Source organism: Pinus tabuliformis, chromosome 8 (genome assembly GCF_031772625.1).
Source record: "Pinus tabuliformis cultivar Carrire ecotype Pingquan chromosome 8, CPIR1, whole genome shotgun sequence".
Taxonomy (NCBI): Eukaryota; Viridiplantae; Streptophyta; class Pinopsida; order Pinales; family Pinaceae; genus Pinus; species Pinus tabuliformis.
In genome coordinates, this window is record NC_142294.1 from 1,169,872,493 (window position 1) to 1,169,944,581 (window position 72,089).

Consider the following 72,089-nt stretch of genomic DNA (forward strand, 5'->3'; position numbering starts at 1 on the left):
GTGAAAGGAACTGGGAATGTTACTCTTCAATTGAATCAAGGTAACACCATTCATCTATAAGAAGTACTATATGTACTTGATCTAAAGAAGAACCTGGTATCTATCTCGACGATGGAGGACAAAGGATTCAAGGTGACCTTCATTGATGGAAAGGTAAGTGTTTGGAAAATACATTTCAAATAAGCATTCACTCTTGGATTCAGGGTTGACAACCTATATCAAGTTGGAGGAAGCCCACTGGGAGCTATGTATTGTGACACATCTCTTCAATTCGAATTATGGCACCAAATATTTTCTCATCTTAATTATAAGTCTCTACCCAATGCAAGGAATATGGTGATAGGTACACACAAATTTAAAGTAGAACATGAAGGTGTTTGTCAGGGTTGTGCCGAAGGAAAACATACAAGGGGACCATTCCCCTCAAGTGATAGTAAGACTACTGACATTTTGAAATTGGTTCATTCTGATATATTTGGTGTGTTTCCTGTGACACCTTTAGGAGGATATTTGTATTATTTTATTTTTGTGGATGAATTCTCTCACAAAACTTGGATTTATTTCTTGAAGAATAAGGATGAATTGTTCAAATGGTTATGCTCTTTCAAAGCCTTGGTTGAAAATCAAACAGGGAAGAAGATCAAATTATTGAGGATCGATAATGGAACCGAATATGAATCAAATGAGTTCAATGACTATTGTAGAGAATTTAGCATTAAGAGGGAGACTACTACTGCATATACTCCCAAGCAAAATGGTGACGCTGAAAGGAATAATCATTCCATTATAGAAGCCACCTGTGCCATGCTTCATGATCAAGGACTTCCAAAGTTCTTATGGGGAGAAGCTACCAACACTGTCATCTATGTTCAAAATAGATGCCCTCATTAAGCATTGGACTCCAAAACTCCCGAAGAAGTTTTCACCGATAAGAAACTTGATGTTTCTCATTTTAGAATTTTTGGTAGCCCCGCGTATTTTCATGTGCCAAAAGAAAAGGGAAAAAAATTGGATGCATCTGGGAAGAAATGAACATTTTTGGGCTACAATGAAACTTCAAAGGCATATAGAATCTATGTGCTTTGTCAAAGAGAAGTGGAAAAATTCATGATGTCACCTTTGATGAAGATTCTACCCTTGGGAAGGTTAGAGACCTTCCTATTCCAAGGAAGGACAAAGAAGAAGACATAGGACAATAGGAAGAAATGAAGGGCGAGATGATGCCCACTACTAAAGGACTGATGGATCCCACTGATCCACATCCCCATAATCCCTCCTCCTTAAAAGGGAGACCCTAATGGCTTAGTGACATTCTCGAAGATTCCAAAAGACATATTGCACCAAGGGGGACATTTCGTGAAATTAAGAAGCCAAATAGGTACCAAGGGTAATTAGCTTCCATGAGAACCATTGTTCAAACTGAGCCTTACACATTTAAAGAAGCTGTGAAGCACCAAGTTTGGAAGGATACTATGAACGAAGAGTATGAGTCGATTATGAAAAATTATGTTTGGGATGTGGTTCCTAGACCCAAGGACAAGTCGGTTGTCACCTCGAAATGGCTTCATAAGATCAAGTATGGAGCTTATGGAAGTGCTGAAAAGTTCAAGGTCAAGTTTGTTTCTCAAGGCTTATCTCAAAAGGCGTGGACTATGATGAGATATTTTCACCAGTTTCCTGATATACCACCATTCGTTCGATAATTTCCCTTACTACCTCTCAAGGATGGAATTTACATCAAATGGATGTCAAGGCTGTCTTCTTGCATGGCTCACTAAATGAGGAATTCTATGTGGAGAAATTTGTGGGGTTCAAAGTTCAAGATCGAGAGACACATGTATGTAGGTTGAAGAAATCCCTCTATGGGTTGAAGCAAGCTCCCCAGGATTGGTATGAAAGGATCGAAAACTTTTTGATGAAGCTAGGTTTTACAAGAAGTGAAGCTGATCCAAACCTTTACTTCAAGGTTGAAAATGATAGACCCCTCATATTGGTACTTTGTGTGGATGATCTCTTTCTGACAGGTGCAGACCTTCTGATTTATCAATGCAAGAGGGAGTTGGATTTCGAATTCTAGATGAAAGACCTAGGATTGATGCACTACTTCCTATGCTTGGAGGTCTAGAAAAATATAGGTAAGATTTTCCTTTCTCAAAGAAAATTAATTGTGAAGCTACTTGAAAGATTTGGGATGGTGGATTGTAAGTCTGTGACTAATCCAATGGAACTCAAATTCAAGAAGTTATGCGGAAGTACTGTTGGGCCTGATTTGGGAAATCCTTCTAAGTATCGTCAACTTGTTGGGGTCATCATGTTCTTGGTGAACTCCCATCCAGACATTTGCTTTGCAGTGAATACATTGAGTCAATTTATGGTCGAGCCTCATCATATACATTGGATTTTTGCCAAGAATCTCTTGAGATATCTCCAGGGCACAATCACCTATAGACTAATATACACTGCCCGGAATTTGAGGCTCCATGGTTATTTTGATGCTAACTGGGCTGGTAGTGTGGTGGATCATAAGAGAACATTGGGATGTTGCTTGTTGCTAGGTTCTTCTTTGATATCTTAGATGAGAAGGAAGTAGAAATTGGTTGCTTTGAGCAGAGGCCAAATACATTGTTGCAAGTATGGCCTCTTGTGAAGATGTTTGGTTGAGGAAAATCTTTAGTGAGCTATTTGGGTATGCGCTGGATACCATCATGATCTACTGCGACAACCAAAGAGGGATTCATATTTTTGAGAATCCCATGTTCCATGACCATTCCAAGCATATTGATATCAAGTACTACTTTATCTGGGATATGGTACAATGGGGAGAAATAAGGCTCCATCACATTGGGACTGATGAATAGGTTAGAGATATTCTTACAAAGTCCCTCGGGAAGGTAAAATTCTTAACCTTCCATGAGAGACTTGGAGTTGTGGAAAGACACTCTTATGAGGGTCCTATTTGAGTTGGATATTGAGCTCTAGGAGCTTCGGGGGGCTTGGGGTACTTCTTGGAGCTATGAGCGAACATAGGGTGAGTGGTTCACCTTCCCCTGTGATACCCCATGATGGTTGATATATGCATAGGATGAGTGGTTCACCTTCTCCTATGGCATAGGAGCAGGATGACTGGTTCATCCTCTCCTACCGATACATCCTACCCATGCAGTCTGGGACTCATGGGAAGTACCTCTCATCTAGCCAATGAGTTGGGAAATGAGGATAGGGACCATAACACTACTTATGGACGCATCGTGTACTACCGTACTACCTATGCTAGGATGTTTTAGATTGATCTAGGACCAATTGAGACTGACTTTGGGTTAGTGGAGAGTGGCAAGGTCTTGTGACTCACTCTCGATCATTTCTTCTTCATTATCTCTTCATGGTTCAGGAGAGCAGAGTAGAGCAGAGAAAAGCAGGGCCAAACTCCACATTGGAAAACTAATATGATGGAGATGATATTTTTATTGGATTCCTCTTTCTGAGAGGTGCAAGATTGATCTATAGATCATCTTGTTTGGATGAGAAGAATTGAGATTTTGAATTTAATTCTCACACATGTGAAAATTGTCAAGGTCGGCCAAAAGTCTAATGTAGGCTCATGTAGCCCCAATAGAGGTGTCTTCAACCCTCATCGAATTCTAAAAATAAGAGAGACATTCTCCTCATTTGGACATCATCACTTAACACATATTTCTCTATCCTCTCCTCATTGGTTCGTACAACAAACAAGAAACTCTTCTTATTCTTACATTGACTTGGGTTGACCAAAAATTTCAAGTAGAAATCACATGACTATTTTGGGCTTTTTGCAGGGGCATTGACCAACGATGACCGAGGGTCAACTCACTTATTTTGACCACAGTTTTCAGGAAGTTATTCTGATCTCTTGAGGCTGCATCTGCTGGCACAAAAACTAAGGCATTTGGAGTAGTTTGACGTGCATTGACCAAATTTGACTGAGATTTTCATCCTGTTTTGGGTTGAATTTAACTGGCTTTGGAGGCCAAGTTAACTGGGTTTAATTGAGCTCATTTGGAGGATATTTTATGCTAGCTTGACTAGCATTGACTTTCTGGTTAGGGAATCCTAATGACTTTTGTTTGGCTGGACTGTTTTTATAGTGACCAGGCAAGTAAATTTTGTATCATGTACTCTCTCTCTCTCTCTGTGCTAAACTTTTGAAGAATAATAAGAAGATTTGATCAAAGGGTTTTCCCCACATTGGGGTTTTTCCCTGGCATCTGCCAAATATTGTGTCCTCTTGTCTTCTTCTTATTGTTTATGTTCTATCTACATTTACTATCAATGTTAATGTGATTGCTAATTTGGAAATTGATATTGGGCTAATAAGAAAATTTGAAGTAAATTTCTATAAAGCATAGAACATACCATTATAACTTATCTAAAATTTAACACTGACATAGAAAAATATTTTATTGTTAGCCATAGGAGCTATTAATCCACAATATTCTAACTGAATTATCTTTGATCTTGAGAGTTATATCCTGAGACTCCCTCATCAACTGGTATTCACGATTCCAGTTTTTGTTAAAACTAGATGAGTATTTTGTACAATTGTTGATGAAGGAGATTCTACATGCATTATGTCGATTGCTTGTTGGAAGTATTTAGGTTATCCAACCATCAATCAATCACCTAATGCTATGAAATACTTTGATGGAAGAGGTTTTAATCGATATGGGATCCTGAACGATTTTCCCATAGAGCGAGAGTGAAAAATGGTCACAATTGAAGTTGAAGTTGTTGATGCTCAACTCTATTACAACCCTTTGCTTGGTTGAGGTTGGACTTACACTATGTCAGCAATGGTTTCGTCGTTGTTTCTAATGATACAATTTCCTCACAAAGGGAAAATTATCAAAGTAGACCAGTTGCCTTACTACACTTTAGACCCTAACTCTATGGGTAACATAACTTTTGTCGGAAAAATGAATACTCTTTATGAGGATATTGGTGTTGGTTTACTCAAAGACTCATCACTCATGGGAACTTTTGCGATGCCTCCACTGAAATTTCCTTCTAATTTTGTCAAGGTTAACATGATTACATCAAGCACTATGGAATCTTCTGATCCGTAGATAGTACCTTTAGAGTTTGAATTATCCTCTTATGGAAATGAGATGCCTTTGAGCCCTTTTGAATTGGCTTATCAGGCAGTACAATTTTCAACCTTTCATATTATGATATTGATCGAGTAGATACGATCAATGATGATTATTCTCCTTTACCTTGGTTGGAACCATTTTTAGTCTCTGATCCTTTCGACTCTACGTTTCCAATTGATGAAAGCATCATGGAGGTTATGACTTCAGATGAAATGCCTTGGAATGATCACCATCATTGTTCATCTTTTCTACATGACCTTGATAAAATCAAGAATGATTTTTCAAATATGTTTTCACCTGAGATAGTAAAATTTCCAGAATCACCCATTTCAGTATTTCAAACTGAGTTCGAAAGGAATTTGGGGAACATATCTATAGTGACTACCATTGACATCTTAGTTAAAACAGGGATTGTTGAAAATACTCACATAGGTGCCTCATGCTCAATCAAATAAATTCTATCATATAAAGCCTTATTTCAAGAATTTTGCGACATTTTTGCTTGGTCTTATGAGGAAATTCCAGGAATTGACCCAAGCATTGTAGTACATGAAATTAAGACTTACTAAGATGCCAAATCTATCAGACAATAATTACGTCCAATGCATTTGCGAAAAGTTGTTGCGATTAAAGTTGAGGTCGAGAATCTTCTCAAAGCAGGTTTCATCTACCTAGTTCCCTTAACTGATTGCATGTCCAATATTGTACCTATTAATAAGAAACATGGAACCATTAACGTATGTGTCGATTACAGGGATATCAATATGGCTTGTCCAAAAGATAATTATCCTACTCGCTATATCAATAAAATCATTGACGAATGTGCCAGAAATGAAATGTTCTCATTTATGGATGGATTTTATGGCTACAATAAAATCAACCTACTCCCATTTGATCAACACAAAACCACATTCATCTGCCCATGGGGGACATACGCCTACCAAAATATCCCATTTGATTTGAACAATGTCAATGCAACTTTTCAACGGGCATCATTTTATGCATTTCACGATATCAAGCATATTGTGAAACCTTATTTAGATGACTTGCCAACTCACTCATTGAGACAAGAAGATCATCCAACACATCTAAGAGAAATCTTTATAAGATGTCTTCATTATAATATTCACTTGAATCCACATAAATGTGTTTTCTGTGTGCAATTTGGTTGATTGCTAGGATTTTTCATTTCAAAGGAAGTAATTCATGTCAATTTGTTGAAGGTTGAGGCTATTGTGAATTTGCCTCTTCCTTCCAATATTCCCTAACTCCAAATTTTGCAAGGGAAAGCAAAATTTCTACGTCAATTTATTCAAAACTACGCCGAGATGGCTAAAAGTTTTACTTGAATTTTGAAAAAGGGAATCTCATTTATCTAGGATGAAGTGGCTCAAATGGCATTTGATGCACTTAAATATGCGTTGACCCATACACTGCTGTTGCATCCTCCTAATTATCACCGAGGCTACTTTTTATACTTAGTTGCGTCCGATTCCACCATTGGCATGGTTCTAGTTTAGGAAGAGGAATTGAACGAAGATAATGCACTAGATTACTTCAATTTTAATTTGAACAAAACTGAAGCAAAATATGCACATGTGGATAAATTGGCCTTAGAAGCTGTTCAAGATTTCCAACATTGTTGTCACTACATTTTATTGCGCAAAACTACTGTGATTTCTGATTGCAACCCCATGGTTTACATTATTACCAGACAATTAGTGGGGGCAATTATTCCAAATGGATAGCCATCCTACAGGAATATGAATTGGAATTCATTAAATCCAAATCTAAGAAATCATTGGTATTTGCTGAGCTATTATGTGACTACCCCTGTACTGAAACTGAAAATTTGGCATAGGATTCTCTTCTAGACGAATCTCTTTTTCTAATCAGTACTTTAGATCCATGGTACGGAGATATCATCATTTATCTTCAGACCTAAACGTTTCGGCTAAATATGAGTCGAACTAATCGTCGCCGTATCCAGTATCAATCCCAACAATACAATATTGTTGGCGATATACTTTATCATCATAGTGAAGATTCTATTTTCCAATGATGTTTAACTCACGAGGAAGTTGAAAAGGAATTAAATGATTGTCCTTATGGAGCTTGTGGCGGTCATATGTCAGGGTTTGCCATTGCTCAAAATATTCTGTGCGAAGGGTATTTTTGGCCATATATGTTTATAAATTAGATAACTACAGTATAGGAATGCCATAATGATCAAATGTATGATTGAAAAATGTGTACAAATCCAACTCCTCTTCAATCGATCATTGCTATCAGTCATTTCGCTAAGTGGGGCATTGATTTTCTTACATGTAACCCTCACTTGGTCGGGGGACATGGGTACATTATCCTTGTGGTAGATTATTTTACAAAATGGGTCAAGGGGATGCTTACATACAAGGATGGCGGTGAAATAACATCCTTTTTTGTGTTCAATCATGTAATTTCTCAGTTTAGAGTACCACAAGCTATTGTCACGGACCATGGTAGCCATTTTTGAAACTATATGATTACCAATATTACCACAAAGCTAGGCCTCTATCATGATAGTTCTACCCCATATTGCCCCCAGGAAGCTATTAACAAGGTTTTAACCACCATGATTAAATAGATTATTAGGACTCATAAATGAGAGTGGCATCTAATGCTTTATATAGCCTTTTGCGCATACTTTACTAGAGCAAAAACTTGAACTGGTTTTACTCCTTTCCAGCTTATTTATGGCATGGAAGCAGTTATACTGATTGAATGCGATATACCATCTTTGAAACTAGTAATTGAATTATTACCAGTTACTTCTAACGAAGAGGAACACTTCCTATACTTAGCACGTCTCGATGAGACTCACCATGATGTATAGTATGATCAGAATGTCAAACCTTGTTCATACGCAGAAGATGATTTTTTCTTGGTCTATGATCAAGAGCACGATAAGTTAGGCACTTGTAAATTTGAGCCTATGTGGGATGACCCTTATATTGCAAAATGTGCACTAGCAAAAGGGGCCTATGAAATAGTGGATTATGACGGAATTCCTTTGGGAAATCCCAGAAATGGTCTTTATCTAAAGAGATATTATTCTTAGATTGTTCGGTGAAAAAATTTATATATAAATGTACCATAGTTTATGTGTGACATTTTTTAGCATTTTTTGCGATTTTCTACTACTTCTCCTGCTCATCTTTTGTTACACTTGATTTTGCTGATGTTGACATTCCCTTAGATTTACATTGGCTTTGCTGATGGCACTAGTTGTAGTACTCAGAATTTGTCTTCCACAGCCTAGGTCATTTATTCACCCACAAACAACTTAGTTTCTATCCATGGGATATGCCTCAGTCGAAAAATGAACTACATTGCATAATATAGTGGAGTGATTAAGCTATTATCTTATGTGATTTCATTTGGCATTCATTGGTTGATCGTTAGGTTAGATTCACAACTCGTGGTATTACATTTGAATGGTGTTTATTCAGTTACAAGTGCTTCCATGTTAAGGATATTTTTGCGGGTTTGTCTCTTTGAAAGAGAATTTTATTATATTGAGTATCAACATATTCCAAGAAATTTAAACACATTAATAGATGCATTAGCTAATTGTGTGTTAAATTGGCAGTCGTAAAACATTTGTAAAGAAATCAATACAATATTCATTCACATATTGTACAAGATAGAAAAAAATGGAAGTAGTAGTTTTCATTAGATAAAAGTCTATAAATAGTGTGGATTTTACAAAAAATGTCATCCAAGGACATGAGGCCCCATGGCCTTTATTTTTCGAACATGCTGATACATCATCAAAAATAAAATTTTAGCACTTAGACTAGTCATTATGCATGTTGTTGATCATGGTAGCATAGAATAGCACGTGTTACTCATCATAGAAAATGGATAATAGGACCAAGAACTCCTATAGTATGCCTTTATTAGTGGAGATGAAAATCATCTATATCGTCATCTGGAATGTCCAAAGTCAACCTCTCAAGGTTGTGCTCTATCTTTGTCAATATGTCTGTCGCCTCAGGGTTTTGTACTATGGAAGAAACTAGCTCACCACACCGATCATATCTATCTAATCCAGTTGGTCTCATTGGGGCCACATCTGCATGATCATTTCAGATATTTAGCTTTGGATGCCAAAATTACTAAAAGATGAAAAATTTCAAAAATCAACCAAACAGTGAAGTTTTACCTATAGCACCCAACTACATCCCAGGAGGCAGTGGCATGTCCATATCTCCTGTGTAGTCCATCCTTGCATACAAAAAGTCTTCAATCATGATGATATAGTTTTCCAACCACTCAAAGAAGTCAGGAGTAAATTTGATTGTTGGACCTTCGCCACCTCCATAGTGTGTCATAAGTGTAACCCATTTCAACATGCGTGGGTCACGAGGCCCTCCTCTATCTACAGATACCTATGCAGCCAAAAGAGGAATCCACTCCAAAGAAAACGAAATAACGAAGGCACTATACCCAAATTTTTTGAGTTTGCCCATTCTGACCCTAGTTAGTTTCCCCTTCAAATTAGCAACTATAGCCTCACTCTAGTTAAAAATGATACCTTGAAAGAAATCCAGAGCATTTTGCATCTGAGCCTTCGTGAGAAAATCCAAAGCTACACTACCACACAACCGTACAACAATAAACTTGATGACTTTCAAAGGAATTTGTGCAATGGTTTTGATGTCAATTTGACCATCTTTGAGAGTTTCTCCATCGGTACAATGTTGTGTCATATAGGTAGCATTGGTTTGACCACCTCGCCTATGCCCATACAAGTTGATTTCCTCCCCATGACATGGAATTCCACTCATGAAGTAAATTTCATCAGAAATGATGACAAGTGTTTGATCTCTGACTATGAAACATTCTTCCTGAATAATCCACTTGCTTACCATCCATTCTAGTAAGTCCAATTGGGCCTTCATACCTGGAATGGTAAAAAACTTGTACAAACCACATTTTGTCAAGATGTGTATGGTTACTGGATCATTTAGAGAAACTATATCTTTTTCTTCATGCTCACATTCTCTCCATTCTATGTTTGTGGTTCAAAAGCCTGCAATTAAACATAGAAAATCACTAGAATCTATTATGGAGAGATTTAGCAAAAAATTTTGCCATTTTATCTATTAATTTTCTTTCCATTGGTGCTATGTACAATCGACTTCAGCAAACAGTGCACATGTGCACAGTTTCTTTCCTTGAAATTGCACGCATAGCATTAAAATATAAGTCGATATGCGCAGGCCTAGTAAGGGAAACCTGCACACAGCATGGGAAAAAATCAATTTGAAACCTCTTCCCCAAAAAACCTAAATCTACGTTGAAAAGCTAAATAAATGGCATGAAAATGAATAGCTCGGATAAACCATTTACCTAGAGGAGACGACTCATGATTTCGTCCAACGGTTTTCCCGGAATCAACTTCAAAAGTTTCTGGGAAAAAATGACTTTTATCACTCTCAAAAGGATAAAAACACAAATGGTGAAATTTTTTTACTGTTTGGGCTTTTTATAAGTTTTTAGGGCTAATTAAATAATAATTTTGGCATATTGACATTTTGTGTAGGTTACAGGTTAATTACAGAAATAGATCATTTTGGTATTGAATACATTTTTATCACTTTTTCGAACTCGTTAAAACTTACAAAAAGAGAAACCATGCAGTTATATTTACGCCTTTTTTAGACTCCTTAAAAATGAAAAGATCGTCAAGTACTTGACTGTTTGAACTCATAAAAGTAAATGAACAACCTTCTATTTAGTATAAGTTTACCCCTTTTACGAACTGAACCAAACTATTTACGAAAAAGATATACATTGTCTAATCAAGGTCAATAGAGTTCTCTCCTACATTATTTTATCCTTTTTCAGGCTTGAAGGACTAAACTTACAAAAAAGAAAATTGTGGAGTTTACTTATGTTTTCCTTTTGACTTCCTAAAACTAAAAAACACCGAGATTTATTTTCTCCGGGCTTGTTAAAAATTTACAGTAAAAGAGCTGAACGAGTTTCCTTTCAGTGTCTTTTCAAACTCTTTAAACACGAAAATGACATTGAGTTACCCATTTACTGGACTCATAAAAATTAAACAATATTGGACTCATTAAGCATGACGAGACCGAACCACTCCTTCTTAGGGTTCATTAAAAATAATTAGAGGACTCATCTGAAGGATGAGATTACATTACAAGCATATGTTATCCTCCTCAAGCTTGTAAAAAATAAAGAGGTACTTTCCAGTAATGGTGGGGGAAAAGTGAGAAAGAATATTTGTTTTTCATTTGTAAAAGGTAGTATGTCACTCTTGAACATGACACTCTGTCACTTTCATGTTCGGGTTGGGAAATCCATTTGCTACTCAGTTAACGATACCTTGTTGAAAGTATTTAGTTGGTTTGGGTTTTATTTTTGAGTAAAATGTTGCCAAGTCATCATGTCGTGTCTCTGATATGTTCAAGAGAAGTTCAACCTTAGTCAAATTACTTTGTCATTCTTAGCCTTCAGTTGCATCGACCATCCTTGAGTTAGTCCTGGATTACTCCAAACTATTGTTCTTCAAAACTTGACATGAGTTTCGTGTTGTAGGCCCTCTTGTGATGGATCGCTTCCTATCGACTTCAACTCATTATCTAGGAAGTTGATCTAGAAACCTTTAGTACCTTAAGGCTTGCATGCCTTGATGGTAGTTTTCTCACCTTCGACAACAATTTCTCATCATTGGCCTTCAATCAAATTATTCTATGAGTGTTCGACATCAAATCATCTATTCACACTTCATAGATTGTACTGGAAGTACCTTGAGAGCCATTGTCATTATTGGTGGTTTCTCTCGCACTTGTTAATGGTTCACATCATTGACTGGTAATCAAGTGGTTTCTACCATGTTCGACTATGAGACATTCACTCGCATGGTTAGATTTGTACTACAGATCAAGAGATGGAGACCAAGACCTTGGATCTAGTTTCATCCATACAGGTTACGTGGAGTTATTAAATATTCATAATTGTAAACATAGATGCATTGATGGTTGCGTCCATATTGTGTTGTCTATTGACATGGATCTTCAGATGTATTTCTGTACTGTGCTTTGAGACATTTATGTTCTGAATATGGGAATGCCTACCTTAGTGATGATATTATATATTGCATTGTAACGTTTCTTTGATTGTTTTAGGTTTCCGACTGCAGTCTCTAACCCAAACCTTCGCATGATAAAGCACTTCAGTCATCAAAATATTTGTTCTGACTTTCCACTTTAGGGGGCAATCCATTACATGCCATTTTGTCACATCATGCAAATGATCATCGATTTGGATCTCTTACATTCCACAAATGTGTCCCGGAGGATTCCCTTGCAAAGTTTGAAACTAAGTTATCTCAAAAAAGTGGAATTTATGGATCCTATGGTATGAAACCATGATTTTGGCTATATTCATATTTTCCTAGCTCATTTATGTGCATAGGCAGAGAAGACCATTAATGTTTGCCCATAAGTATGCAATGTCTTCCACTATGACCTACAAACATGACTTGAAGTGCCTAAATATAAAAAGTAAAGTCTAGAAGCATTTTTGGTAGCATCTATCCCAACCAACAAGCTTCAAATGAGTGCCTAATTAGTACTGATTCCTCCCATCATGGAGTAACTCCCCTTCCTTTGTGGAACCTCTATCCCACTAATAATGGATCTAATTCCTTGGAGAATGGATCCAAAACTTCCCATTTTTGGCATATAAAGCTACTATAGGTCTGAGGATCGGGGGAGGACTGTTGGAAGTAGCTTTATGTTGTTGATATTAGGTTGGAAGGATTTTCTTGCAAGGGAGAGGGTTGGAGATTCTAGAAGGTGTTGTACCTTGGAAGACAACCTCCATCTAAGGAGAGGTCAGTGCCAAAGACATTTGTTTAAGGCTGTAAAAACATAAGTTTTTTGTCCCATCGTTCAAACCCCGGAGATTATAATTAAAAATACAATGCCTCTTGATCTTCATTGGATAGAACCAATAATGTAAAGTTTCCTTCTGATGTTGAATACAAATTTAATGAAAGAATAGTTAGAAAAGATAGTGGAAAATCTCCAACACAGGCTGCTTAATGCAAAATCTTTGTTTTCAACCTTAGAAGAAATATGTAATTAGCAGGGGATGATATATAGAAAAGAGGAACACATGATTAAGGAAATTTTAAATTTAACTTACAGGAAATTGATTTTTCAGAACTGTAAAATTAAGGGCCAACAACTTCATTATTCATTTCTAAGAAGAAAAACATAAAATGGAAATAACAGGAAACACATTTTGTACTCAACAGGTGTCTGGAATCACTTCAAATTCTTTATTCAAATCCACATGAAGATTGAAAGATACAAGTAGTTTCTTCTTCTGAGGTCCAAAACTTGGAATCTTCATTTCTCTTTATGAATTAAATTTATACAAAATTTCAAAAGGACAGTTAAGTAACTGTCAACTTCCAAAAACTGATAACTTCCTAAACTACTTTAGAGTTAATAGTTCTTTCAAACTTTACATATTGAAAAGAAAAACATAAATACATCATTCAAAAATATTTGACAAAACTTCTGTATGAAAGGTGGCACTGCTTCATTTGGTAATCTGAGACTGAGGTGCAGATGAAGGTCCTACTTCTATACTTGCTGCTATTGGTGACATCCATTCTCTACACTTTTTCCACATGGCTGCATCTGAACTGGGACTCTTGACAAACCTTGTGTGTGCCATTTTGAAGTTAGTGATTCTGCTATATGTAGGTTTGTCAACAAAAAGAGTTCTCATCAACCATAAAAGTTGAAAATCCCTTTGCAAATAATTGACAATGGTTTCTCCCTTCAATACTGTTGTTCTTTCATGTGTTGAGCCAATTTTTCTTTTTGCCTCTACCAGCAAAGTCTCATAAGTCTCCCAGGGTAATAGATTTCCTTGTTGGTCCCAGCATGAGGGAAAACCTGCACTAGTTCTCTTATCAAAATTAGTATTAAATTTCATTATAGCTTCCTTGACTTCTGTTAACTTTCTTCTGTTGTCTTCTTGTATAATTTCTTTACAATAATCTTATTAATTTCGAACATATACTCAGTTCTATCTTAAATTAATAATTATCTTGAATTAAGGAAATCAATCATTTTCTTTGTGAACTGCTGTAATTTTGTTTGTTTGCAACAATTAGATTTTCCAAGTCTCTGATGATGATCTTCTCCTCCTCTACTATAGACAATGACTCCCAGATGTTCCTCACAATATGGATGATGTCATTCCATAAAATTTCTCTAGCTTGAATAAGGGACATATTCCCCTTCACCTTCTCCTTTAACTCTTTAATTTCTTGAGAAGCAACTTGAAAATCATTCCTGTACTTGTCAACATTTTCCTTAGACATTTCCAATTCTCTTTCAGTAGCCTTTATAACTTTCAAGGCACTCTCATAATCTCTCTGAATTTTCTTCACCTCATTCTCAAAAATCTGCAATTCAGTCATGACTCTAGTCAATTTATCAACTGGGTCCTCAGAATCAGCTTGTACTACAATAGTACAAACATGAGAATCAATTTTCTGTTGTAAAACATAATTTATTTCTTTCAGCTTGGTGATTTCATCATTTCTCTGTATGAGCTCCTCAGTCAGTGCCTCTTTCTCTTTTTCCACCTATGCCACTTCTGAAGCCATTGGATGTTCAATGGAAGGCATCTTCAATTTCTTCCTTAGCACCTGAACTTCTGTTTTAGCTCCCTGCAATAGATTTTGAACAACACTTCTGTCCTATGGGTTGACCCCAATTTTAACAATCATCTTCTTCAATTCTTCATTCTGAGTGGTTAAATCTCTGGAGTTTGCTTTTTATAATTTCAATTGGTTAACCACTTTTTCTAACAAACCTTCAGCTTTTATAGCAGCCAATTTTTTTATTTTTTTTCAAATCACTATAAATTAGTTCACTAGTCTGCCTATGCAAATTGATTTTGTCAAGAAAAGGGATTTCTCTAGCATCAACTGTCAAATTGACAGACTTGAAACCTGATGAAGAAGACACAGAAAAACAAGAAGGGTGAGAGAAAGATAGTTTGAGTTGATTCCTCTCCAAATCCATAGCAGAAAGTAGTCTAGTTTGATAATCTGAGATGAATTGAGCCTCCAAATGGGATTCCATGCTCTGGCCAGTCTCTTCTGGAACATGAGAAGATGGTGTACAAAAAATTATTCTAATTGTAACTAAAAACCTAATGAAGATGATGAGTTGTCACCCTCAGAGAGTTGTTCTTTTAAAACTTTTGTCTGTTTCCTCTTCTAGATCAATGACATCTTCACTGCCTCTCTTTAAATTCTTCTCACTTTGATGAGAAGTTTCAATTTTACTCCTCCAGTCAAACTAGTTTGTCTTCCATTAACTAACTTCTCCACCTATGGTTGAGCTTCATGTATAAAGGGAGAATATGCATTTTCCACCCTCCTGTTTGAAATAATATGATGTGGATCATATGCCCACTTTTCAGCCAGCTACAGATTCACATCTTCAAGTGATTTCTGCACTTCTCCTACAACTTGCTTGTTATTCACAATGAAAGGTCCCACTATCTTTGGCAATTTAAATAAATGCCCCTTCTTTGTTGGCACAAAATGTACTTGATCCACATTCAAACTCTGCCTGATGAACTCTAATGAAAATAGTCTCATAGGCACAAAAGTTGGGAGCCTGTAAGGGGCCACTTCTGCTCCATATAATCTAATCTCTGAATAATCTTCAAACTGAAACCAATCACCTACTTTAACATATTTACTGAGCTGAAGGAAAAATTGAGCTTTTGGTAGAAAGCAAGGTGGAGGAGAACTGTTTAATATTGAGTAAACAATTGATAGAAAAGAAGTAACAAAGTACATTAAACCTTGGTTATTTGCAATACTTCTTACCACATCAGTCCAAAATACTACTGACTGCTTGTTCTTGTGAGAGTCCATGATATTCAACCCTAGGTGCATGAATATTTCAACATGAGTGTACAAGAAGAGGTAAGTAACAAGAGAAGGAAATTTGAAGCAACCAGTGAGAGGAAGATCTATCAATTGGGAATTAACCATTTTCTCCTAGAAAACATGTATGTCAAAAATTGTTTTTGGGTTCATCATCAAACTAAACATTCCTAAAATGGCTTTGTCCACAGTATTTGTATCCTCCCTTCCTAAAATTTTATCCAAAATTTGTAGGATAGGTCTAACTTCTTCAACAAAAGTGTCCAAAGGAAAATGAGTAGGCTCCATAGGCAGATGCTTCCCAGCAGGCATTAAAAAGAAATTCAATTGAGCATAATTAGAAGTAGACAAATCTTGAAAAGTGGAAAACAGAGTCTCTTCTAAAAAAGGGGTGTAAGAACTTGCAGATGGAAAACATAAAGCTTGTTGAATTAACAGGGCAGACACTTGAAAAAAAATTCAGCTAATGGCTTCATGAAAAAACATTTTTTAGGATAAAGGGTAGAGACCAACCAATATATAAATTCTAGAAATAGATGGGTTTGAGGAATCATGGCAGCTAAAACCCCTGACCTTACAGTAGCAACATATACAGGAGACTCAGTTTGGTTAAGCAGAATATGATGATAAATTTCTATATAATCAATGGAGCAAATTGGGTAAAAAATGTCTCTTTCAGTATCCATCAATGGAATATGGAAAGTGGAACCTGTTAAAGCAACTTTCTTCAACATTTTGATACTTCTAGATGCTAAGACTTCACGCAAATATCTGAATAGTGGTGGGTGATGCTGACTGGAGCTGCAACCTGTACAATTGAGTCCACGGAAGCAGGAGTAGAGGACAACGATGAATATAATGAATAATAGAATGGAGTTTATAGCGGAAACAGAGTAACAGGTGGGAAAACAAAATTAATGACAATCATGGGAAATTTGAATTAATGAGCTGGTGACAAGACGAATGAGGTGATGGTTGACGTGGATGATGAGGTGGCGGAAGGGTATGATGAGAAGTGGTGATTGTGCAATGGAAGAATAGATAAATTATAATCATGCTCGCTTGTCGACGTAACATGCTCTCTTGTTGACATAATACGGGGGCAGACTCTTGTATAGAAGAAACCTGATGGAGTCCCCCTACAACCATTGTGGGCCATTGATGGATTAGATGTTGAAACATAATTACGGGGGGACTGGGAGAGCTAACCGTTGGGCATGTAGTGCCGTCGGGTTTTCTCCATCTAACATGCCCCACTACCATTCCTCATTGCACTCAAATAATTGCTCGATATTTAAACTTCTGACTTTGTTATTGATGACTAGGGACCCGCCTATTTTACACTTAAGGATGCATTACAATTTAAGTAATCCAGTTTAATCCACCATCATACATAATCATTTAACATCAATTTTTTTGTTTTTCTTTTCTTTTTGTTTTGATTTTATTTTTGAAGATACATATATACATATCTTCTAAACAAAGATAAAAGTAAAACGAGCTACAACATCTGGCTCCACCTAGGGATAGTGTGTTAAGTTAAAACACTAAGAATTGCAAATTAGTGACTTCACCTTAGGCACAGAGTCAAAAATATAGCTTGAAACATTACAATAAAGATCTCACCGAATATTCACAATGATCACACTGGTATATACAATGAAGAAAAGAAATGAAGTCAATGCTGAAAGTAGTGCTTCAAATACTACCCATTGACTGGCAACTGTATGAGTTCACCATCCAAGTTTTCTAGAATGAAGGTGTTATTGGTTCTGAATTTTGCTATTTTAAAAGGACCATACCAAAGAGGATCAAATTTTCCATGCTTTCCTTTCTCTTCTCTCCTCACATCCCATCGTAGAACCAAATCTCCAGGCTGAAAAAGAATATCCTTGGATTTTCTGTCAAATATCAATTTCATTTTCTCTTGGTAATTGATAAGATTCTCCATTACTTTCTCCCTATTTTCATTCAATTCCACCAATTGATTCATTCTCCTTATGAGTGCATTTGGTTCTTGCTGAGCATCTTGGATAAGTTCCAAAACAAGTTTTGCTAACTGACTAGGAAATAAAGCAGCTTCTCCATATACTAACTCAAAAGGTGATTTTCCAGTCGACCTCCTAGTAGTAACTTTGTTTGCCCATAAGGAAAACTTCAACTTTGAATCCCAATTTTTTTGATTCTCTGCAATAGTTTTCTTAAGTATCTTCCTTGGGGATTTATTGGAAGAGTCTGCCTGCCCATTATTGTGGCAGTGATAGGTGGTAGAATGAGATAATACCATATTATATTTCTAGTAGAAGTAAATCACAGTTGCGGATCTCAAAACCTGAGCATTATTTGTGACCAAATTTTTAGGACAACCAAACCTGCTGAAAATATTTTCTTCTCAAAATTTGATTAGCGCTGAATCGTTAGCCTTTCTCGTTGGAACAACTTCTACGCATTTAGTAAAATAATTTGTCCCTATCAAAATCCATCTATGTTGTCCACTAGAGGGTGGATTTATCTCCCCTATAAAATCCAAACCCCATTGTCTAAAGGGTTCTTCCACAAACACAAGAATCAATGGTAATGGTGCTAATTTCTTCTTTTCAACAAACATCTGGCATTTCTCACAACTTCTCACAAGTCTATAAACATCAGAAAACAAAGAGGGCCAAAAGAAACCAACCTTCAAGATTTTATGTGTTGTAACCTTCCAACTGTAGTGACCACCACAGAGGCATCCATGATATTCATTTACAATTTCTATAGTTTCTCCTTTAGTTAGACAGAGCAATAAAACACCAGCTGGATCTCTCCAATACAACTTTCCATCTACTATGACATACTTTTGAGCTTTGACTTGGAGATCTTTATATTTTGTTCTATCTAAAGAAGAAGGACAACTAAGGAAACATATATAATGGACAATATCTTTATACCATTGAGAACAAAGATACTTGTATTGAATTCTGCTATCAAGCTCTTTATTCTTACCTTGTTCTTCTTTTGTCTTGGATTCAATAACTTCAGCCAACAAATTAATTCCCATAGATTTGTGATTTTCTTCTATTTGTTGGGTTGTGTTATATTCTTTCCACGACTAGCCCACATAGTTAATTGTGGGTTAGAGGGGGGGAGGTCACAGGGGTTTGAGGGGCACCCGTAACCCCACCTTGGAAAAATTCTAGTTTTGGACCCTATGTTAGGTTGGGCGGACCCACCTATGCTTTTGTGCATGATTTTCGCACATGGTTTTGGATGCGATGGTTTTTTGGTCCATGGTATTGGATTCTTCGACATGTATAAATATGTATTGTAACATTGAAAGGAACATAATGAAAAAATCAAGTTGGTAGTCCCAGTTTTTGGATCCAGGGGAAAATCTCTGTGTATATGTGTTTTATGTGTTATGCTCTCACATTGTTTATTTTATGTGTTTTAGAATTCGTATGTAGGTAATTTCTGTACGGGGTTAAAACCTACATTTGGTATCGGCGCTGTTTTGGCTTCAAGGGGATGCCTTTGTTGTTGAGAGGTTTCGCTTGGGCCTGTGGTAGACCCTATTCAGTGGGAGATCTGCGAGATTGATTCTAGTGGTGAAAGAAGATGGCGAGTAGTGGAAAGATAGAAATCGATAATTTTAATGGTCAAAGTTTTGAGTTGTGGAAACTCAAGATGTAACATCTATTGGTGGATAAAGATCAGTGGATCACGGTAGATCCGGGTACTAAACCAATGAGAGTGTCCGATGAAGAATGGAAGAAGTTGGATCGAAAGGCGAAGAGCACAATACGATTGTGTGTCTTAGATTCAGTATTGCTGAATGTATTAGGGGAAGCTACGACGAAGGCTTTGTGGGACAAGTTAGAGACTTTGTACCAATGTAAGTCCCTAGTGAATAAACTACTCCTGCAGAAAACGCTATATGACCTAAGGATGAAAGATGGAGACTCGGTGATAGAGAATTTGAATGCATTTAATACTATGGTAAGTCAGTTAGCATCTGTTGATATTAAAATTTCAGATGAAGATAAGTGCATTAGTTTGTTGTGTTCTCTACCAGATTCATGGGGTAGTCTGGCTATTGCAATAGGTAGCAATGCAACTGCCTTGCAGTTTGATGAAATAGTCTCATCCTTGCTGACGGAGGAGATGAGACGGAAAAATATGGAAAGCCAGAATGGTGATGCCTTGTCTGTACAAGGATGGTCCCAGAAAAAAAACAAAAATAAGTCATCGAGTTGGAGATCTAAATCTCCAGGAAAACCTGTAAAAGTGGTATGTTGGAAATGCAGAAAGGAAGGCACTACAAAAGGGACTGTAAATCTAAAGCTCCTGATAAAGGAAAGGGATCTGATGATGCTCCATTTGCAGAGGCGAAAACCACCTCAGATGAAGGTGGGGATGTGTATGTGGCTTCTTCAAGTACACATGTAGATCATGAGGCATGGTTTATTAACTCAGGTGCATCCTTTCACTTCACTCCCCATAGAGAGTGGTTCTACAAGTATGAGAAATATGATGGTGGTGATGTCTTCTGGGGGGATGACAGGAAGGCTAGAATCATTGGTTGCGGAAAAGTAAAGTTGAAGTTGCAAGGTGGAAGGGTTAGAACACTTCAGGGTGTTTTGCATATTCCTGCATTAGCTAGAAATCTCATTTTTGTAAGCAAGCTGGATGATGCAGGTGTAAAAACAATGTTCAAGAAGGATACCTGCAAAATGGTTCGGGGAGCACTGGTATTGATGTGGGGAGTTCAGATTGGAACTCTGTACAAGCTGCAAGGTAGCACTATTATTGATGGCTGCAACAGTTTTGTGGTTCTTGAAAGTTGAGTAGAAAATCTAGTGGTCTCTGGAGAAAAGACCATTCTATGGCATCAAAGGCTTGGACATATTGGAGAGAAGGGCCTTTAAATATTTCATGGTAAAGGTATGGTAGAAGGTATGAGTAATCGCTGTCTGGATTTTGATTTATGTGAAAATTATGTATATGGGAAGCAGAATCGGGTGAGTTTCCCCTCTGGTAGTAAAAGGGTGAAACAAATATTAGAGCTTGTGCATAGTGATGTGTTTGGACCTGTGAAGGTTCCATCACTGGGTAAGTCTATGTACTATGTATCATTTATAGATGACTTCTCAAGGAATACATGGATATATTTCCTTAAGAAGAAATCTAAAGTCTTTGACAGGTTTAAAGAATTTAAGGCTCTCGTGGAAAATCAGATAGAGAAGAAGATAAAGGTGCTGAGGATGGATAATGGTGGAGAGTTTTGCAGCAAGGAATTTGAAGAATTCTGTAAGAAGTGTGGTATAGCACGGAAAAAGACTACTCCATATACACCTTAGCAAAATGGAGTTGCAGAAAGAATGAACAAGATGTTGATGGAAAGGGAAGAAGCATGCTTAGTGGTGCTGGGTTAGGACAGGAATTCTAGGCAGAGGTGGTGGATACTGCATGTTACCTAGTCAACAGGTCACCTTCATCAGCGTTGGAGGATAAGACTCCACAAGAGGTATGGACTGGTAAGAAACCGTCTCTTTCACATCTAAGGGTATTTCGATGTGATGCATATGTACATGTTCCAAAGGAGAAACGAACCAAGTTGGATGTAAATCTAAAAAGTGCATCTTTATTGGGTATAAGGATGGTTTAAAGGGGTTATAAGCTTTGGAACCCAGTAACAAGGAAGGTTGTGTACAACTGAGATGTGGTGTTCAAAGAGGTGAAAGATGTTATTAAACATGAAGTCCAACCAAAGGAACCTAAGAAGATAGAGTTTGAGCTAAAGGAGGAAGAATCAGACTCTACAGTAGAGGAGGAATTAGAAGATGAAGAGCCACAAACTCCGGCTGTGAGAAGATCAGTTCAAGAAAGAAGGCAGCCAGAGAGGTATGGTCCATTTGCTTTCTATTCAAATTTTGCTTTGTCTGTTACTGATGATGAACCCAGAGCTGTGAAGGAAGTTGTGGATTCAGAGGATGGAAAACTCTGGAAAGAGGCCATGGTTGATGAAATGGCATCTTTGCACAAAAATAAGGCTTGGGATCTGGTGGAGTTGTTGGCTGGAAGGAAACCCATTCGCAGCAAATGGGTGTTCAAAAAGAAGACAAACGCAAAAGGAAAAGTGGAGAAATACAAAGCTCGGTTGGTAGCAAAAGGTTATTCCCAGGTGCTGAGAATTGATTTTGGTGTATTTTTTCTCCTGTTGCCAAGGTAACTTCTATTAGATTACTTTTATTAGTTGTTGCTGCTTTTGATTTTGAAGTAGAACAAATGGATGTGAAGACAACATTTCTTCATGGGGATCTGGAAGAGGAGATCTACATGAAGCAACCTGAAGGGTTTGTGGTGAAGGGTAAGAAAGAACTGGTATGCAAGTTAAATAAGTCTCTGTATGGGTTAAAACAGTCGCCAAGGATGTGGTATTAGAAATTTGATACATTTATACAGGGACTTGGCTTCACTAGAAGTAAAGCAGATCAATGTGTGTATTTTAAGTTAATTGGTGACCATGTTATTTATCTAGTCTTGTATGTGGATGAAATGTTACTGGTTGGAAATAACAAAGAAGTTATCTAGGATTTGAAGACCCAATTGTCCTCCAAATTCGACATGAAAAATCTTGGTGTTGAAAACTATATTTTGGGCATGGAAATTAAAAGAGATCGGGCAAAGAGGAAGCTTTCATTAAACCAGAGGAAGTATGTTGAGACAATATTGCAGAGGTTTAATATGCAGGATAGTAAACCGGTGAAGGTTCCTATTCTTGTAGGTGTGAGGTTATCTGCTGAACAGTGTCCCAAGACACAACAAGAGGAAGAGGACATGTCCCGTGTTCCATATGCAAGTGCAGTCGATAGCTTGATATATGCAGTGGTCTATACTAGACTAGACATTGCACATGCAGTGGGAGTATTGAGCAGGTTTATGTCAAATCTAGGAAAGGAGCATTGGACAACATTGAAGCGGGTTTTCAAGTATTTGTGTGGAACTAGTGATTATGGTTTGTGCTACCAAGGAAGACCAGGATTGGACAGAGTGTTGGATATTCGTGGCTTTGTTGATGCAGACCCAGCTGGAGATCTGGATTAGAGAAGATCTACAAGTGGGTATGTGTTTAACCTATTTGGAGGTGCAGTCAGTTGGATGAGTAAGAAATAATCTGTAGTGGCACTATCAACTACCAAGGCAGAATACATGGCAGCCACTCATGCAAGCAAGGAAGCAGTTTGGTTGCAGACATTGTGTTCAAGTATGGGGTTAGTACAGGAAGCTATAAGGATAGACTATGACAGCCAAAGTGCAATTTTATTGGCAAAGAACCCTGCATATCATTCAAAGACAAAGCACATTGATTTTCAGTATCACTTTGTGAGGGATATGATAGAAGACAAAAAGGTGTTGTTGGTAAAGGTGGACACTTTGAAGAATATTGTAGATGCATTAACAAAATTTGTGAGCTCTTAGAAGTTCTCTTGGTGTAGAGAAACAATGGGCATTGCAGGTCTGGCTAAATGACTAAGCTCTCGTGTGGCCCCCTGTGGAAAGAAAACAACAAGTGGGAGAATGTTGGGTTGTGTTATATTCTTTTCACGACTAGCCCACGTAGTTAACTGGGGGTTAGAGGGGGGGAGGTCATAGGGGTTTGAGGGACACCTGTAACCCCACTTTATAGGGCCCGGGGTAGCGCCCCGAAATTTTTTGGTTTTGGACCCTATGTTAGGTTGGGCAGACCCACCTATGGTTTTGTGCATGATTTTCGCACATGGTTTTGGACGCGATGGTTTTTCGGTCCATGGTATTGGATGCTTCGGCATGTATAAATATGTATTGTAACACTGAAAGGAACATAATGAAAAAATCAAGCTGGTAGTCCCGATTTTGGGATCCAGGGGAAAATCTCTGTGTATATGTGTTTTATGTGTTATGCTCTCGCATTGTTTATTTTATGTGTTTTAGAATTCATATGCAGGTAATTTCTGTATGGGGTTAAAACCTACACTGTTAAGATTTTTTCTAATCCTTCTCCTTAAACCAACTTAGTTGGCTTAATGTCCATATCATATTCTTGTATTTTTTTCAATCCACTTTCCTATTTTTCCATTTCTATTGCTCTGAGTCAACACATCTTTGATAGCAACATTAGGAACATAAGCAGTAATTTGAGATTGAAGAGTATAAAATCTAAAATCCTTTAGTGCTTTCACTAAAGCATAGGCCTGCTTCTCCAAAATATTATATTTTATCTCTCTGTCCCTTAACACCCTACTGAAGAATGCTACAGGTTGCTCCATGTTTTCCTGATTTCTCTATAGAAGTACTGTTGCAAGAGTAAAAGGAGAGGAAAATGAGAATATCTGAAAATAATTTTGATAATCAGGACTTACCAACACAGGGGCCTCTTGAAAAGTTTCCTTGATCCTGGAAAAATATTCCCTGACAGCTGTAGTCCACTTTACTTTTGCATCCTTTTTCAACATATCAGTAATTTCCTTAACAATTTCTGCATAATTTGGGACAAACCTTCTTAAAAAAATTATCTTTCCCAAAAGCTATGAATCTCCTTTTTTCTCCTTGGCAGAGGTATATTTTTTATTGCTTCAACTCTTTTTGGATCTATCCTAACCCCTTCTTTAGATACAATATGGCCTAGTAATTTTCCTTCTTTCAAAGAAAAATGAGATTTCTTGGGGTTCAAGGATAAGCCATACCTTCTGCATTTTTCAAAATTCTATTGCAAATGCTTCAAATGCTCTTCATCTAATTTGGAGAAAACTATAATGTCATCTAAATAAATTACCACAAATTTCTCTTTTTCACCTACAAAGGCTATATCCATAGCCCTCTGGAAAGTAGCACCAACATTCATTAATCCAAAAGGCATCTTAGCATACATAAAAGTGCCCCATGGAGTGGTAAATGTTGTCTTCTTCTGATCTTCTGACGACACTGAGATTTGATTATAACCAAAAAATCCATCAATCATTGATAACCTAGAAGATCATGTTACCTTTTGCAAGATGTGATCCATTTTTGGAAGAGGATAGTTATCCTTCAGTGATGCCCTGTTTAAATTTCAGAAATCAATACACAATCGAATCTCCCCATTCTTCTTCCTCACAGGTACTAGATTAGCCACCCACTCAGAATATCTCAGAGGAACAATTATTTTAGCGTGTAGCAATTTCTTGACTTCTTTCTCAATTGATGGAAGCCATAAAGGATTTATCTGCCTCAACTTTTATTTATATGGTTTAATCCCTGGCTTCAAAGGGATTTTATGTTGAATGATGCTAGTATCATATGTCTTCATATCTTCGTAAGACCATGAAAATATATCAACATATCTCTTGAAAAGATCTACATACCTCTATTTGAACTCCTTTGGAACATCTTTCACCAATCTCACCATCTTAGGCTGCTGCTCTGTTCCAAGGTTGCAGTCTTCAAGATCATCTTCTGAATCTATTTTCTTAATATTGACAACAACATCATTAGCATTAAATAATATTTCCAAGGGTACCAAACCTTTAGGGATCACATTATTCTTCAACTGCATTATTTTCTGACCTCCTATGGAATCCTTTAAAGGCAATTTTCTATTTGATTGTTCTTCTTGAACTTCTTTAGTTTCATCCTCTTGATCAATCTCCAAGTTTGAAAATTCACCCACCATTTCCATAAAAATTTTAATTTGTTATTCATCCTCGAACACCTGCCAATACTTTACATTATCTGGAATAGATGGCTTGTTCCTGATTTCCACTTCATACCTGAGTCTGGGATTCAAGGGAGGTTTAAAAGTACTAGTTGCAATTGCTAATGAATCAACTAGTCTATTACCTTCCCTAGGTACAAACTATATATTGAAAGCATAAAAGAAGTTATCTACCAAATCCCACACTTCATTCCTATATGTCTTAAGCCTTGGATGTTTTTCTTGACATTGATTCTTGATTTGTTTAATCACCAATTCTGAATCTCCAAAAACAAAAATACATTGTATTCCTAATTTTCTTGTAGTTTGTAAACTAAGAATCAAAGCCTCATATTCAGTAATGTTATTTGTAGAGTCAAATTCTAGCTTATAAAAGAAGGGAATCACATGACCTTTAGGAGAAATCAAAAGAATTCCAACTCCATTCCCTTCCTTTGAATAGGCACCATCAAAATACAACTTCCAGACTCCACTAACTACTAGCTCCTTGCTCTTAATTGCTGAAGGGAGCTGCACTTCTATGTCTTCAACAATTTTTGGTGATTCTTGTAACATAAAACATGAAAAGTCATCCTTTTCCTGATTATAAACAGGAGAATTACTTGAACCCTCCTTTGTGATAGTTTTTACAAACCTGGTCTCTCAATACAATCTCCTTTCTTCTCCACCAAAAACTGGAATAATAGCATAAGTAAAATCTAGTTTAAGCACTCCTCCCAGTTTGGCTCCCCAAGATCTAGAGAGAAACATTCCAAAATGGGTTGGAATATCTGCAACAACCACGTCCATTACAATACTCCTAGTAGGAATTTGAGCCAATGACACCACCAAATCCTTAATCAATCCTATACATTTGACCTTCTTTGAATCAAAAGAATACAGGTCTTTATAAGGATTTGTAATTTGCAAGTTTAATTGCTTCATAACTGACAATGGCATTAGATTATGAGATGCTCCCGAATCTAACATACAATTATGAAGTATGAAAGTATGCATAAGCAGAGAAATATAGAAAGGAGGTGTAGAAGTATCTTTTTCTTCTACATGAGGACCAAACATCACTACTGGTATTTCCTCCTGCAAATTAACTGCATCTCATTGAATGATTATCTTGAGAGAGATTTATAAAGTCAGAAACTTGCTTCTTATACATAGGAGTCTTCACTAGCTTTGTTAAAGGAATTGGAACTTTAAGCTTTTCTAATTCTTTCAATAAATTAAAAGAATGACTTTCTTTCACTGTTTTTAATTGTTCCCCCTCATTTAAGTTCTAACTTGGGACCTTCTGAGAACTGACAACAGGTTGTTGAACAGATTTGTGCAACACACCTAAATCTTGCTTGTTGTTAGAACTTTCTCCCTGCTGAACTATAACTTTTGGGACTGCATTGACCTGTTGCTTTCCTTTATCAACTTGTCTTGGAGACTGTTGTTGCACTATGTGATCTATTTTCTCCTCCACATTGTCTGGGAGTCTTGATATTTTCCTAGATCTAAGATCATATTTTTTATGCAACTCTGCTTGCATAAAATATGTAAACTTCTTATAATATTCTTCAATTTCTTCATCATCCAGAGAGACCTGAAAATCCAAATTAGAATCTTCCCTTATGACTCCTTCTCTTTCTTCATCATACAATGTAGAAATTTGATTTTCCTATTCTTTAAGAGATTCTTCCAGTGCTCCTTCTGGTTCATCTTCGATGTACATAGGTGGTTGTATCTGATATTGATCCTTTCTTTCCCTTTGCATAATTTGTAGTGGCTGCCTCCTAAATTGAGGATTAAAATTTCTATTTTGACCTTGCTGAATATGTGTCGGTGTATTTTTTCTTTCCAATTCCATTTTCACCAATTTATTGGACAGATTTTTAATGACCTCATTACATCGAGCTTTCGTTCATGAGAATCTTTTAGCTGACTAACAACCTTTTCCTTTTATTTCCCTTTACCCTTGTCTTCAACTTGTTCCTTTGGTTTAATTTTCCCTACATTAGATATTTTTCTTCAATCTCCAATGCATTAGTTTGAATTTGGTCTAAAGTAGGATATCTCCTCTCCCTCAAGGTGAAACCAAAGTCACAATCAAATGCCCTTGTGAACATCACTTTTTCTCCTGCAAGTGGTGGCTTTATCTCTGTTGGTAAGCTATTATACAACTTGTTAAATCTTTTAATGAATTCACTTACATCCTCTTCTGATTTTCTTTTAATTGCATTGAATTCAGTTAAGAAATAACCATGATCCTTCTTTTCACCCCATCTCTGTGTGAAAACATTCTCTAATTCCTCCCAAGTATTTATAGAATTAGTAGGAAGTGTTTTGAACCACTTCCTTGCTTCCCCATCAAGTGATTGGAAAAATAGTCTCATCACTACATCGAGATACTCAACATTTAAATTCTCAACAAATGCACAAAAAGAAGCAATATGTTTTTCTATTGTTAATTCATCCTCCCCTGTAAACCTAGGCAAAAATTTTAGATAATCTTGGGGCATAGCATTCATTGGCTGAGGAAGATTTAAAGGTGCATATCTGTTCAAAAGAAAAGTTGGGATAGCCATATTTGAATTTGATAGGGGAACAGAGGAACTTCTTGCCTGAAACACAAATGATTGAGGTGGGATAACAGAAATAGGAACTCGCTGACTGACAATAAAAACAGTTTGATTTGGAACTGAAAAATCAACTATTTTAATCTCTTCGATTTATGGAAAATAAAATGGCACTAACTCAAATTATTCTCCTTCTAATGTGGGTTCTGAAAAAATGTTCTGAGAGGAAGATAAACTTTCTTGAGAAAAATCAAGATTTTTAGCAACTTGCTTTGAATGAAAGGTCTTAAAGAATTGTGGAGGAGAACTAGAAGTAGGAGAAAAGAGAGTAGGGTTTGGAGTTACTGGGGATTTTGGCTTCAAAACTCTTCAAGAAACTAATTTCTCTAGATCAGAGAGGATAAGAGCTTTCTGTTGTGAGGTATCAGACCTCATGTGGGGTCTTTTTAGAGCCAGGACTATTTTCTTGGGGAGGGACTCAACCTAAGCACTTTCTTTGCTCACTAGATAAAGAAATGACTACAAAGAAAAATCCCAGGGAAAAATAGCTTTGTATCTTCGTTCCCTGACAACTATGCCAAAAAATGTTGTACCTTAGAAGACAACCTCTGGCTGAAGAGAGTTCAGTGCCCAAGACATTTGTTTAAGATTATAAAAAGATAAGTTTGTTGTCCCATTGTTCAAATCCCAGAGATTATAATTAAAAAGACAATTCCTCTTGATCTTGAATGGACAAAAACAATAATTTAAAGTGGCCTTCTAATGTTGAATACAAATTTAATGAAAGAACAATAAAAAAATATAGTGGAACATCTCCAACACAGTCTGGTTAATGCAAAATCTTTGTTTTCAACCTTAGAATAAATATGTAATTAGTAGGGGATGATATATGGAAAATAGGAGTGCACGATTAAGGAACTTACAACTTTAACTTACAGGAAACTGATTTTGTAGAACTGTAAAATTAAAGGCCAGCAACTTGATTACTCATTTCTAAGAAGAAAAACATAAAATGGAAATAATAGGAAACACATTTTGTACTCAACAAGTGTCTGGAATCACTTCAAATTCTTTATTCAAATCCATATGGAGATTGAAAGATACAAGTATCTTCTGCTTCTGAGGTCCAAAACTTGGAACCTTCATTTCACTTTTTGAATTAAGTTTGTACAAAATTTCAAAAGGACAATTAAGTAACTGTCAACTCCCAAAAACTGATAACTTCCTAAACTACTTTAGATTTAATAGTTCTTTTGAACTTAACATTGCGAAAAGAAAAACATAAATACGTCATTCAAAAATATTTGACAAAAAATCTGTATGACAGGTGGCACTACTTGATTTGCTAATATGAGACTGAGGTGCGGATGAAGGCCCTGCTTCTGTACTTGTTGTTGTTGGTGACATCCATTCTCTGCACTTTTTCCACATGGTTGCATCCGAGCTAGGACTCTTGACAAACCTTGTGTGTGCCATTATGAAGTTAGTGATTATGCTATATGTAGTTTTTTCAACAAAAAGAGTTCTCATCAACCATAAAAGCTAAAAATCCCTTTGCAAATAATTGACAATGGTTGCTCCCTTCAACACTGTTGTTATTTCATGTGTTGAGCCAATTTTTCTTTTTGCCTCTACCAACAAAGTCTCATAAGTCTCCCAGGGTAATAGATTTCCTGCTGGTCCCAGCATGAGGGAAAACCTGCTCTAGTTCTCTTATCAAAATCAATATTAAATTTCATTACAACTTCCTTGACTTCTATTAATTTTGCTTATGTTGTCTTCTTGTATAAGTTCTTTACAATCATCTTATTAATTTCGAACACATACTCAGTTCTATCTTCAATTCCTAATTCCCTTAACTGCTGTGAAGATCTTGAATTAAGGAAATCAATCATTTTCTTTGCGAACTGAGCTCTTTGTTGTAATTTCTGTTTATTTGCAACAATCAGATTTTCCAAGTCTCTGATGATGATATTCTCCTCCTCTACTATAGACAATGACTCCCAGATGTTCCTCATAGTATGGATGATGTCATTCCATAAAATTTCTCTGGCTTGAATAAGGGACATATTCCCCTTCACCTTCTCCTTTAACTTTTTAATTTCTTGACCAAAAATTTGAAAATCATTCCTATGCTTGTCAAAATTTTCCTTAGACATTCTCAATTCTCTTTCAGTAGCCTTTATAACTTTCAAGGCACTCTCATAATCTATCTGAATTTTCTTCACCTCATTCCTAGAAATATGCAATTCAGTCATGATGCTAGTCAATTTATCAACTGGGTTATCATAATCAGCTTGTACTACAATAGTACAAACACGAGAATCAATTTTATGTTATAAAATAGAATTTATCTCTTTCATCTTGTTTGTTTCATCATTTCTCTATATGAGATCCTCAATCAGTGCATCTTTCTCTATTTCCACCTGTGATACTTCTGAAGCCATTGGATGTTCAATGGAAAGCATCTTTAATTTCTTCCTTAGCACCTGAACTTCTGTTTCAGCTCCCTGCAATATATTTTGTTCAATGCTTCTATCCTCCGTGTTGACTCCAATTTTAACAATCATCTTCTTCAATTCTTCATTTTGAGTGGTTAAAGCTCTAGAGTTTGCTTTTTATAATTTCAACTAGTTAACCACTTTTTCTAACAAACCTTCAGCTTTGCTAGTAGCCAAAGAATACTTTTTCAAATCACTATAAATTATTTCACCAACCTACCTATGCAAATTGATTATGTTATGTAGAGGGATTTCTCTAGCATCAACTATCAAATTGACAGTCTTGAAACCTGATGAATAAGACACAGACAAAGAAGAAGGGTGAGAGAAAGCTAGTTTGAGCTGATTCCTCTCCAAATCCATAGCAGAAAGCAGTCTAGTTTGATAATATGAGATGAATTGAGCCTCCAACTGGGATTCCATGCTTTCTTTAACCTTCCTATTCTTTTCTTCAATATGAGAATATAGTTGCTTTATCATGGACATAGGGTTTTGGCCAGTCTCTTCTAAAACAAGAGAAGATGTTGTACAAAAAACTTCTCCTAATTGTAACTGAAAACCTGATGCAGATGATGAGCTGCCACCCTCAGAGAGTTTAGTTCTTTTAAAACTTCTGTCTGTTTCCTCTTCTAGATCAATGACATCTTCACTACCTCTCTTTAAATTCTTCTCACTTTGATGAGGAGTTTCAATTTCCACTCCTCTAGTCAAACTAGTTTGTCCTCCATTAGCTAATTTCTCCACCTCTGGTCGAGCTTCATGTATAAAGGGAGCATAAGAATTTTCCACCCTCCTGTTTGAAATAATATGATGTGGATCATATGCCCACTTTTCACCCAGCTACAAATTCATATCTTCAAGTGCTTTATGCACTTCTCCTACAACTTGTCTGTTATTCACAATGAAAGGTCCCACTGTCTTTGGAAATTTAAATAAATGCCCCTTCTTTGTTGACACAAAATGTACTTGATCCACATTCAAACTATTCATGATGAACTCTAATGAAAATAGTCTCACAGGAACAAAAGTTGGGAGCTTGTCATGGGCCACTTCTACTCAATATAATCTAATCTCTGAATAATCTTCATATTGAAACTAATCACCTACTTTAACATATTTACTGAGCTGAAGGAAAAGATGAGATTTTGGTAGAAAGAAAGGTGGAGGAGAACTGTTTAATATTGAGTGAACAACTGATAGAAAAGAAGTAACAAAGTACATTAAACCTTGGTTATTTGTAGTACTTCTTACCACATCAGTCCAAAATACTACTGACTTCTTGTTCTTGTGACAGTCCATGATATTCAACCCTATGTGCATGATTTTTTCAACATGAGTGTACAAGAAGAGGTAGGTAACAAGAGAAGGGGATATGAAGCAACCAGTGAGAGGAAGATTTATCAATTGGGAATTAACCATTTTCTACCAGAAAACAGGTATTTCAAAAACTCTTTCTAGGTTCATCATCAAACTAAACATTCCTAAAATGGCTTTATCCACAGTGTTTGTATCCTCCCTTCCTAAAATTTTATCCAAAATTTGTAGGATAGGTCTAAATTCTTCAGAAAAAGTGTCCAAAGGAAAATTAGTAGGCTCCATAGGCAGATGCTTCCCAACAGGCATTAAAAAGAAATTCAATTGAGCATAATTAGAAGCAAATAAATCTTGAAAAGTGGAAAACATAGTCTCTTTTGAAAAAGGGGTGTAAGAACTTACTGATGGAAAACATAAAGATTGCTGAATTAACAAGGAAGACACTTGAAAAACATTTTCACTGAATGGGTTCATGGCAAAACATTTTTTAGGATAAAGGGAAGAGACTAGCCAATATATAAATTCTGGAAACATATGGGTTTGAGGAATCATGGAAGCTAAAACCCCTAACCTTACAATAGCAACATATATAGGAGACTCAGTTTGGTTAAGCAGAATATGATGATAAATTTCTATATAATCAATGGAGAAAACTAGGTCAAAAATGTCTCTTTCAGTACCCATCAATGGAATATGTAAAGTGGAACTTGTTAAAGCAACTTTCTATGATATTTTGATACTTCTGGATACCAAGACTTTGCGCAAATATCTGAATAGTGGCGGGTGATACTGATTGGAGCTGCAACCTATAAAATTGAGTCCACAAAAGGAGTAGAGGACAATGGTGGATAGAATGAATAATAGAATGGGGTTTATAGCGGAAACAAAGTAACGAGTGGGAAAACGTAATTAATGACAATCGTGGGAAATTTGAATTAATGACTTGGCGACAAGATAGATGAGGTGATGGTTGATGTGGATGATGAGGTGGTGGAAGAGTATGATGAGAAGTGGTGGTTGTGCAACGAAAGAACATACAAATCATAATTGTGCTCACTTTCTGACGTAACACACTCGCTTGCCAACGTAATACAGGGCAGACTCCCGTATAGAAGAAACCTAATGGAGTTCCCCCGCAACCATTGTGAGTCGTTGATTTATGGACAGATCAAATGTTTAAAAGTCTTTACTGGGGGACTGGGAGAGCTAACTGTCGGGCATGTATTGCCGTTAGGTTTGCTCCATCCGATGGGCCCCACTACCATTCCTCATCGTGCTCAAAGACTTTCTCGATATTTAAACTTCCTACTTTGTTATTGCTGACTAGGGACCTGCCTATTTTACACTTAGGGCTGCATTAAGATTTAAGTAATGTAGCTTAATCCACCATCATACATTAATCATCTAACATCAATTTTTTTTTTTGGTTTTATTTTTCTTTTGATTTTATTTTTAAAGATAAATATATACATTTCTTCCAAACACAAATAAAAGTAAAATGAGCTACAACAGAAGGGACTTGCAACATCAAGGCTATATGGTTGTAAGAATTTTCTCCAATTTTATGAATATAAAATAAATTGTTCTTTCTCAATTTACATCTTCATCGATTTAGTTTGTAGGATTCCTTGATCAACTACATGGATTTTGGTTGCATATTCATCAGTTTATGATATATATTTGGTTAATTAGTCTATTTATTTCTTTGATTATATTTTGTATTCTTTGATCTCTTGTTTCTCTCTGTCTTTGAAAATATCTTTCAAGATGGTATAGAGAAGCTGTCAGGAGAAACAAGAGGACATCTAGAGCATCAAGGAGTGAATGGTAGAAGTATTTGAGGGACTCCATCAATCATTTCGTCAAATTCGTAAGAGGTGTCTATCATTCTATTTTATTTTAGTCAATGAGAGTCTAGAGAAAGGTAGTAGTTCCTGTGTGTTTGTTACTAGGGTTCTCTGAAGTCTAAAGATATCGCTCTTGTTTGGAAGTGGGGTTTGTCCACATAACATGTAGGTGTTGGATTCGTGTTATTGGATCAGTTTGTCTAGAAGCCTATGGGATCCATTTGGAGGACATTTCTTAATGGTTGAAAGTCCCCCCTAGGAGAAAATGTTGCAGTGAGTGTATTGGGCATCATTGGTTTGTTGGAGGGAAACATGTTGATAGCCTAAAGTAGCCCTAGAGCAGCATACAAGAAGGACATTGATTGTTGCATGATTGGGTGAAGTTTGGAGCCTAATTTGTAGCTCTTTGATGGACGAAAGAAGCTACTAGATTAGCAGTTTGGAGGTCAGGTATTGGCAGCCTAGAAGAGAAGATTGGATCAACCCATGTTCATTGAAGCAAAAGCTACTTGTAGCAGTGATAGGTAGCAACCCTCCTAGAGACTCTATGTTTTGTCTCTTGATGGACTAAGGGGTAGCTAGAGAGTATAACGAGAGCGAAGGACCAGCAGGACAAGATACAACATAGAGACTGCAACGATATTTCCATTGTATATTGTATTCCATAGACTATTTTATTATTCAGATTGGTTTAATATGACGAAGATTTGGTTTTACGTTATTGTAAAATATTTTGTTAAAAATTCTATATACTTGTGAATATATGATTTATTTCTTTATATTTTCCGCTATGAAAAGTAGTTCTGTTGAGATTCTTGGTTTGATAGCATCAAAGATTCTAAGATTCTAACCTATACCCAAGATTGTGGAAATTCAACATGGTATCAGAGTGTGTTTGAGCTAATTTGGAAGCCAGTGAACATCAGAGTGAACAAAAACGTACAACTTAAGAGGGAGTTGGTCACATTGTAAGTAACAATTTCTAAGTTGTAGGCTCGTCTCCTATATGAGGACAAGTTGGAGGGGTTGTCCAACTATAGTCCATGGAAGGAAAGGATCAAGTTGGTTATAGGTCAACAAGATCTCGGAGTTCGTGGAGAAAGCCATCGAGAATCGAACTGACCCGAAGGAGCTGGAAGTGTAGAAGGATTTGGATACGAGTGTGAGATTGACCATCCTTGATGGTGTGAAGGATCCCCTAATACCTCAATTTTAAGGGAAGAACACTACACATGAGATGTGGATGGCTCTTCAAAATTTGTTCCAAGATAAGACGAGAATCAGGTATTGGTATTGGAGGTTAAGTTGAAGTCCACCAAGATGATGCAAAGTGAAGGAGTTATGTTGGCTTGATGGGGACTGACCCAAGTTTGGAGTTAATTAGCTAAACAAATCCCTACACTACTGGCCCTTTCAGCATTAGCCCATGGTGCGTGAACTGAAGTCTCACCGGAAGCAGTATGGGGGGATGCTGGAACCAAGTTTCTGCCTAGAGATGTCTAAGGGGTCGATTTAATCCAACTGTTCCTACCTTCACGCAGGTCACTTCGTGCACTGTCCTGACCTGCGAGACCTTTGCAATCTGTTAGGATCACCTTTTGTGCAGTCCTAACCAGGGGCTGAGATGCTTTCGCACTGCTAGGGCAACAATCTGCATTATTTCCCCAAGTTACATCGCGTATCTTACTTATATTCTTACAATTCTTAGTTAACTTCGTGTAAACAAATACCTTATCTCACATTTACTTAATCAACATAATCAGATATGTTTGCACACCATATAGACAACAGAAATGCAATTTATACCCAATATATTCGATACAGAAAACAGGAAATAAATACACAGAATTGATGTAAAACTTCTCTTTATTAATGCTTCAATAGTTATAGACTCGACTCGCCCTGCGCACTCAGCTGCAGGGGTCCGTGCACTCAGTTGTGGACTACTAGGCCTCTATGCACTCAGTTGTAGATCCTTCTCCTACTCTACGACCCAAAGACTCGACTCTATGCTTAGATCTTCCACTATCCTTCTATTCCGTCATCATTTCTTCTCATTCTATTCTATTTTGTTATGTATCAACTACTTATAGCCTCACTCTATTTATACACTACATTACATTACAAAATTATGGGTAGACAACCCTATGACTCATTTACAACTTCGCACTCCGCGCCCACAAAATGCGGAGTATTTACATCATATTTACATTTTTTAGCCAAAATTTGGGCTTTAAGCTCCAAAACTTCCCTTGGGGGATCTAGCACCCAACAGGCCCCCAACACCAACATCGTGACTCGCCCTCGAGTCACTCTATTGGTGTGGAGATCTTTGCCTCGAAGACCTCCCAAATCTGCCTAGACTGCTACAAGATCAGTAGCGCATTGAGCAACTGCCTGCTACACTTCCTAGACACGTTTTTCAGAGACTGTTGTAGCTGAACTACTTCCCTGAACTTGTTTATAGTCACGCACCTCATTTCAGCTGCCTGGAGCATTAAGACTGTGCTTTTGTTGGCTAGTTAGATAACCGGGCCACCTGTATATGGCTTCAACCGACTGCTATTCACTTTTCTTGGGAAAGGTTCTCCATTTAACTTTACCAACTGCACCTCGCCACCATCTGTGATTTCCTTAATAACATATGGTCCCATCCCATGCAACAAATTGAGAAACTCTCGGTGGTGGTCCCCAAGTCTATCCATGTAATCGAGCTCATCCTGCTCTATTACTACGATCTTTCTATAAAGAAAGTCCTTCTTTATTCCTTCCTCAAACTTATTGACCCCTGCTTCTGCCATGGTGATTTTCTTCCTCAACCGAACTCTTTTATTCATGAGTTCTTGGAGCCTAATATCACCCTACTGGATCTCTTCATCGAGTCCCAACCGTTCTTCTTCGTGCTCTTCCAACGGCGCGAGCCTTTCTTCTAGGGCTCTGCGGTCTGTTACCCCTAAGAGCACCACTATGCACAAACTAGACATGATAGACTCCATAGGCATTACGAATTCTACTCCATCAACCAGCCGAAAAGGCGCTTGCGTGGGTACGCGCAAGTCCCAATCACTTTGCTACGGGTTTCATACCTTATTCAGTGTGTTGCACACCTTGTCAAATCCTTTCGCGTGGATAACCTTCTTCGCGAATGTTATTCCCACATACCATTTGTCCAACCTTAAGAGCCAACTACACATCTGTCCCCCCAACACACGCTTATTGACCATACTTCTCAGTGCGGAGTTCATGTGCATCCACGTAGGTGGTTTTCCATATGCTTGTACCCACCTGGCTAGATGTGTGTGCGGACCATCTTGTCCACTGTATTTATCTACCAATCGCACTCTAGGCTTCCCAAACCATGTGCAAATCATCCTTCTACATTCGCGCCAGTCATCAAATCTCCCTTTGTGCGTACCCCACCATCTCGCAGGCGTAGCGCATAGTACCCAAATCAAAGCCTGGAAGCGTTGCTTTTCTAGCACTTCTCTTTCAAATATATCCAAGAAGGTATCTACCTCACTTATCCCATCATAAGTAGGCAGGTCTCTTACTTCTGTCGATATCCAGCGCAATGACCTTGTCATCATAATAAAATTCAGTGTAGTTACCTCATGTAACCGATTTTGCCATCGCTCCTTTTCCTCATCCGAATCCAAAGTATAGGAGCTCTCGCTCTCCCATGCAAGCCATCCATCTGCAGTGGGATTCACCCAGTCCTAGTTTCATGTTGTTATCTTATAGATGCAGTCCAAATCATCATCGCTCTCATAGTCGTGCAATGCTTCTGTATAGCGCAATCCTTCAACAGGGTCCAGAGGTATAACTACGTGTAGTGACTTCTTTTCAAAAATCATCTTACGCTTCTTCAGATTAATCACCCCATTCATTTCAGTGGCCCAATCAATTCCTAAGAGCACAGGGTAGGGATTGCTGTCATCAACAATCTCTATTACTTCAAAGTCTTCTAGCGTTCTCGCTCCCTCAATATCCACAGTGAATCCATGCAATTGCCCCATGGGTATTATCTTCTGTTGGTTCACCATTCACAGCTGAATAGGAGACCATTGTAGCATAGGTCTCCCCATTTGCTCCCATGTCTGCTTCGGCAGAACATTCACATTCGACCGTAAATCCAGTATTACTTGGTCCATCTCATATTCTCCAATCTACGCGGTTAACCTCATTTCTCTTCTCGTCCTTGTCTTATGTTTTCCAATCTTCTAGACTACACGCGATTCTCCTGGTGTGGTCCTAGCGCATCTGTTAATGAGTTCCTATAATCCTTTTATAGCCTTACTGTCGCGCAATAACTTCATGCATGTTTTTAGGAACATCGTAAGCATGGATGGGTCCATCTCTGGCTCCATTCTATCTTTGCTTCCTAAAGTGGAGGCATCAGCGAAGCTCTTCTTAGCTTCCATGAAGGTTTCTCGAGATCGCTCCAAATCAAACTCCACTTCTTTTGCGAGAGCTTCGTGAACCCAAGTACTATCTTTGTGTTGTTTGTCTTTGTCATCTCCCGTCACAATTCCACTTCAGAGCATAATGTTCACATTTGGATCTTCCTTTTGCAGCTCAAACCTCATCATCAACAGGTTCTGAGTCGGGGGAGGCGGTAGTGCTCCTTTGTCACATATCCTAGCTATCAGTGTAGGATAATCTTCCATCTCATGATCAAATGAGGTGCAATAGAAACACGACAGCCACGTTAGATTCACACAATCACGGGCATAATGTCCTGGCCTTCCATAATTGTAGCATATCAATTGACTGCGACCTCTTCCAGGTCCTCCTCCACCTTGGCCTCGACCGCACCCCTGAAATCCTGTCTGCACCACTCTTGCATTTGGTCTAGGGGCCACGATTTGGCCTGAACTTTGTAGGTGGGAGTTATATCCATCATCAACTTATAGCTCCTACAAGCTCACTCATCATGTCCCACCAGCCTACAAAAGTTACAAAACAATTGTTACGAATTTTGTGTATACTTTTGTAACAAATGACAGTTGTCCGTAGCGTGTTTTCCACCTATTTGACAAATTGCACACCACAAAGCAAGCACCACACTAGGTCCTACTTGTGCTTCCGGCCTTAACGGCATCGATCCTCCTCCCGCGAGGTAATTTGTGAACACCGGGCAATGGTCCTTATCATGACCCTGACCCTTGCATTTTATGCACCACACCTCTTCACGTACTTCTAGTCGAGTTGTCCTATCCTATTTCAGACTCTACATCTCAAGGCATAAGTTTTTCAACTACGTGTGGATTTGCTAAACTCCTAAGTTAGGATCCTGCATTGGGGTCTAATGAATCCTCTTCGCAATCTCTAAGGCCTTTGCTTGAGTAGTTAAATTTTGCTACGATAGTGTGCTCCTTAAATGCAGCATTAGTGATGCTACAAACCATTCGTGGTGTTGCCCATCCGTCAGATTCATATTAGCTTCGCGAATCGTACACTTCAACCTTTGATCCAACTCCCAAGGAGTCTCGCCTAGTAGCATCATGATTTATTTGAATCCAATGATTGACTGTGCTTCACACTTCGGCCTAATAAATTCTCTGTTTAGCGCTTCTTGGATATCCTCGATTCCCGCATTTGGATTATCATTGAAGTGCTTAATATACCAAGCCAGCGTGCGGTCCTGCAGGGTGCTAACCAGTGTCACTTTCTTTATATTATCATTTGTAACTCCCTGCGCTTCCCATATAGCTCTTACAACGAACCAAAATTGGTCTGAATCCTCATTTCCCAATCCCCTAAACACAAGAAACTTTATCATGCTTGCCATATTGACTCGCGGTGGTGGCAGAGGTGGTACGGGTGAAGATGGAGGTGAAGGTGGTGAATTTGGTGGTGGTGTGGGTGGGGGTGGTATTCGCAGAATTCTTTGCCTGATTAGATGGCTCACACTTCGCGGAGAGACCTTCACGAGTTCTTCCTCATCCCTTCGCGGAGCTAAAATCAAGGGGCTAGTTTCTGGTCCCTTATTTTCTTTGTTCCTGTAAGTTTTTCCACTTTGCATAGCCTCGAACATCAAGGTAATTGCATAACCTTCTTTTCACACAATAAAATTTTAATCCAAGTATTCAGAGAGTTTATGTACTCACCTCGTGGTCCCTTGAGAAAGCGTTGCTCTGACTCATTGTAGCTAACTGAGGTGTCAACCGCGAACTCAGTAACGAATCTCCTATAATCCAATCGAGCCAGTGATCAATGGTGTGCATGATCTTATCCTCTGATGCTTCCAACCTTCGCACTAAATCTGGGGTCCACATAATAGGATTGTCAATTTTCCACCTTCCTTGGCTATCTGCTAGCTTTGCAATCCACTCGTACAACTCAGTAGGAAAATACGCAAAGAAGATTTTTGTGGATCTCTGTGTACAAGTAGTAATCTAACCAGTCTTCTTTTGTCAGTCACGGGTTCCTGTTCTCCTGCACTGTGAACTCGTAAATCCTCCTATCCAACCAAACTTCAATTTCCTTCTTAGTTGGATTCCAATGATACGACATCAGACATCTCTATGTAGATTATGGTCCCAGTAACAGAACCATTTGTTGGCTTGATGGGGCCTGACCCAAGTTTGGAGTTAACTAGCCAAACAAATCCCTACACTACTGGCCCTTTCGGCATTAGCCCACGGTGCACAGACTGAATTCTCACTTGAAGTGGTATGGGGGGATGCTGGAACCAAGTTTCCGCACCCTGGAGATGTTTGAGGGGTCGATTTAATCCAATTGTGCCTACCTTCATGCAGATCACTTTGCGCACTGTCCTGACCTGCAAGACCTTCGCGATCTGTTAGGATTTCCTTTCACGCAGCCCTAACCAGGGGTTAAGATGCTTTCGCATTGCTAGGGCAACGATCTGTGCTATTTCCCCAAGTTACATCACATATCTTACTTATCTTCTTACAATTGTTAGTTAACTTCGCGTAAACATATACCTTATCTCACATTTACTTAATCAACACAATCAGATATGTTCACGCACCATATAGACAACAGAAATGCAATTTATACAGAATATATTCGATACAGAAAACAGGAAATAAATATGCAGAATTTATGTAAAACTTCTCTTTATTAATGCTTCAACAATTACAGACTCGACTCGCCCTACGCACTCAGTTACAGGGGTCTGCGCACTCAGCTATGGACTACTAGGCCTCTGTGCACTTAGCTGCAGAGCCTTCTCCTACTCTACGACCCAAAGACTCGACTCTATGCTTAGATCTTCCACTATCCTTCTATTCCATCATCATTTCTTCTCATTCTATTCTATTTTGTTATGTCTCAACTACTTAGAGCCTTGCTCTATTTATACACTCTCATGGTGCGCGACCATGGGTAGATCTCTAAAGCTGACATTACATTACAAAATTGAGGGTGCACAACCCTATGACTCATTTACAGCTTCACTCTCTGCGCCCATAAAACGCGGAGTCTTTACATCAGATTTACATTTTTTAGCCAAAATCTAGGCTTTAAGCCCCAAAACTTCCCTTAGGGGATCCCACACCCAACAAGTTACTTCGTATCTGATGAGATTGTCTTAGGTCAAAGATGAGCTTGTTGTCGTCGGTGTGACTATTTCAAAGAATGATATGGTGAGGATCACCTTGAAAGGGTTCACTGAGGAATGAAAGTCATTCATCAAAGGGATCATTACCAAAGAGAAGTTGCTAGACTGGAATAGGCTAGGCGATGACTTCATTAAGGAATATTTGTGAGATGAGGATCTTCATCTGAAGAAGAGGGCTTCAGATGATGACATGACACTTGCATCATGAATGAAGGGTAAGAAGAGAAGGACTTGGGTAAAGTCAAGTGTTTCAATTGTGGCAAGATGGGTAATTTTTTGTTGAGATGTCCGATGAAGAAGAAGGGAGATGACGAGAAGAAGAAAGGGAAGTAGGTCGTCGGTGTTGCCACTTCTACTGAGATAGATGCTCTCACCAGGAGATTGGAGGAGGAATTTGTTATGATCTATCATTTCTTGTAGGGTACTATCGATGAGTATGGATGGCATGTGGAATGTGGTACATCAAAACATATGACAGGGTCATAGGAGGTTTTTGAGACTCTAGCTGAATGGGAAAAGTTTCACATGGTGTTGGGTGACAAGAGTCAGAAGGAGATCCGAGGATCAGAAGTTGTGTCATTCAGGATGAGTGATGCGGGTCAAGGATGTATTGTTTTTACCAAGACTCAGATATAGATGATCGAGAAGAAGGGGTTTGAGGTCTTGCTCCAGGATGGGAAGGCAAGATTGAGGCCTAGAGGCTCTAGCTCCGATGGTATTGTACTTAGAGTTAGAGGGCATGGTCTATACAGGCTCACAGACAAGCCTATGGATCATGGGAAGAAGAAGTAGAACGAGTAGGTGCAGATTCCAAAGAAGAAGTTGCAGGTGCAGGATTTAGAGGGGTAGGTACAAGTTCCAAAGAAGAAGGTCTAGGTTCCAGAAGCTTAGAGGGAGTTGAGTTCTAGTGAGAGCTTAGAGATTTAGAGGGAGACTTTGCAACCCAAGAACAGAGCGTGGTTAGTGGGGAGCAAGGGTGCTCCTACAACTTCCAATAAGGAATTGTGGAGGGAATGGAAGACATTTAAAGGGAAGAAGAAGAATTAGGACGCTTCCAGTGATAGCGACACTTCCGAGAGAGGCATAGTTCATGCTTCAATGATGAGTACTAAGAGTTGGGCAAGTGTTGCGAGCAGTGATGATGATGATGAGTTATTCCTAGTCTTGGAAGTACCTCCCTTGCTAACAGGGAGTGTTTATTTTTTAGTAGCTTCAGAGGTACTCCAAGCCCTAGGGTTCAGGGTTTGGAGGGTGGAGCAGCAAAAGAGTCACTCGTGGGCTTGGAACCCAAGCTTGGGGTTTTTCACCCATCATGATTTGGGAAAAAACCATGGAAACATTTCAACATGTCATGGATGAGGATGACAATACTCATCGAGATGAATCTAATGCATCAAAAATCATCTGATTTCGAGTTGTCAAAATGGAGTTATGAATTTTTGAAGTTAAGAGGTGGGTTTACACAAGAAGAGACAAGTTCAGATTGATGTTAATAAACCTTATGACAACTTGTCAAGTCCAATAATGATGTTTTGTGGAGCCCTCATATTGGATATAAATATGAGGTGATTGGAGTGTCATTTTTAACATCTAAAGTGAGGAAAACAACACAAGAGGAGCTCGTTGAAGGAGAAACCAATTATGTCTTGGCCATAGGCAAGAGAAGGAAACCAGTGTGGAAAAGGAAGGCTTTCAGATCTATTTTTGGTGACCAAACTGCAGAAAAGGAGGACCGAGGAGTAGGTGTGAAGGTATGAGGTGTTTAAGGGCTAGTTTGTGGGTGGATTGTCCTTAGAATAGGCTACCACAGGCCTGTGGAGCCATTCTAGAGCATGGCATAGTGAAGAGAAGGAGGGTCGAGGACTGTTTGAGGGCTAGAACAACCCAGACTTGCAACAAAATAGCAAAACCCCTCAAGGAAGGAAAGTCATAGCTTTGAGGAGAAAATTTGGCCAGAAAATGAGGGCTGGAAATGATTGTGGTTTTCCCCTAACTAGGCCAAGGTTTACAACAGAGAAACAAACCTTAAACAATGAGAAAAATGTATGTGCTTTGGTACGTTCTTATAGGTGTTGGATCCATGTTATTGGATCAGTTTTGGCTCAATTTGTCTAGAAGCCCATGGAGCCATTTGGAGGACTTTTCTTGATGGTTGAAAGTCCCTCCTAGGAGTAGATCTTGCAGTGAGTGTATTGGGAATCATTGATTTGTTGGAGGGCAACATGTTTATATCCCAAAGTAGCGCTAGATCATCATACAAGAAGGACCTTGATTGTTGCGTGATTGGGTGAAGTTGGGAGGCTAATGTGTAGCTCTTTGATGGGCAAAAGAGGATACTAGATTGATAGTTTAGAGCTCAGGTATTGGCTAGCCTAGAAGAGCAGATTGGATCAGCTCGTGTTCATTGTAGCAGAAGCGACTTGTAGCAGTGATAGGTGGAAACCCTCCTGGAGACTCTATGTGTTGTATCTTGATGGACTAAGGGGTAGCTAGAGAGAAGAATGTGAGCGAAGGACCAACAAGAAAAGATACGACATAGAGACTACAACGAGATTTTTATTTTATCTTGTATTCCATAGACTATTGTATTATTTAGATTGGTTTAATATAATGAAGATTGGGTTGTACATTATTGTACAATATTTTGTTAAAAATTTTCTCTACTTGTGCATATATGATTTACTACTTTATATTTTCCGTTGTGCAAAGTATTTCTATTGAGATTCTTTATTTGGTAGCGTAAGAGATTCTAATATTCTAACCTACACCCAAGATCGTAGAAATTCAATAGTATTTTCTAACATTCATTGCTTAAAATATAATAAAAATAAACTAAATCTAATAAAAATATGTAATGGAAAACCATAATTACCAATGACATTGTCAAGCCCAATATCCATACATCACATGGAAATTAAAATGAGGCTTTCATTATATCTTTACCAAGCTATAAATATGTCATTGATTATAATATTCAAGCTCCATTAAAAAAACAATTAAATTCCCCATTTATAATTTTTTAGAAAAAGTAATTGACTCCAAAATGGAAATAAAACATAAAGTAACATAGAAAAATCATTAAACAAATTAATCCTTTAGTCCTTTGCTTTCCATGAGATGTGAAAATCTCCTTTAGGGTGTACATGGCATTCTTATCATCCTAAAGGAAATTTTAACCTAACCAAAAAAAAAAAAAACAACAAAGAAAAACCATTGAAAAAATTAATCCTTTTCTTTCCTGAGATGTGAAATAAAAACAAGTTTGTATTATATTTAATGTAAGAGTAAATTAATTCTATATCAAATATATATATTTTTACTAATTATAAATTTAATAAAAATTTAATATAAATTTAATATAAAAATGTGATTAAAAAAGATATCATTATAGATAATGAAAATTGTTTTATGATCCAACTTCTTTATATGATAAATTCAAATAACTAAAACCCTCGCTTACTCTATAATATAACAAAATACTTTGATGCAATAAAATTGTTTCTAGTCAGAATAACTCTCATTTCTTATGGTCATTATTTATCTTCATAAATTTATTTTAGTTATAAATTTATTACATATTTAGATTTTGTTTTTTTGTTTTTCAAGTAGTTTGAGTTTATCAGAGATTATATCAGGTTTGATTTGCAACTTGAGAAACAATGTTTTAGGGGCATTTAAGCTGTCAAAATCATCTAGGGAACACACCCAGTCTTGGTCACACTATCCATTAACATGATTAACATGATTAGATTTTTTCCCACGAAATTTCAAACTAGTAACCTTCACATCATAGAGTGACTTAATAGTACACCCCATCACTATCTATTCTATGCTTCATAGACATAATATTTAGAATATTTTAAAATTAATTAATATAATTTTTTTAGTTAATTTTACAGATATTATTTAGTAGCATTCTAATTTTTTTTGTTATATTCATAATTTTCAATTTCTTATATCAATGCTAACGTATAAGATAGTTTCAATAACAAGTTCATTACTTACTTTTGTCTTTTTAGTATTTGTATGAGTTCATCGCTTATTTTTGTATTTTTAGTTCTGTTCATTAGGCACCATTGTTCTTGCCATTAATTGAACTAAAATATTAACAAAAAAAAATTTCCTTTTAATATTTTTGAAAATGTAAAATTTATTAATTGTAAATTAATATTAATAATAAATGTAATTTTCAATACTTATTATTTCTACGTAAATTTTATTTTTTTAAAAATATTTTTATGTCTTGAATTATTAAGTTATATAGAAGATTTAAAAAAACAAATTCTTAATAAAAAATAATTTTAAATAACTAAAACACAATTTTAATCTAAATAATATTCTTATGAAAATAAATATCCCATGATGGCTCAAAATAATAAATCCATACACCGTAATAACATACAACCTTAATTCTATATGGCTGAAAATAATAAACCCATAATTTGTAATAACATACCATCTTAATTCTATATATAAAACCAAATATTACATGAGTTTCACATAAATTTCTATAACTTTATTTGAATATGGTATATATCAATATATAAATATATGTTTTTTACAACTTAGAAAGATTTTAATTGTATATATAAAAACCAAATATTACATTACTTTCACATAAACTTCTATAACTTTATTTAAATATTATATATTATCAATATATAAATATATGTTTTTTTACAACTTTGAAAGATTTTAATAAGTGTGCGTTAAAGCCTGTTGTTTGAGAAAAGCACATGATGTTTGTGCATCATGTGCTAGATTTTTGGAAATGATAATAGATGATATGATATTTGATTTTATTTAGGTGAAATTATTTTTTGATATTAGAGAATGATTTAAAATTATTTAATTGGTTAATTTTATATATATAGATATAGATATATAAGTTATGCATAATGTTTAAGGCATTTGGTATAGAATTCACTTATAGTATAGTGTTATAAGTACTTTTTACACATTAAAAATTATTTAAAATTTGAAAATAAATTTATATTAGAATATATATATATATATATATATATATATTCTTTAATTTGGCTATTTAATTATTAATAAAATAAAAAAATAAAATTATATTTCTTTCACATGACTGTTTCAATATAGATATGGTCCTTTTTCTCCTTCATCAAAATTTAAATTATTTGCTCTTTTTGCTGATTAAAGTAGAAAATCTCTTTTCATATCTTTTCGTTTTCATTTTGGCTTAGTTGTTTGGAACATTTTTCCTTCATGATTCATATTCATTTAGAAAATCTTCTATTATTTTTTAATAATCATACTAATAAAAAAAAAACTAAAACTAATAAGAATATATTATGGAAGCACATAATTACTTATGGTATTGACACACCCAACATCCATACATCAAATGGAAATTGAAATGGGGAAGCTAGGAATAAGTCATTGCGTATGATATTCAAACTCCATTAAAAAACAACTAAATCTCCTACTTACAATCTTTGAGAAAGTGTAATTTTGACTCCAAAATGGAGATAAAACACAGAGTAACAAAAAAGAATCATTGAACAAATTAAACTTTTAGTCTTAGGCATCCACACATTAAATGAAAATATGCTAGAAATAAGTTATTAAATATGATATTCAAACTCTATTAAAAGAACAACTAAATCCCCTACTTATAATCCTTGAGAAAAAACAATTCTAACTCCAAATAAAGATAAAACACAAAATAACATACAAAAATCATTAAACAAATTACTCTTTTAGTCCTTAGCTTTATATGAGATGATACAATCACCTTTAAGGTGTGCATGTAATTCTTACCATCCCTAAGAAAATTTTAACCTAACCATATAATGAAGAAAAAACAAAAAATAACATAGAAAAACCATTAACCAAATAAATCTGTTATTGTTTTTTTTCCATGAAATATAACATAAAAACAAGTTTGTATTATTTTTAATATGAAAGTAAATTAATCTTATTAATGTATATATATTTTTATTAATATATATATATAAATATAAAGTATAAATCTAATGAAAAATATAATGTAATAAAACAAATATTTTGATAAATAATGAAAATTGCTTTGTGATCCAACCTCCTTGTATGATAAATCCAAATAATTAAGACTCTCACTTACTATATAATACCATATAACCAAATATTTGATGGAACAAAATTGTTTTTAATATAACCAAATATTTGATGGAACAAAATTGTTTTTAATTAGGTGAAGTCCCATTCTTAATTGTTTATAATTTTATTTTAATTATAAATTTATTAAATATTTGGAAAATTATAAAATGTAATTAAAATATATTTTTAAAGTAAATTATTTGAAAATTATATATATGTGAATGAATGAGTGAGTATATATATATTTCACAATGTTCAATTAATTTTTTTATATGTATTAGAAAAATATTACTCACTCAGTAATAATAATTTAACTTGTTAAAATATAGCTGTGTGAGAATCAAAATTTTCATATATTTTAATCTTTTAAATTATTATTATTATTTTTTAAATATAAATTTAAGTGTATAATTATTTTTATTTTTATATTAAAATTATTATCATAATATATTAATTTTATAAATAATTTATTTTATATTAAAATAATATACATTAATACTAGTCTACTAGTTTTGGATAGACGGTGATGGGGTGAGTTGTTAATGTATTTCTAGATATTAAATTATCAATCCAATTTCCGTTTGTTTGAGTATTATTATTAAACATGACTACCATGTAACCTCATAATTACCAAAATTACAAAAAATATATATATTAATACTAATAATATATAAAATTATTTAATTGATAATAAATTTCTTGGATAATTTGTTATAATGTTCACTTTCCAAAATGGGTGAGAAATCACAGAAAAGATTAAAAAAAAAAGAAAAACAAAAAAAAACAAAAAACAAAAAACATTAAATATATCTAACTTTTCCATATGAAAAGAGTTACACCTTTAATATTATATTTGTGAAGAAACTTCATAATTTTTAACTAAATATAAAATATGAAAAAATAAAATTATATTCAAATGTTTGTTATTTGATGTGTCGATATTACAATATTTTGTCATATTTTGATGGAATTCAGTGGGTTTGCTTCGCCACTGTTATGGTTTCCTTAGCTGCCCTTGGGGCTGAGCTTCTATGATGATTCTCAGTGCAATTCTGTTATGTGTCGTTGAGATCTAGTTTAAGCTCATTATTGCTATCATCAAAGTATTGTTTGCGCATCACTGTTGTCCACTGTGTAGCTATGTTTCGCTGGGTTGCTGGTGCAGGGGTAAGACAAGAAGGATTTTGTTGCTTGGCCGTGTTCTATAAGGGTAAGCCGAGAATTCTTCTGCCTGTTGTGGGTGCGGTCTGGCGTGGTGTGGATTACGCTACTGCCTGTTGTGGATGCGGTCGTCGCTGGCCTTGACCGTCGTTCCCCCTGCAACGGTTCCCCCTGCACTGAATGATGAAGAAGTTGGTAAGGTGGCTGAGTAGAAGTTCAAACTGTCCTCTACTTCCCCTTCCTATTTAGATGTTCTTAAAAAATAGAGTTCTTCCCCACCAGTAACAAGAAGCAAGAAAAATCAGAGCAGAAATAACTTATATCCTGAGCTATATCTTGCACCTGGTGGGTTGTCTTTTATCAATTAATAGAAATGTTTTGTTTCTACATTTTGTTGTGCAAGCAATTTGTTAGAATTTACTACTCCCATGAAGCAATAGGAATAAACATTCAAAGATTTAGTTTTGGACCTTACCCCCGTACTTATTCAGAGGTTGGTTTTTATCTTTTTGAAAATTTTGTGAGAAAAAAGAAATGTAACTCCGGATGTACTTACTGCATCCAGGGGTGGATTTTCAATATAATCTAATACTCATTCTTGTAAAAAAAATTGTGATATTTTAATAGTAGACACTAGTATTTTATATTAGTAATATAAAAACATGTGAAAATTGATTGGTAAAATATTTAATGTTATATAGGATTAATGGATTTTTACAACATTTTACAGGGATAGTCTAAGTAATAGATGAAATGGCATTTTTTTTTTCTCAGGTATTTTATCTCATCAATTTTACCCAAAATTCAGAAAAATATTTTTAAAAACTTCGAGTTTATTTTAACAGTCAGGTAAAGTTATATGTTTCTTTATTTGCAAATTTTATTGATGTGGGTTGTTTTGCAATATGCCAAAATGTCTAAAAGTAAAGTTTTATGGTTAAAATATTTATCAATAAAATGGAATTATAACAAAATCCTTGTAATATTTAAGAGGATATTTTTAGTGAAAAGGGAGGCAAGTTTGTAGACTTATTAATCTACTAGGAAAACCATATAAATTAAATGGTTGGTAAACATGGATAAGCATCAATCCATAATAAGCATCAAAACACTTACTTCATGATACATGCCACATCGCTAAAATTAAAAAAATCACAGAAACTAACTAAATTATAACTTTATTTTAAATTATTATTATTAATCCTCAATTGGGGTGTTGGGATTCAGGACAATGGAGGAGGGGGAGAGAGCCCGCCACCTTGCTACCTCCCATCGTATCTAAGGTGTGGGGTGGTGTTGTGGCTGACCCAGCCAATGCAACACACATGCAAACAACTATTTCCACCTTTTAATCTCATGGAATATTTTTATCCATTCAAGCGCTCTGGGATTAGAGACCTTGCTCTTGGGTTTTTTTTATACTCGTGATATACCTCCACTATAGGTGGGACAATCCCTTTGGGCAATAGGTAGTAAGGGGCTCATATCCAACTATGAAGGCTCAAGGTTATGTTGTAGAATGTGGGCTTAGTCTCTCATGAGGGAGAGGGCTTTTTTCTATGGCCAACACTTGGCATGCATTAGAAGTTTAAGAGGCTTAGCCTCTGATTTCGTGGTTCTTTGGTTCATGCACTAGATGTTGAGAAACATCAATGGGAAAATAAAAAGGAACAAAGTGGAGACATCATCTGGGGCACTGACGAAAACCAAAACGAAAATATTTGCAAGAACTAGAGACAATAACCTTCAACCAACTCTCATGATGGTGTAGATTCATGCCTAATGAGATGATCAATATTGGGTAATTCTTTCCAGGTCTAATTCCTTTGGTTTTGACATCTTCTTCATTGGTTATGCTTCTATTTGGTGGGTGTTGGCATGTATTTCTTTAAGTATAGTGAGGATGAGTAGTTTTTTGATGTTGTTTCCTCTTAGTAGTTTTTGAAACCTGCTTTGAGTATTCTATTTCAACCCCTCTTAGCCATTTTTTTTCATCAATTCTCAGTACAAACCTCCCGGGAAATTTTTGCCTCCCTGGGTCTAATTTTATTTAGGTTTCTCATTCTCAATCCCTATAACACCCTCCTCCCACATTTACCCAAGCTAACTGTCCCACTAGGGTAAACATGTGACGAAGAGTTACTATGATATGATTCAACTCCCTAATTACAGTTAAGGAAGGGGGATCAACAAAACATAACCAATCTAACCTTCTTAAGGAGCTACAGAATCTTCAGAAGCCAACCAACACCTCCAGGTGTCCAACCCTTGAGAGAACTTGATGTTTTATTGAACTATACCCCCAATCTCTCCCTTGAAAATACTTCCATGCGACTGAGACCCTCAAGTCACTCCCACAACATGGCCTCCATGTGACTATGGCCTTTCTCAGGCAATTCTGTGTCAACAACCCCATATTTTGAGACACTTTTCAAGGTTAGGACTTAGGCCTCTGCCTAGAATTTCATGAAGCTTCCAGAAATGATAAATAACATGATGAAAAGGCTTCTAATGCAAAATTTGAACAAGGACTAGACCTGACAAGACCTAGATATGACTAACATTCTATCAAACACATCATGAACATGTAATCTACATGTCATATAAACACATCTGAGCACAGGGACTTCATACTTATCTGATAATTTTCAAGAATATATGATGTCCTCTCATAATAAATGCATTATCATATATTAGGTCATACATTCATTGTTCATTCATTTACTAATCAAAACATGATGGGATCCATAACAAAAGTCTATCATAAACCATGCTTATAACCATCAGAATAACAATGAAAGAAAAACCATGATAACCACAAATAACAAACACATTACACATAATACACAAGAGGAAAAGAGTTCTTATTAACATATTCAAAATGCAACCAATTCAGGGACTTCCATGTACCACCCGACCATAGATTGGGATGAACCAAATCTTTCTTTCAACCAATCACACCTGTGCCATATTCTAAGCATGAATGTGGGACTTACAACAAAACAAGAAGGGGTTCCTCATGCTTTACTGCAATCCACCAAGGGATTCATAGGCCCAAGCCCTCATCTATACCACCAGGCTTTACTGCAATCCTGCCAAAGGATTCTTAGGCCCAAACAAGAAACATGCACTACCAGGTTTTACCGCAATCCCACTACATACCGATCGGGGGATCATTAGGCCTATACAAACATGGATGCATTCAGATCACTCCACCTAAACCATGACGAATTTATCCATCTCCACCCTCTAGGATTTACGGTATATCCTGTTATTCACCAGATGAGGATTCCCAAGCCTAACGAGGCCATTCACAATCAGGATTTACCACAATCCCACCTTCACCCATCTAGGGATTTCTAGGCCTTCTATTTCCTCCCTCAAACCACCCTAATCAGTTTCAAAATCATCTGGCAATCTAGCTCAACCAAGTAAGAGAATCCCCATGATCAGGTGATCAATATTTAGCTCAGAAATCAAAGTGCTCAGAATCACTCAAAACTTGAACAACTGCATCCATCTCAGTGATACGATTCCAACGCAACTCGTTTCACTCAAAATGAAGCTCGTATGGGGAAGATATGACATTCTATCCACTTTCCCAAATAGAGGAATTAAAAAAAAAAAAGTAGAGTCACTGCACAGTTAGCAGTCCGTGTTGCTGACGTGGCAAGTGACTGTGTAGGTCAAAGGTTTGGTCAATGGCTAGTGAGTTCATGCCAAGTGGCACATTTTGGTTTGTTGACAGTTTGGTGAGTTGGTGTGATTTCATTGGATAGATGAGGACCAATGAGAAGGAGACATGTGGCAAGCCTAGAGGCTGCCACATGTCCCTCCTCAAAGGCTTGGCATCGACGCGCAGTGACAAAATTTTATGGCATGTCAGCGAAGTCGAACCCGCGACCTCGCCCGCACAAGACCAATGCTCCATCGCTATACCAAAACATGTTTCGTAACCACTAAGGGCTTCAATTTGTAGTTAAATGTTATGTCAACGAAGTTTGGAGGTAACTCGTTTCACTCAAAATGAAGCTCGTATGGGGAAGATATGACATTCTATCCACTTTCCCAAATAGAGGAATTAAAAAAAAAAGTAGAGTCACTGCACAGTTAGCAGTCCGTGTTGCTGACGTGGCAAGTGACTGTGTAGGTCAAAGGTTTGGTCAATGGCTAGTGAGTTCATGCCAAGCGGCACATTTTGGTTTGTTGACAGTTTGGTGAGTTGGTGTGATTTCATTGGATAGATGAGGACCAATGAGAAGGAGACATGTGGCAAGCCTAGAGGCTGCCACATGTCCCTCCTCAAAGGCTTGGCATCGACGCGCAGTGACAAAATTTTATGGCATGTCAGCGAAGTCGAACCCGCGACCTCGCCCGCACAAGACCAATGCTCCATCGCTATACCAAAACATGTTTCGTAACCACTAAGGGCTTCAATTTGTAGTTAAATGTTATGTCAACGAAGTTTGGAGGTAACCCTAATGGTAACTACCGCATGTGAACACAAACCATGCTTAGCTGCTAACATTTAGTGTTAACAGTGCCATTAAATGCGCTAACTGGATATTAGTGGTAATTAATCCTTTCTTTTCCATTAATTAAGGCGTTATTAACTTGGCGGGTCCGCTAAATTTAGAATTCCCCCATTTTTGATGGAGTTAACTGGAGTGTATCCAGTTTTAGTGGAGTTTGCCTAGGGGAAACTAAAGAGGCCATAACTTTTGCAATTTTGGACCAATTTGGGCTTAGAAAAAATCATTCCTAGATGATTTTGATGTTCTAAGCACATTGAAGCAAGTTTTAGGAGAAGTAGAGCATTCTAAACATCACTTTTTTCCATTTTGATCTAATACAGAAGCCCAAGCCATGGAAGATGGACCAAGGAGATGTAGCCTAGGAGGGGTGAAATCCTTCATAAAAATAGTGTGTTAAGTGTTCATTTTGATGGTTTACTGTATATTTTTCTGTTGTTGTTTAACACTTTATTTACATGTTATTTTTCTCATGAATTTGACATAAAACTTGAAAAATTTACCTGTTACATTCAAAAAAACCATAAAGGAAACCTATGCACATAAATTAAATGATGAGCAATTGTTTTTAATTATGAATTTGAAATTAGCACAACAAAACTAATATTCAACGACAGATCAAGTTGGTATCAGAGCAAAGGTTATTTTTTTGATTTCTTGAGTTTTGTGCAAGTAGGGTTTTAATGGTTGCAAATTTGTGATGCTTACAAGGTTAAAGTTGCAGAGAGGAGAAGGGAAACTATTGGTTGCAAATATTGAGGTAATGCCCAGAAGGAGGAGAGCCACAAGGCCACAATCTCCACCCAAAGTTTCAATCCCAGCTGCACTTGAAGCACCTCAAGTTTTACCTTTAGTTGAGATTGAGGAGGTACAAGAAATACTAGAAGCTGAGTTTGAATCCAAAGCCATCATGTTTGAAGCAAGAGAGATTGAAGGTCTTTCAGAAGAGGAAGCATACAAGAAATATTTCTATGATTTAACTGACATGGTTAGAGTCCTCTGTGAAGAGAGGAATAGTAGAATGGTTGGAGAGAATTCTAAGTCCCCACATGGAGAGGGAAGCTCAAAAGATAAAAAAGATGAAAAGAAGGATTCAAAGGGTAATGGAGGAAAGCCTCTTCCATCTCCACCATCTTCTCATCTTCCTCATCATCCTCATCATCCTCATCATCATAAAAAACATCATCTTCCACTTCCACCACAAAAATTGTTCATACTCATTCAAAAACCCCAAAAGAAAAAACTCCCTTACTCAAATTGGACATTAAGTTTGAACTTCCCATGTACAATGGTGAGAGAAATGCAGAGAAGTTAGACAATTGCGTTCGACAATTGGAGGTTTATTTCAGAATTTAGAACCTTCAAAAAGATGACATAAAGATACAGTTGACTTCATTAAGGCTAGAAGGAGCAGCACTAGTTTGGTGGGAAGCAAAGACTCAAGAGGAAATGTGAATTCATGGTAAGATATCCATTTCTTGGGTTGAATTTGTTTCTTCAATTAAAAGACAGTTTTATCCTTTAGCCTACATGCAAATAGCCATTATGAGTTGGAAAAAATTTAGGCTACTCAAGGGCCAAACAATTCAAGACTATACCCAGGAGTTTAGGAAAAGGGATTTGTTGTTAGGAGTAAACTTGAATTCCAAGATACTCTCTTGACATATATTGGGGCTTTACATTCCTACTTAAAACACACTATACTTATGTTCAACCCAGGAAATTTAGATGAGGTCTGTGTGCAAGCCACACACCTTGAAGGGAGAGAAAAGAACATTCAGGAAGAGGTAGCAAAAAGAAGCCGTTCAAGGGTAAGGAGAAAGAGAAGGGTGGAAAATGGAAGGAAAAAAGAATGCAAGTGTAAAGAAAGAAGGGGAGAAAACTATATGCAAACATTGTTCCAAGGCAGGGCATGATGAAACCCACTATTGGAAACTACATCCCAAACTAAGGCCTAAGAAACCAAACAATAAGGGGAAACAAAAGATGACCACTACCACACAACATGATCTTGGATCCGTTTCTGGTGATGAGACCAATATTTTAGCCATGGTCACAAAGGGAAAAGAATCTATAGCAAGCACTAGTTCCTCACATAGTCACAACAACACTCCAAATGAAGAATCAAGGATAGAGTTGTTCCATGTAAGGGTAATTTCAAACCATACAAAGATTGATGCATTATTTGATAGTGGGTCACAATCAAACTTAATTTTAGAAGACTTGGTTAAAAAGATTAACCTTGAAACTATACCTCATCACAAGCCATATCCTTGGGTTGGATAGTCAATAATGCAAATTTATAGGTTACAAGGAAATTCCTATTCAGTTTTGCCATTACTAAAAAATTCATTGATGAAGTTGAGTTAGATGTAGTTCCACTTGACATCTCAGGAATTATTCTGGGGAGCCCATATTTTTATGATAGGAAAGAGATATTTTATCGCCATGAGAACAAATATCTATTGCTCAAGGATGGAGTAGAGTATATTTTGAGAGTCCATCACAAAAAGTTAAACATTTCTTTGGTTAATGCAGGGCAGATGAAGAGACTAGTAAATGAAAGTAAAAATTTTGTGCTTCTCATGATCAAGAAAAAGAATGATATAGATTATGAATCTTTTAAAGGTTGTGATGATAAGTTAAAATCTGATTTTATTGATGTGGTAAGAAAGAATGACGAGATGTTTCCGGAACCAAAGGGGTTACCTCCCAAGAGGGGAATTCAACATGAGATATAGCTGTAGTAGGATGTTCCACTTGCAAACATTGACATGTATCGCATGTTGATCATGTAGAGCGTGGAAATAAATAAGAAAATTCAATAATTGTTGCACAAAGGTATCATACACCCATCTACTTTGCCATGTGGTTCACCAATTGTTTTGGTGCCAAAGAAGGAAGGGACTTGCCACATGTGTGTGGATTTCCGTGCACTGAATAAGATAATGGTAAAGAATTGTTATCCACTCCCAATAAATGATGATTTTCTTGATCAATTGAGGTATGAAAATTATTTCACTAAGTTAGACTTATGAAGTGGTTATCATCAAGTTAGAATACCTGAAGAGGACATTTGGAAAACCACATTTAAAACTAAACAAGGGTTGTTTGAGTGGCTTGTTATGCCTTTCGGTCTTACAAATGCTCCAACTACTTTCATGAGGGTTATGAATGATGTATTAAGACCATTTCTAGATGATTTTTTCATTGTTTACTTAGATGATATTCTCATATTCAGCAAATCCAGAGATGAACATGTCATGCATGTGAACAAAATACTTAATGTCTTGAGAAAAAGAACAATTATTTTTAAAGATGTCAAAGTGTGAATTTGGCAAGACTTATTTAATGTATTTGGGACATATTGTTGGAGGAGGTGAGCTGAAGATAGACCCCTCTAAGGTTGAGGTCATTGTAAAATGGCCTAAGCCCAATACAGTTACAAAGGTAAGAATCTTTCTAGGGGCAACACAATATTGGAGGAAATTAATTGCTAATTTTTCTTCCATTGCAACACCACTACATGCATTTACTAGTGTCAAGAAAGCCTTCCATTGGGGAGATGTACAGAAAAAAGCATTTGACGCTTTAAAGCAAAATATCAGTTCAACACCGTATTGGCTCTTCTCGATCTTAGACAAACATTTGAGATTCAAACAGATGCTAATGATTACACCATGGTAGCAGTTATTATGCAACATGGTAAGCCCATTTCATTTCATTTTGAAATTTGTAATAGTGTTGTGACTAACTATCCCACTTATGAAAAAGAAATTTACACATTGGTACAAAGTATTAAAAAATGGAAACACTAGTTGATGGGGAAGGAGACCATTATCCATACTGACCATCAACTAGTGCAATACTTACAGTCACAATCAATGTTGCAGCAATCACGACACTTCAGATGGATGGGTTTTCTACAAAAAATTCATTTGGTTATCAAGTACAAAAAGGGAATCTACAATAAGGTAGTTGATATGATTTCTAGGCCTATTGTAAATCCATCTATTATACTCAAGCACAATTCTGTTTTACATGAAAATTACATTGAGTAGTATGCATATGATAATGACTTTCAAGATGTGTATGCAAGCTTGAGGCAAGGAAACCAAATTGAAGATTTAGATTAACATGTACATAAAAATTTGTTGTATCAGTTAGGCAAGTTATGTATTTCACAGGGATAAAGAAACAACACAAGGGAGGTGTACACTTCACTGATTGTTGGACATTTTGGTGTAGGAAAGACAGTAGTGAATCTCCAAAGGTATTTTTATTAGCCACACATGTTTGATAATGTATGTCATTTCATTAGAGGATTTTATTTGTGTGCAATAAGTAAGCCTAGCAAAAGGAAACTAGGATTGTACACTCCACTTCCGATACCTTCATGTCCATGGGAGAGTATCTCAATGGATTTTGTAGGAGGTCTTCCATTATCAAGGAAAGGTCATGATTACTTGTATGTAGTTGTAGACAGGTTCAACAAGATGTGTATTCTAATGCCATTTAAAAGACAAATTACAGTTGAACAAACTGCTCATCTTTTCTTTCAAAATATTTGGGTTCATTTTTGTCTTCCTACTTCCATTGTAAGTGATTGAGATTCTCGATTTGTTGGGAATTTTTGTTCAAATTTGTGAGACATGATGGACATTAAGTTGAAGAAGAGTACAAACTTTCATCCACAAACAGATGGAAAACCCGAGGTGGTCAACAGGACAATCATTCATCTTCTTAGAGGATGTTGCAGCAAACACCCCAAGTTGTGGGATGAACAGTTGCATTAAATACAACATGCATACAACAGAGCAGAGCAAAGCATTCTTCCACAAACACATCACCATTTGAGGCATGTTTTTGGTACTTGCTAAGATTTCCATTGGACTTCATCTTTGAGAAAGACATCTCTATTGATGGTCATAGTGACATCAATAAGGCAAGGAAGCTCATTGAGAAAATTCAGTTGATACATCACACAATGCAAGCACAACTTGAAAAGAGTTAGAGCAACTACAAGGAAAGGCATGACAAACACCATGTCGATCATAAATTTCAAGATGGAGACAAAGTTTGGTTATATATTAGCAAAGATAGACTTCAAGGGGAAGGTAAAAAGCTGAAGCCAATCCATTATGGTCCTTCTAAAATTCTGGAAAAGATTGGTAGCAATGTATTTAAGCTAGATTTGCCTCCTTATATGAAAATATACTCTGTTGTTAATGTTGAGAATTTGAGATTGTTTGAGCCTCCTTTGATTGATGATCAAGGAGAGCATGTTCAACTACCATCAATACATGATTTCTCACCAGAATATCTTGATGAACTTCAACAAGATCTCATACTTGACAGAAGAACCATAAATTCAAAGAGAGGGAATGTTGAATACCTTCGAGTGGGACTCAAGGGACAAAATCCTTCTAAGGCCAAATTGATGCAGATTGAGAAGGTGAGGGAGCTGTACCCTCACCTGTTGAATGATTGATAATATCTTTTGGGGACCAAAAGGCTTCCAGTGGGGAGGAATGATCAGGTGATCAATATTTAGCTCAAAAATCAAAGTTCTCAGAATTGTTCAAAACCTAAACGATCGTGTCCGTCTCGACAATACGATCCCAACGTCAGTCTGTATTACTGACGTGGCAGGTGACTGTGTAGGTCAAAGGTTTGGTCAACAGCCAGTGAGGTCACGCCAAGTGGCGCATTTTGGTGAGTTGGTGTGATTTCATTGGATAGATGAGGACCAATGAGAAGGAGACATGTGGCAAGATCGAAGGTTTCCATGCGTCACTCCCTAAAGGCCTAGCATCGGCGCACAGTGACAAAATTTTATTGCAGGTCGGTAGAGTCGAACCCACGACCAACGCTCCACCGCTATACCACAACATGTTTGTTAACCACTAAGGGCTTGAGTTTGTATTTAAATGTTATGCCGACAGAGTTTGGAGGTAATGCTAATAGTAATCTCCGCATGTGAATGCAAACCATGCTTAAGCGCTAACATTTAGTGTTAACTGCACCATTAAACGTGCTAATCGAAGATTAGTGGTAATTAATCCTTGCTTATCACTTAATTAAGGCGGGATTAACTTGGCGGATCTTTTGGCGGGTCTGCTAAATCCAAAATTCCTCCATTTTTGGCGGAGTTAACTAGAGTGTTGCCAATTTTAGTGGAGTTTTCCTAGGGGAAATTGAAGAGGCCATAACTTTTACAATTTTTGACCAATTTGGGCTCAGAAAATGTCATTCCTAGATGATTTTGATGTTCTGGGCACATTGAAGAAGGTTTTAGAAGTAGTAGAGTATTATAAACAACATTTTTTCCATTTTGAGCTAATACAAAGGCCCAAGCCATGGAAGTTGGACCAAGGAGATGTAGCTTAGGATGGGTGAACTCCTTCATCAAAACACTTTGTTAAGTGTTCATTTTGATTGTTTGTTGTATATTTGTATGCTGTTGTTCAGCACTTTATTTACATGTTATTTTTCTCATGAATTTGACATAAAACTTGACAAATTTATGTGTTACATTCACAAACACCATAAAGGAAACCTATGCACATAAAGAAAATGATGAGAAATTGTTTTTAATTCTGAAGTTGAAATTAGCACAACAAAACTAACATTCAACAACAAATCACCCCATCACACCATGGTTATTTGTAAATGGCAAGGCAAGGTTGAAAACTACTATCACACTTGGAAAAAACCATGCCAGTGGTAACAAGAGAACAAAAAATGCACATGCATGTACCATGCATGCCAAAAATAGCAAGGAAATCATACATGCAACTTGATACCTGCATGTAATCCATTGTAGCAGTTTGATCCCACTCTTCCTTACTTGATATTTGCTTCCCTTTTCTTTCTTATCCTTCCTTTGCATTTCTTCCTCCAATTCTAGAGCGCTCCAAGAATACTCTAAGTGTATGAGATTATGAGTGAGAGAGAATAGAGAGAGAGCTCCAAAATTGAACTGAAAAAAGGTTGTGAACTTATACTCAGAAGCCTTTTTATCAACGAGGCCTCTATTTTATTCAATTTCCATTATTTTTCCTTAATTTTCCTCCTCACATGAAACCTTTTACCTTTGATCTTCCTTTTCTCCTAATTTCCTTTATTTTCATAAATAAAATGCCAATCAATGCCACTTGCCTTTTCAAAGCCTTTGTCGTTGCCTTTTCCAATTTCCTTAGCCATAATAAACCAAATGAACACTCACTATGATGCTTTTCCCAACATTCAGCTTGGAATAATTGTCCCATGACCTTGGTCTCATTTTTACTTTATTAACTTTATTACATGGATTTTTAACCCAGGGTTGTTACAAACCTCTCCCCCTTAGGGTAACACCGTCCTCAATGTTCAATGACACCTAAAACTAGAAAAACCTCTAAAAACCAACACATACTACCCATGGAGCTTTATAACTTAGCTCGATATAGTATATACATATATATATATATATATATATATATATATATATATATATATATCAAAACACCATGCCAAAAAATGTACCAAAATGCATCCGCTCAACCAACGAATATAGGAGGATACATAGCCCGCATATGATCAACCATATCCCATGTAGCTTCATCGGGCCCAAAGTGCTTCCTCTGCACTTTAACCGGCTCGATTTCTCAGTTCCGGAGCATGAGTATCTTTCTCTACAAAATACGTTGAGGTTCCAGCTGGAATTATCCTTGTGGCTCCACCTACAATACAAACCAATCAATAACATGATAAACATCTTTTACATATCTTTAAAGCAATGAAACATGGAAAACATCATGGAATTTCACTCTAGGAGGTAGTGCAAGTTTGTAGAACACTAGTCCAATCCTCTCAAGCATCTTGATAATCCCACAATATCGAGGTGCTAACTTCACACATGACCTGATCCTCAAGAAGAATTTCTTGGGCTTGACGCACAAGTACATGTGTTCCCCAACTTAAAACTCCTTAAACAACCTATGCTAGTCTGCATAAATTTTCTGCCTATCTTGTGTTTCCTTTAGATTCTTCTTGATTACTTACATTTCATGTTCAATCTCTACCAACATGTATGGTCCTATCAACACCCTATTCACTAGATCGCTCAAACTGATGGGAGTATTACAACTACGCCCATACAATGCCTCAAACAGAATCATCCTAAATGATTCATGATACCCATTGTTGTAAGAAAACTCAATCTGAGGTAAATACTCTTCCCACTTTGACTATTGATGCATGACGTACATTCTCAACATGTCCTCCAAAATCCTATTGACCCTCTCTGTCTATCCATCTATATGCAGATGATAAGTTGTGCTGAAGGCAAACTCAGTACCCAAACCTGTAAACAACCCTTTCCATAATCTGGAAGTGAACTTGGCATATCTATCTAACAAAATCTTCTTCGAAACACCATTCAACCTCACTACATCTCTTATGAAGACCTATGCTACATCATTAGCTGAATAAGTAGACTTCACTGGAATGAAGTGTGCTACCTTGGTAAACCTGTCCACCATAACCATGATGGAATCATGCTGTCTAGAAATCCTCAACAAACCTATAATGAAATCCATGGAAATGACCTGCCATTTCCACTATGGAATCAGAATCGGCTATAGTAATACACCGGCATGCTTCCACTTCTTTTACTTGTTGAAAATTCAAGCATTTTCCCACAAAAATTGCTACTTCCTTCTTCAGATTCAGACAGTAATAGAACTTCTTCGCTGTTGTCAATGCCTTTTAATATCCTGGGTGACCTGAATACAGTTTAGCATGGAATTCCCTCAAGATAAGATTCTTGAGATCACTAATGTTTGATACATAGATCATGTCCCTAAATCTAATCAAACCATCTACTGTAAGACGATAGTCCACATCTTGTTCACTTGTACCTTGTTGCAACCTATGCCTAAGCTCCATGTATGTGTCATTCTACTATCCTACCTATAAGATCATGTCCTGAAGATTTGTCCCATAAGAACTCATAGATGTTATATGATTCACCTACAGTCTTCTACTAAGAGCATCTACAACCCTGCTTTCCTTTCCCTTAATGTACTTGATCTCAAATTTGAACTCATTGATAGTGGCCAACAATCTAGATTTCTTGGCATTCAGATTTGGTTGGTCAAATAGGTATCTAAATTATATGTGATCACTCATCAATACAACCCTCCTTCCAAGAAGATAGTGCCTCCACATCTTCAATGCATAGATGATCGTTTCCAACTCAATATCATGTGTAACATAAATCTTCTTGTGCTCATTTAGTTCCCTTGATTCATAACATCCCATCTGTCCCTCCTGGATAAGGACTCCACAAAGTCCTCTTTTCGAAGCATTTGTACACACCACAAACTCTTTATTCAGATCTGCAATTTTAAGAATTGGAGCATTTGTCAACAACTACTTCAGCTACTCAAAACTATGTAACAACCCTAGTGAAAATTCTGTGATAATGTAAATAAAGGGAAAAATAAGACCACAAGTAAGGGACATGTATTCCAAGCTAAATGTTGGGCAAAGATATCCTAGTGGTCATCATTGGATGTGTGTTTTTGCTAAGGAAAATTGGAAAAGGCATTAAAAGGAAAAAAAAGTATTTTGGCACATTTATTTATGAAAATAAAGGAAATTAAGAGAAATTAAGGTTAAAGGTCACAGGTTGCATGTGAGGAGGAAAATGAAGGGAAATAATGGAAAATGAAGAAATTAGAGGCCTCATTGATAAAAAAGCTTCTGAGGATCAGTTGGTAACCTTTTGTCAATTGAAGTTTGGAGCTCTCTCATTACTCTCTCTCTCTCTCTATCTTGGTCACTTAGAGTTTTCTTGGAGCACTCTAGCTTTGGATCAAGGAAGGAAAAGCAAGGAAAGGAAAGGAAGGCAAGGATCAAGGAAGAAGAGAAGGATCAAGCAAATTCAACAAGAATACTTGTAGGTAACCTTTTGCATGTGTGATTTCCTAGTTGTTTTGGACATGCATGGCTTTGCATGTTGGTATATGGTTCTATTATTTTTGGTGGCATGGTTTTGACAGGTTATGATAAGGTTTTTTATCCTAGCCTTTCCTTTTTCTGGATGCCATGGCATGTTGGGATTCTTATCTCAGTTTTGAGCTTTGGTTTGCTAGATGGATTTCGAAATCCGAGGCAGAGGTGGTCTCAAGTTTCATTCCGAAAGGACTATGAATCCCTTGACCAGTTTTGGTGGGATACATGGTAAGGCCTGAGGGAGGAGTCTCGATTTAGGGTCTAGTGATCTGAGTTTGGATTGCAGTAAAGCCTGAGATACTGGTATCGGTTTAGGGCCTAGTGATCTGGGATTGGATTGTGGTAAAGCATAAGAGATAAGGAGACAAAAAATTCCTCAAGTATAGTGATGGATTCCAGATGGAATTCCAATTTTATTTTGGTTGTGATTGGAGCACTGAGTTTTGTGTGATCACAGTTTGATGAGGGTGGAGGTGGTTTAACCTCTAGATTCCCTTGGTTGTTTTAGATTTTTTTCCTATGAGATCCCACATTCATGCTTGGAATATGACACGAGGGTGACTGGATGAAAAAAGTATTTGGTTCAGCCATGTTTATGGTCAAGTGGTACGTGGAAGTCTCGAGCTTGGTCTAATTTGCCTATGATTAATAAAATATAAGTTCTCTTACTTTTTCACTTGTTTATATATGGATTTTATGGCTTTCATAGCTCTGATATTTATATGGTTTTATGCTGGTTGTAAGCATGATTATATGAAGGGTTCATGTCATGATTATTTTGTGTATTTACTTTTAATTGTTAAATGATGGATGCAAGACCTAACTGATGTTATAACAATTCAATGGAGAAGAAGGTGATCCTTCTGGTTATGTTTCATAAGTTCTTTCAGTGATTTATGTTCTGCCTTGTATTCTAGACATGTAGGTTGCATGATGCCAAGTGTTTGACAAAATGTCAATCCCAGTTGGGGATGCTTAGGTATAGTACTGAGGTTAAATTTTGATTTGTTTATATTGTCATCATGGCTTTGATGGATTCTCGAGGTTGCAAGAAGTTCTAGGCAAAGGCCGGGATTATGGGCTAGAAAAGTGGCTAAAATCCCAGGGATGCTGGCACATAGGGCCGCGAGAGTGAATTTCACTTCTGGACACTGTCACGCTTATAGAATGAGAGTGACTAGGGGTTAGAAGGCTTAAAATATTAGTGGGACTCAGGGACAAGATGTTTGAGTGGGTGACATGTCTCTTGAGGGTATTGTTGCTAATGTGGATCGGTTTGTTTGATATGTTCCATCAATTCCATTTCCTTAAGGTCACCAAGGACGTTGAATCCCTTATAGCGAACTCTCTCACCGCATGTTTACCTCGACTGATCGGTTTCTTGGTAGACCTAGGAGGAGGGATTGTTTCAAACTGGCTACACATTCCTCTGTCCATTCAGACTTCTTATCTTTTCTTTGCAATGATTTAATAGGGTATGAAATGTGTGAGAAGCTCTTGATGCACCTCCTATAGTAACCTGCTAACCCCATGAATGACCTTACCTCATCCACATTCCTAGGAGATTCCCATTCCATGATAGATCTTATCTTTTTTGGATCCAATGCTACGCCTTCCTTGGAAACAACATGCCCCAAGTAATGTACCTCTATCCGAAATAAATTGCATTTGCTGAGCTTGGCATACAACTGATGTTCTCTTAGAAATATCAACACTGCTACTAATTTTTCGACATGTTATTCCTCATTCTTAGAATATATCAATATATCATCAATTAACACAATAACAAACTTGTCCAGATAAGGAAGCAACACACTATTCATCAAGCACATCAAAGTAGCCGGAGAATTAGTTAGACCAAAAGGAACCATAACAAACTCATAATTCCCATACTTGGTCCTAAAAGAAGTCTTGTAAATATCCTCTTCTTTGATGTGTACCTGATGGTATTCGTATCTCATATCAATCTTCGAGAATGTGTTTCTCCCTTCAACTAATCAAACAAATCATCAATCCATGGAAACAGATACCTGTTCTTGATGGTTACCTTGTTCAACCGCCTGTAATCAATGCATAACTTGAGATTAGCATCTTTCTTCTTCAAAAATAATTACGGTGTGCCCCAAGGTGATACACTTGGCCTAATATATCCATTGTCAAGCATTTCCTCAACTGAAACTTCAACTCTACTAACTCTGGTGTGCTCATCCTATATAGTTCCTTTGATGCTAGTGCTTCCCCTGGTACCAAATCAATGGAGAAGTCCACTTCTCTATGAGGTGGAAACTCTTAAATATCTACAAGGAATACATTCTAAACCCACTATAAAACTGTGTACCTACTCAATACGTTTGCATCCTCAACATCCTTACCTTTATGACCAGAAATATGCACTGCAAATAATACACACCCTTTCCTGAAACTATGCTTTGCGTGCATAGCTGTAACCATTCTAACTAGTTTTTCCTTCTTCTTACCCTACAATATTCTCTATTCTCCATTGTCATCCAAGAATTCAATAGCTTTGTCATAACAATACACCTTGGTCCTATGAAGATACAACCCATCCATACCCAAAACCATACTATATGATCCCAATGGAAGTACATTCAAATGCGCTAATGTAGGCATACCATTTAACTCAAATGCACAAGATCTTACCCAATGATGAACTTTTTTCTTTGTATCTTCAGCAAACTGCACTAACCAAGATTTTACATGCACTTATTTATTCAAATCACACTTATCCACAAAGTCAAGATTTACATAACTATAATTAGATCAAGGGTCCATAAGAATAGAAACAAATTATTCACAAAGCTTATTGTCCATCTCGATATTAGATGCTTGGTGATCCGCCTGCCTGTTATCCAATGTTGCATAGAAACAAGGAATGCTCTTCCCAACATCCCCAACAATCTGTGATTCCTGTGCACAGTAGATCTGAGGTATACCACCCTGATTCTGATGACAATCTCTCTTGAGATTGTTAGGTAAACTTGACTCAGGATAGAGTCAAAGTTGACCAGGTTAAACAGTGATGGTTTTGGGGCACATGATATTGTGCACCTATAGTATTCTGCCAGTGGTATTATATGTAATGGATCTTATAAAAGGCTAGAAGGACTTCATTGTAATTCAAGACCTGGAGGTGAGCGGTGAAGGCTCACTTGGTTGGATTGGCCAGGGTTTTGACCAATGCTAATGCCCTGTAGTTTCACTCCCTCTGACCATCTATACCATAATCCATATTGAGATGTGCCTCTAAGGTATCTCAAAACATGCTTAGCAGCCTTCCAAAACAACTTGGTAGGCTGAACCATAGCTTGACTCAGCTGATTCACTGCATAGCACAAATCTAGTCGTGTGTTCACTAAGTACATCAGTGAATCCATAAGCTGTCGATACACAGTAGCTTCTACTACTTCTCTTGAAGTAGCATCCTCCTTCCTCCAACTACATGCTAGAAGAGTTTGCATGGGCTTGCACTTCTCCATGTGGAATCTCCGGAGTATCTCATTGGCATACTTGCCTTGAGACACAAACAACCCCCCATCCTTCTACCACACTTCCATGCCTAGAAAGTAGTGCATGAGACCCATGTCTTTCATCTCGAACTCTCTTGCAAGGTCACATGATCTACTGATCATCACTTGTCAATATCAGATCATCAACATAAAGAAAAATGATCAATTGCTTACCCTCTACCATGATGTGGTGTAAGTTCACATCCGCTTCACTCTTTGTGAAGCCCAACCCGGTGAAGTAGTTGTCAATCCTGGTGTACCAAGCACGAGGTGCTTGTTTCAGCCTGCACAAAGCTCTCTTGAGTCAGCACACATGTGACTTATGATTGAAGGTCTCAAAACCTTCTGGCTACTCTATTTACACCTCTTCCTCAATCTTACCATTGAGGAATGTAGTCTTCACATCCATCTGATGGATCTTCCAACCCATCTGTGTGGATAGTGCCAACATCGATCTGATAGACGAGTACTATGTTGCAAGAGAAAAAGTCTCATCATAGTCAATCCCCTCGACCTATGAAAAGCCACGGGAAACAAACCTTGCCTTATGATTTTCCACACTACCATCATTAGTTTGCTTTACCTTGTAAAGCCAACGGGAACTCACAAGTGACTTGGTCTTCGGTCTTGGAAGAACATTGAAAACACTGTTCCGAACTATGGAGTCATACTCCTCCACCATAGCATCAACCCAAATCGGTTGTTGCACTGCTTCCTCAAAGGAAGATGGCTCGGTCTCAACACATTCCCCAACAAGGGCCATGTATCCAGTGTACCTATCAGGCGACCTCCTCTGTCTGCGATGAGAAGATGGTTCTCCCACATTCTCTCTCGCATCTGACAACAATCTGTTAGCTTCTCTCGTGCGCTTCCTCCCATATCTGGAATACTCTACTTGAGTGGATGTCTCCACTCCTCGAACCTCTGCATGCAGCGGCTCCACATCAGTCTGAGGCTCCTCCTCCTTAGGAACCAAAAGTTCCTCCATAGCCTATAGTTGGAGCTCCCTCTCAAGGGAAACTCACATGGACTTCTGCTCATCAAACTTAAGATCTCTGTGAACCAATGTCCTTCTACTGGTAGGCAAGTACACCCGATAATTGTGGCGTATATTAGTGTACCCCACAAGTATTCCCAACTCAGTTGTCAGCTCAAGTTTCTTCCAGGCATCCTTGGTCACATGGCAATAAAACGATGAGCCAAAGATCCTGAAGTGACCCACATCTGGTCTCTTCCCAAAGAAAGCTTCCTCTAGTGTCTTCATCCCAGGTATGTGATGCGGGCTTTTATTCTGCAAATAGACTGCTGTGTTGCATGCCTCAGCCCACAAATGAAGTGGTAGGCCTTGGTCATGCAACATCGCCCGAGCTGCCCCCACAATTGTTCTGTTCTTCCTTTCGGCCACCCCATTCTGCTGTGGGCTATGGGGTGTCGTCAACTCCCATTTAATTCCTTCTACTATACAGAAGTCCTAAAACTCTTGAGAGACATACTCTCCACCATTGTAGCTTCTTAAGGCCCTAATCTTCTTTCCTAATTCTTTCTCAACCAAAGATTTGAACTCACAAAACTTTGAGAAGGTTTGATCCTTCTTCTGCATGAAATAGATCCAGCATTTATGAGAAAAATCATCAATGAAAATCACATAATACCTTTTTTTAGTGGTGGAGACTGTTGAGAATGGTCCACACACATCTGTATGAACTCGCTCCAAGATTGCTTCAACTTGACTATCTCAATCATGAAAGGAAGATTTTGCATACTTACCCAAGGTACAACCTTTACATGTGTCCACTTGCTCAAGTTTACCTTTGGGAAGTCCAGTAGAAATTTGTTGCATTATCTTCAAGGCCCCATGATGCAAGTGGCCCAACCATCTATGCCATAACTCACCAATGTCTTGGCTTTGCACCAATTTTGCTTTCGAATTCAATGTAGCACAATCATCTACCTCCAGCTTGTAGAGATTCTTCACTCGAATCCCAATCCTCTTGGTCTGACCCGTGGCTATGTGTCTCAGGAACTCCTTTCCTTTACTGAAGACTACATCATAGCCTTTGTCTTCCAACATTGCGACCGATACCAAGCTCTTCTTCAGTCCAGACACATACTTTACATCAATTAGGGTGAGGGGAGCTCCATGCTCCCTCTAAAACACAATGATACCTTCACCTGAAACATGGTACTTTCCATCATCGCCCATCTCTATGCGCATCTTGAGGTCTTTCTCCTCCAAGGTACTGAATAAACTCTTATCGTCAGTCATGTGGAATGAGGCTCCACTGTCCAGGTACCAAACACAACCCACCATCGATGAAACCATACATGCGTTGAGGGTAAAATCCAATTCGAACTGAGAGGCCAGTGCCTCACCTTCTGATCCTTTGGAGGATCCCTTCTTGGATTTTTTCAATGGACAATTAGTTGCATAATGGCCTAGCTCATGACAATTAAAGCATCTCACTTTAGATTTGTCAATGTTCTTCCCACCATAAGAAGAACTCAATTTGGAATGGGAATCCTTCCCTTTCCCTTTCCTCACCTTACTTGCTAAGGCTATATTTTCTTCATCATCATGCTTAGATGAATAACCATCTCTGGTGCTCCTCCTAATCTCCTCCTGCATCAGATCCGACCACAGTTGTTCCCAATCTGACAGTTTTTCTCTTCCATTAACTGAGTCCTGGTAGTTATGCCAGCTCTTAGGAAGACCGTGGAGAGCAAGACTCACCATATCATCATCGGTTGTCGTTATTCCTACACTTACAAGCCCATCTCTATAGGTGGTGATCTTGTTCAGATATGTAGAAATAGTGTCGCCCTTTTCACACTTAATTTTCCAAAGCTTGTCCTTGACCGCCAGTTTCCTCTGGTCGCTGTTATTCTAATATAGGTCCTTCAATGTCTTCCACATTGAGAACAGAGTCTTCTTCCCATGGAGACTTGAGACAATATGGTCTTGAACTCCCTCCAGAAGAATCCTCCTTGCCTTCGCTACACACTTCTTCCATTCCACCAATTCTTGGGCATTAGCTGCTACTAGCTTGGGGATTTCTTGATCAGTGAAATCCTTCAAACCATTGTCTTCTAATACCGCTTCCATGCAATCCTTCCATGCTATATAATTCAAGCTGCCATCCAGTGCATACTCGAGTCTCAAGCCATTGAACGCCATTGGTGAACTTTGAGGTGTGATAAGAATTTGATTTTTGTACCTGCAATCAAAAACTTCAAACTTCGACTTTTCCCTTCTCAGTATGTTGTTCATAGCTCTAATCACCTTTTCTCTGATACCATGTAGAAATTCTCACTGTAGATCACCTAATAATGCAATGTAACTAAAGAAAAATAATTGATCTACTTCTACTATCAAACTTTGCGGAAGCTTAATCGATTTGAACAAGATCAAATAGAACACACAAAAGAGAAGAAGAATCAATCACATGAAATGCAAAAGAATACTCTGGAGAAAGCCTCAGCTAAAAACCCCGCTATCTATATTATCATACAAGTGGAAATATCTCAGGATTACACAAGGCTTTAGCTCTCACATCTATCCAACTCTCAGTACAATCCCTCTCACTGCTCATAGATAGAATAGACAACTCATATGTCTTTCCCTCTGTCCTCCAAGCCTCCTATTTCCTTGCGTTGTTTTCCATGGGTGCTCTTGATGTAACCTTGTGGGACACTGATCTCACACACTGCTCCAACACACTATAAAACTGCGCAAATCTCAAGGAAGGAATTCCTTCTGCGTGTAAGAGATTTTATTATAGGAAAATTCTAGCAACTGATAGTACACTGTCCCTGCCTTTAATCTCGACTGGGCCTTTGTCTGAACTGACATGCATGAGTTATTTATAAGAGAACATTCAGTTATCTAGAGTACACTAGTTTCATGCATGCATGCATTAATTGATTGAACTCACAATCAGTTCCATAAACTGTTTTGAACTAATTTAACTGGACTTAACTCAATTAACTGAGCTAACTAATTACAACTCATCCTTATCTCCTTAATTAAGGGATAACTTTTTCGATCAAAGGGATAACTATTGCATGACTTCACAAAGACTTCATGTTTGAATTTCTCCAACTAATTAACTTAGGATGAATTAATTAATTATTTTTTCAAATAACTGGCGAGACTAAATTCGAATTTTAATTCAAAGACAAATTAAAATTGGAATATCCTGAAATGCTATTCTTAGCAATGTTATTTTCAACATACCTTCACATCTTCAGTGTTACTTGCAATGTATACCTTCACATCTTCATCTTGAACATATCTCCTAGAATCATGGCATGCTGAAAATAGTTTATCGAAAACAAGAAGTCATTTTTCCGTTATTAAGGGATTTACAACATAATTGTAAAGATGTTTTTTTCGAATGCCAAAGATTTTAAGATAGATACATGAGTCTTCCCATTTTTAATAGGAAAAATTCTACTACCTAGTGGAAATAAGTTATAAATGTTGTTTATTGAGTTTTTGCTTTATTATAATATTTTCCAATTTATTTTGTAAGTTTATTTTTAAATTGTAGATTTTAGGAATATTTTAAAATATAATGAGGAATAAAATCAAATAATTAATTTGAGTCTTATTAAACAAATTTAAAAATATATCTAAAATCTGCTATTAAATTAAGATGAATAATCCCATAACAACTCTACCACCAAACCTTCTTGAATATAAAAGTTGAAGAATTCAAAACTCTAAATGTCAATTACCCATTTCATATAAATAAGAATTAATTTTAAGTTGCAACTCATCAAAATGATTCCTACATACAAATTAATTCTCAACATCCCCATATTTCCTCATCTCAACATGGACAACCCTCCACTATTAAAGTTCAACAAACATTATTTCTCAAAAAAAATTAAACTCCAATAACAAGTTTCCTCTCATAAATGATGCATATGTCACTGCCTCCAACCATGTTTTGGAGTCTCCTATAGCTACACATAACTAGGAAAAATTGTCTTCGTACATTTCTTTCTTCAATCTACCAATCAAATAATAAAGATGTTGGCATGAATTTTCTCTATTTGGTACTTTATTTTTCTCAATAGCAAAGTTTTAGATATTTTTATTCACATAATTT